Genomic DNA, 72,089 nt, shown 5'->3' on the forward strand with positions numbered 1-72,089 from the left:
ACTTGGTTAACCTCTCCAAAGAGTACCTAATATTAATGGGAATAAAATGGGCAGACTTAGTCAATCTATCCACAATGACCCATATAGCATCCAAGTTCTTCACAGTCTTAGGTAACCCAACTACAAAATCCATAGAGATGCTATCCCACTTCCACACAGGCACATCTAGAGGTTGCATCAAACCTGAAGGTTTTTGGTGTTCTACCTTAGCTTTCTGACATACTAAGCAAGCATACACAAATTCCTCCACTTCCCTCTTCATCTTAGGCCACCAAAACATCTTCTTAAGGTCTTGGTACATCTTAGTGGCTCCTGGATGGATACTAAGGATACTCTTATGACCTTCTTCCAGGATTGCTCTCTTAAGTTCTGGCACACTAGGAATGCACAACCTATCCTTAAATCTTAAAACTCCATCCACTCCAATTCTAAACTCACTTTTCACAGCTTGATTCAACTTCTCTACCCGACTCAATAAGAAAGGATCCATCTTCTGACCTTCTCTAATCTCATCTATCAAGCTATTAGTCACTCTTAAAGCTCCCAACTTAATACTCTTAGAGGTCAACTCACACCCTAAGCTCATATCCCTAAACTCCTCAATCATTTGCAATTCCCTAATCATCAAGGAAGACATTCTCAAGAATTTTCTACTCAAAGCATCAGCTACAACATTAGCCTTGCCAGGGTGATAATTCAATTGAAAGTCATAATCCTTAAGAAACTCTAACCATCTCCTCTGCCTCATATTCAATTCCTTTTGGTCAAACAAGTACTTAAGGCTTTTATGGTCACTAAAAACCTCAAATCTAGACCCAAACAAGTAATGTCTCCACAACTTGAGCACAAAAACTATTGCAGCTAACTCAAGGTCATGGGTAGGATAGTTTTGCTCATGAATTTTAAGTTGTCTTGAAGCATAGGCTACTACCTTACCCTCCTGCATAAGTACTCCTCCTAAACCCAACTTAGAAGCATCACAAAATACCTCAAAAGTCTTACTAGGATCAGGTAATACTAACACAGGAGCACTAGTTAATCTCCTCTTAAGTTCTTGAAAACTTTCCTCACACTTAGAATCCCACACAAAAGGTTGGTCTTTCTTCGTCAGCTTAGTCAAAGGAAGAGCTAGCCTAGAGAAATTCTCTATGAACCTTCTGTAATAACCAGCTAGTCCTAGGAAACTCCTAATCTCAAATACTGATTTAGGTGTTCTCCACTCTAACACAGCTTCTACCTTAGCAGGATCTACAGCTATTCCACCCTTGGATATCACATGTCCTAGAAAGTTCACACTATCCAACCAAAATTCACATTTTGACAATTTAGCATACAATTGTTTCTCCTTAAGGGTTTGAAGAACGATCCTAAGGTGCTCAACATGCTCTTCCCTAGTCTTGGAATACACTAGGATATCATCTATGAAGACCACTACAAATCTATCCAAGTAAGGGTGAAAGATCCTATTCATGTAGTCCATAAAAACACCAGGTGCATTAGTCACACCAAAAGGCATAACTAAATACTCATAGTGCCCATAGCGGGTTCTAAAGGCAGTCTTAGGAACATCCTCAGCTCTCACTCTAATCTGATGGTATCCTGACCTTAAATCTATCTTACTGAACACACAAGCTCCAACTAGTTGATCCATAAGGTCATCTATCCTAGGCAAAGGATACTTATTCTTAATGGTCACTTTATTCAGTTGCCTATAGTCTACGCACAACCTCATGCTCCCATCTTTCTTCTTAACCAACAAAACAGGCGCTCCCCAAGGCGAGACACTAGGCCTAATGAATTGTTTTCCTTGTAATTCCTCTATTTGTTTCTTAAGCTCAACTAACTCTGTTGGGGACATCCTATAGGGTGCTATAGATATAGGTGGGGTACCTGGTACTAAGTCTATGCTAAACTCAATCTCTCTCTCAGGTGGTAAACTAGACACATCCTTAGGAAATACTTCTGGAAATTCTCTCACTAAGGGAATCTCATCTAGCTTACTATCAGTCTCAAGTGTTAAAGAAGCTAAGATCATGTACACTTTTTCATTGTCTTTTAAACAAGTTTTAATGTCAGCAGCACTAAGAAATGCCGTACTCTTACATTCACCAAAGGAAATAGATTTCTCAAAGCAGTTTAAAAGGACATGGTGAGAAGATAACCAATCCATACCAAGAATTACATCTAATTGACTAAGAGGCAAACAAATTAAGTCAACTAGAAACTGCTTATCAGAAACTGTCAAAGGACATTTCAAACACACTAGGGATGTAGTCACAGGACCATTAGTAGGGGTTTCAACAACTAGATCAAAATCTAACAAAGACACAGGCAAATTCAATTTTTGGACACAAGAGACAGAAATAAAGGAATGAGTTGCACCAGAATCAAATAGTACAACAAAAGGAGTCTCAGCTATGAAACAAGTACCTTGTATCAAATTTTCTGACCGAGAAGCTTCAGCACCGCTAAGAGCAAATACTCTCCCTACAGTCTTTGGACGCTCAATTTGCGAACCCGATCCAATAACACGTGTTCTTCGTGGTTCAGGACATTGGGTGCTGATGTGACCCTTGCCACTGCAATTGAAGCAGGTAATCTCCTTGTCAAGACACTCAGACTGATTATGACCAACACGTCCACACTTCCCACATCTTCCTGAAGGAGTGGACACAGACCCTCCAACACTTCCAGTAGCACTAACAGTGGATCCTCTAGTAAACAACTTACTTTTATTAGCAGCAGCTTTACTCCCTTGAAATCTATTAGAAGCGAAGTAAGGCTTACTCCTTCCCGAAGTACTAGAACTCACAGCACGGATAGGACCTCCAACTCCTTTATAAAAAGCAGCACGAGCACGGTTGTCATGATCATAAATGCTGCACTTATTGACCAGAGTGGGAAAGTGATATATCTCCTGATAGTTAATTGCAGTTTTCACTTCAGGACGCAGACCATTTACAAATTTTATGCATTTAGCTCTTTCACCACCCTCACCATGGTAGTGTGTGCAATAACGAACCAAAGCATCAAATTTGGCAGCATACACAGCCACTGTGTCGTTCCCTTGATTCAGCTCAAGGAATTCCATTTCTTTCCGACTTCTCACATCATCCGGGAAATACTTCTCAAGAAAGACCTTCTTGAAGTTGTCCCAATTCAAGTGCACCCCTCCATCAATCATCCTCCGAAGTGCTCCTTCCCACCAAAAATGAGCATCAGCAGTCAACATGAAAGTGGCCAACTTCACCTTCTGAGCGATGGGACAATCCATAACATTGAAAATTTTCTCTATTTCTGTTAGCCAATTCATAGCAGCATCTGGGTCATATCCTCCTTTAAAGGTAGGTGGGTGATTTCGTTGAAATTGCTCCAACCAGTTAGGAGTAACTTCAGTCCTATTGTTATTATTCATAGCTTGTGCTAATGCTTGAAGAGCATCGGCAATCGCACGATCATTTCTACCAGCCATAGTCTAAGAAAATAATACAATCAATAAACATAATCAATCATCATACTAGCATACCAACAAGTTTAACAATCAGTTTAGTCCATCATTCATGTACCAAATAAACATAATAAATCAAGTAAGCATAGTAAACTCATAACACACGGTCGATTAGATCGACCTGCTCTGATACCACTAAATGTGACACCCTCTACCCCGTTATTAATATACAACAAATGTAACAATAAAATATTTCTTATCTTCTTTTTGGGTAAATAAAATCTTTCATAGTTGACAAATATTTCAAATATAACAAGGTAGAAGATTCACATTCGTAACTCATAAATCATAACTACAGTGTAAAAGAATTATAAAAGAAAAGAAGTTAAGATTTTCAATACAATTTAGTGAAAAACAAGAAATCATATATATATACAAATAATAATAAAGGAAATATAAATTAACTCCAGTAAAGGTGGCAGTGCCTCCTGGTTAGGAATCAATTTATATTTTCCAAATCATGTAATAAAATATAAATAAAGATATTCATTCTGGTCTTTTATCAAGAACGTTCAAATTACAATTCTTAACATACATTTTCCTTGAATTATAAACTTTATCTACGTTATCTCTTCGTTAGAAATTACAAAGAAGAGAAACTAAAGTTATTAAAACAATAACATATTAAACTAAAATAACTATGCCCCAATGTCACATCCTATCAGAGCATGCCCAATTGAAGCCTTTAAGCCTCATCACCAACATCCTCATGATGCTGATCATCTGCAACACAATTTAAAACATATACAAAAACAACAAGGGAGTGAGAAACATCTCACTCAGTTACAGGTGCAGAAATAAAGGCTAGATAGCACTCACACACACAACAAATATAAGTCACTTATAAATAATACACATACATCATCAATATCACATATATATTCATTTATCATGCAATGATGTCATGATCTTGACTTATAAATGCATGCATGTGGCGCCATAAGGAAGTTTCACATATCATCACTGGTGACCCTAAGGCACACCTGGTTACATCACTGGTGACCCAAAGGTACACCTGGTTACATCACTCGTGACCCTAAGGTACACCTTGTTAGCATGTTACATCGTGGGTGACCATAAAGTACACCTTGTTAGTCGTGGGTATGCGGCCTCAGCGGCACACCTGGAGTAATATATGCATATGATGCATGTCATACATTTATAATCTCATGGACTCAACATTTAACTTATTACATAATTTCATTTAGTACATCATATCATTATTTGTCATAGTATCATAATCATAGTTTGTCTCAATAGTCCATTCTTAGGTCTCATGTCATTTGTCCATATTTCACATGGTCATGTCATCAATACTCCTCATAAGGTCCGCATAGGTATTCATAGAGAGCATTCTTGTTCATATTAAAACTCATTTATTATTAACATTAATTTCATACTCATTTATTAGTTTCAACAAAGAACAAAGTATAATAAATAGAAAATCGGACAGAACAACGACACCTTTAACAAAAACAGAGTAGAGTAAATAGAAAATCAAACAGAACAACGGCACCTTCATCAAACAACAAAGTAAAGTAAATAGAAAATCAAACAGAACAACGGCATCCTCAACAAGGAACAAAATAGAGTAAATAGAAAATCAGACAGAACAACGGCAAGGGATTGGGGGCCAATCCGACAAACAACTATCCAACAATTATCCCCACACCCCTGAGCGAGGTTCTCACTCCCCCCTTACCTGGATAGGCGGAGTTGGAACTTGGGCAGGACCTCCTCCTCTGGATCCCCTCTTTCTTTTCCTTTTCTCTCTCTCTTTCTCTCTCTCTCTCTTCTCTTTCTCTCTCTAGGATTTCACTTCTTCTCTGTATAAAAATTTTCACCCCCCCTGCCCTATTTATAGGCAAACTGGTGTACCCGGAACGGCCCGTATTGAATTCGGAACGGCCCGTTCCGGATCCTTCAAATCTGGGCAAAATTTGTAACTGGAACGGCCCGTTCCAAAATCGAAACGGCCCGTTCCCAAAAAACCAGAACGGCCCGTTCTAAAACCAGAACGGCCCGTTCTCCTTCCGGAACGGCCCGTTCTCCATACCAGAACGGCCCGTTCCAGGCCCGTTCTGGGACTACAAAAACCTCACATTTTCAACATTTGGAACGGCCCGTTCCACTTTTGGAACGGCCCGTTCCAGAACCCAAAATACCCCTATAACTTTATTAAAATTACGAAAATGCCATTAAAATAATAATAAAAATTTGGGTGTTACAATTCTCCCCTCCTTTTAGAAATTTCGTCCCCGAAATTTACCTGAAAACAGAAATGGATGAGCTTCTCGCATCTTGCTTTCTAATTCCCATGTAGCACTTTCTTCAATATTTCCTCCCCAAACGACCTTAACCAAAGGGATTTCCTTTCCTCTTAGTTGTTTCACTCTCTTGTCATCAATCCTTAGAGGAACCGTTTCATAAGTAAGATTATCCTTCAACTGAATGTTGTCAGACTCAATGATATGGTAAATAAAATATTTCATATCTTCTTTTTGGGTAAATAAAATCTTTCATAGTTGACAAATATTTCAAATATAACAAGGTAGAAGATTCACATTCGTAACTCATAAATCATAACTACAGTGTAAAAGAATTATAAAAGAAAAGAAGTTAAGATTTTCAATACAATTTAGTGAAAAACAAGAAATCATATATATATACAAATAATAATAAAGGAAATATAAATTAACTCCAGTAAAGGTGGCAGTGCCTCCTGGTTAGGAATCAATTTATATTTTCCAAATCATGTAATAAAATATAAATAAAGATATTCATTCTGGTCTTTTATCAAGAACGTTCAAATTACAATTCTTAACATACATTTTCCTTGAATTATAAACTTTATCTACGTTATCTCTTCGTTAGAAATTACAAAGAAGAGAAACTAAAGTTATTAAAACAATAACATATTAAACTAAAATAACTATGCCCCAATGTCACATCCTATCAGAGCATGCCCAATTGAAGCCTTTAAGCCTCATCACCAACATCCTCATGATGCTGATCATCTGCAACACAATTTAAAACATATACAAAAACAACAAGGGAGTGAGAAACATCTCACTCAGTTACAGGTGCAGAAATAAAGGCTAGATAGCACTCACACACACAACAAATATAAGTCACTTATAAATAATACACATACATCATCAATATCACATATATATTCATTTATCATGCAATGATGTCATGATCTTGACTTATAAATGCATGCATGTGGCGCCATAAGGAAGTTTCACATATCATCACTGGTGACCCTAAGGCACACCTGGTTACATCACTGGTGACCCAAAGGTACACCTGGTTACATCACTGGTGACCCTAAGGTACACCTTGTTAGCATGTTACATCGTGGGTGACCATAAAGTACACCTTGTTAGTCGTGGGTATGCGGCCTCAGCGGCACACCTGGAGTAATATATGCATATGATGCATGTCATACATTTATAATCTCATGGACTCAACATTTAACTTATTACATAATTTCATTTAGTACATCATATCATTATTTGTCATAGTATCATAATCATAGTTTGTCTCAATAGTCCATTCTTAGGTCTCATGTCATTTGTCCATATTTCACATGGTCATGTCATCAATACTCCTCATAAGGTCCGCATAGGTATTCATAGAGAGCATTCTTGTTCATATTAAAACTCATTTATTATTAACATTAATTTCATACTCATTTATTAGTTTCAACAAAGAACAAAGTATAATAAATAGAAAATCGGACAGAACAACGACACCTTTAACAAAAACAGAGTAGAGTAAATAGAAAATCAAACAGAACAACGGCACCTTCATCAAACAACAAAGTAAAGTAAATAGAAAATCAAACAGAACAACGGCATCCTCAACAAGGAACAAAATAGAGTAAATAGAAAATCAGACAGAACAACGGCAAGGGATTGGGGGCCAATCCGACAAACAACTATCCAACAATTATCCCCACACCCCTGAGCGAGGTTCTCACTCCCCCCTTACCTGGATAGGCGGAGTTGGAACTTGGGCAGGACCTCCTCCTCTGGATCCCCTCTTTCTTTTCCTTTTCTCTCTCTCTTTCTCTCTCTCTCTCTTCTCTTTCTCTCTCTAGGATTTCACTTCTTCTCTGTATAAAAATTTTCACCCCCCCTGCCCTATTTATAGGCAAACTGGTGTACCCGGAACGGCCCGTATTGAATTCGGAACGGCCCGTTCCGGATCCTTCAAATCTGGGCAAAATTTGTAACTGGAACGGCCCGTTCCAAAATCGAAACGGCCCGTTCCCAAAAAACCAGAACGGCCCGTTCTAAAACCAGAACGGCCCGTTCTTAATCTCAGCAGAACGGCTCGTTCTCCTTCCGGAACGGCCCGTTCTCCATACCAGAACGGCCCGTTCCAGGCCCGTTCTGGGACTACAAAAACCTCACATTTTCAACATTTGGAACGGCCCGTTCCACTTTTGGAACGGCCCGTTCCAGAACCCAAAATACCCCTATAACTTTATTAAAATTACGAAAATGCCATTAAAATAATAATAAAAATTTGGGTGTTACAATTCTCCCCTCCTTTTAGAAATTTCGTCCCCGAAATTTACCTGAAAACAGAAATGGATGAGCTTCTCGCATCTTGCTTTCTAATTCCCATGTAGCACTTTCTTCAATATTTCCTCCCCAAACGACCTTAACCAAAGGGATTTCCTTTCCTCTTAGTTGTTTCACTCTCTTGTCATCAATCCTTAGAGGAACCGTTTCATAAGTAAGATTATCCTTCAACTGAATGTTGTCAGACTCAATGATATGGGAAGGATCATGGACATACTTTCTGAGTTGGGAAACATGAAAGACACTATGGAGATTTGAAAGAGATGGAGGCAAAGCAATTTGATAGGCCACTTCACCGATTCTTTTAAGAATTTGATAAGGACCAATGAAACGTGGAGTAAGCTTACGGGATTTCAGTGCTCTGCCTACTCCTGTCCAAGGAGTGACTTTAAGGAATACATGATCACCTTCTTTAAACTTAAGGTCTTTTCTCCTCTTGTCATTATAACTCTTTTGCCTACTCTGGGTTGCTCTCATCTTCTCTTGGATCATCTTAACCTGTTCAGTAGTTTGTTGAACTATCTCAGGTCCTAACATGACATTCTCTCCAGGTTCTACCCAACATAAAGGTGTTCTACATCTCCTACCATACAGAGCCTCATATGGTGCCATCCCAATACTAGAATGGTAGCTATTATTGTAGGTAAATTCTATCAAAGGTAGGAAACTATCCCAACTACCCCCACCTATATCTATAGCACCCTATAGGATGTCCCCAACAGAGTTAGTTGAGCTTAAGAAACAAATAGAGGAATTACAAGGAAAACAATTCATTAGGCCTAGTGTCTCGCCTTGGGGAGCGCCTGTTTTGTTGGTTAAGAAGAAAGATGGGAGCATGAGGTTGTGCGTAGACTATAGGCAACTGAATAAAGTGACCATTAAGAATAAGTATCCTTTGCCTAGGATAGATGACCTTATGGATCAACTAGTTGGAGCTTGTGTGTTCAGTAAGATAGATTTAAGGTCAGGATACCATCAGATTAGAGTGAGAGCTGAGGATGTTCCTAAGACTGCCTTTAGAACCCGCTATGGGCACTATGAGTATTTAGTTATGCCTTTTGGTGTGACTAATGCACCTGGTGTTTTTATGGACTACATGAATAGGATCTTTCACCCTTACTTGGATAGATTTGTAGTGGTCTTCATAGATGATATCCTAGTGTATTCCAAGACTAGGGAAGAGCATGTAGAACACCTTTATGTTGGGTAGAACCTGGAGAGAATGTCATGTTAGGACCTGAGATAGTTCAACAAACTACTGAACAGGTTAAGATGATCCAAGAGAAGATGAGAGCAACCCAGAGTAGGCAAAAGAGTTATAATGACAAGAGGAGAAAAGACCTTAAGTTTAAAGAAGGTGATCATGTATTCCTTAAAGTCACTCCTTGGACAGGAGTAGGCAGAGCACTGAAATCCCGTAAGCTTACTCCACGTTTCATTGGTCCTTATCAAATTCTTAAAAGAATCGGTGAAGTGGCCTATCAAATTGCTTTGCCTCCATCTCTTTCAAATCTCCATAGTGTCTTTCATGTTTCCCAACTCAGAAAGTATGTCCATGATCCTTCCCATATCATTGAGTCTGACAACATTCAGTTGAAGGATAATCTTACTTATGAAACGGTTCCTCTAAGGATTGATGACAAGAGAGTGAAACAACTAAGAGGAAAGGAAATCCCTTTGGTTAAGGTCGTTTGGGGAGGAAATATTGAAGAAAGTGCTACATGGGAATTAGAAAGCAAGATGCGAGAAGCTCATCCATTTCTGTTTTCAGGTAAATTTCGGGGACGAAATTTCTAAAAGGAGGGGAGAATTGTAACACCCAAATTTTTATTATTATTTTAATGGCATTTTCGTAATTTTAATAAAGTTATAGGGGTATTTTGGGTTCTGGAACGGGCCGTTCCAAAAGTGGAACGGGCCGTTCCAAATGTTGAAAATGTGAGGTTTTTGTAGTCCCAGAACGGGCCTGGAACGGGCCGTTCTGGTATGGAGAACGGGCCGTTCCGGAAGGAGAACGAGCCGTTCTGCTGAGATTAAGAACGGGCCGTTCTGGTTTTAGAACGGGCCGTTCTGGTTTTTTGGGAACGGGCCGTTTCGATTTTGGAACGGGCCGTTCCAGTTACAAATTTTGCCCAGATTTGAAGGATCCGGAACGGGCCGTTCCGAATTCAATACGGGCCGTTCCGGGTACACCAGTTTGCCTATAAATAGGGCAGGGGGGTGAAAATTTTTATACAGAGAAGAAGTGAAATCCTAGAGAGAGAAAGAGAAGAGAGAGAGAGAGAAAGAGAGAGAGAAAAGGAAAAGAAAGAGGGGATCCAGAGGAGGAGGTCCTGCCCAAGTTCCAACTCCGCCTATCCAGGTAAGGGGGGAGTGAGAACCTCGCTCAGGGGTGTGGGGATAATTGTTGGATAGTTGTTTGTCGGATTGGCCCCCAATCCCTTGCCGTTGTTCTGTCTGATTTTCTATTTACTCTATTTTGTTCCTTGTTGAGGATGCCGTTGTTCTGTTTGATTTTCTATTTACTTTACTTTGTTGTTTGATGAAGGTGCCGTTGTTCTGTTTGATTTTCTATTTACTCTACTCTGTTTTTGTTAAAGGTGTCGTTGTTCTGTCCGATTTTCTATTTATTATACTTTGTTCTTTGTTGAAACTAATAAATGAGTATGAAATTAATGTTAATAATAAATGAGTTTTAATATGAACAAGAATGCTCTCTATGAATACCTATTCGGACCTTATGAGGAGTATTGATGACATGACCATGTGAAATATGGACAAATGACATGAGACCTAAGAATGGACTATTGAGACAAACTATGATTATGATACTATGACAAATAATGATATGATGTACTAAATGAAATTATGTAATAAGTTAAATGTTGAGTCCATGAGATTATAAATGTATGACATGCATCATATGCATATATTACTCCAGGTGTGCCGCTGAGGCCGCATACCCACGACTAACAAGGTGTACTTTATGGTCACCCACGATGTAACATGCTAACAAGGTGTACCTTAGGGTCACCAGTGATGTAACCAGGTGTACCTTTGGGTCACCAGTGATGTAACCAGGTGTGCCTTAGGGTCACCAGTGATGATATGTGAAACTTCCTTATGGCGCCACATGCATGCATTTATAAGTCAAGATCATGACATCATTGCATGATAAATGAATATATATGTGATATTGATGATGTATGTGTATTATTTATAAGTGACTTATATTTGTTGTGTGTGTGAGTGCTATCTAGCCTTTATTTCTGCACCTGTAACTGAGTGAGATGTTTCTCACTCCCTTGTTGTTTTTGTATATGTTTTAAATTGTGTTGCAGATGATCAGCATCATGAGGATGTTGGTGATGAGGCTTAAAGGCTTCAATTGGGCATGCTCTGATAGGATGTGACATTGGGGCATAGTTATTTTAGTTTAATATGTTATTGTTTTAATAACTTTAGTTTCTCTTCTTTGTAATTTCTAACGAAGAGATAACGTAGATAAAGTTTATAATTCAAGGAAAATGTATGTTAAGAATTGTAATTTGAACGTTCTTGATAAAAGACCAGAATGAATATCTTTATTTATATTTTATTACATGATTTGGAAAATATAAATTGATTCCTAACCAGGAGGCACTGCCACCTTTACTGGAGTTAATTTATATTTCCTTTATTATTATTTGTATATATATATGATTTCTTGTTTTTCACTAAATTGTATTGAAAATCTTAACTTCTTTTCTTTTATAATTCTTTTACACTGTAGTTATGATTTATGAGTTACGAATGTGAATCTTCTACCTTGTTATATTTGAAATATTTGTCAACTATGAAAGATTTTATTTACCCAAAAAGAAGATAAGAAATATTTTATTGTTACATTTGTTGTATATTAATATTTGTTGTATATTTTATTGTTATAGTTGGAGCTTGTGTGTTCAGTAAGATAGATTTAAGGTCAGGATACCATCAGATTAGAGTGAGAGCTGAGGATGTTCCTAAGACTGCCTTTAGAACCCGCTATGGGCACTATGAGTATTTAGTTATGCCTTTTGGTGTGACTAATGCACCTGGTGTTTTTATGGACTACATGAATAGGATCTTTCACCCTTACTTGGATAGATTTGTAGTGGTCTTCATAGATGATATCCTAGTGTATTCCAAGACTAGGGAAGAGCATGTTGAGCACCTTAGGATCGTTCTTCAAACCCTTAAGGAGAAACAATTGTATGCTAAATTGTCAAAATGTGAATTTTGGTTGGATAGTGTGAACTTTCTAGGACATGTGATATCCAAGGGTGGAATAGCTGTAGATCCTGCTAAGGTAGAAGCTGTGTTAGAGTGGAGAACACCTAAATCAGTATTTGAGATTAGGAGTTTCCTAGGACTAGCTGGTTATTACAGAAGGTTCATAGAGAATTTCTCTAGGCTAGCTCTTCCTTTGACTAAGCTGACGAAGAAAGACCAACCTTTTGTGTGGGATTCTAAGTGTGAGGAAAGTTTTCAAGAACTTAAGAGGAGATTAACTAGTGCTCCTGTGTTAGTATTACCTGATCCTAGTAAGACTTTTGAGGTATTTTGTGATGCTTCTAAATTGGGTTTAGGAGGAGTACTTATGCAGGAGGGTAAGGTAGTAGCCTATGCTTCAAGACAACTTAAAATTCATGAGCAAAACTATCCTATCCATGACCTTGAGTTAGCTGCAATAGTTTTTGTGCTCAAGTTGTGGAGACATTACTTGTTTGGGTCTAGATTTGAGGTTTTTAGTGACCATAAAAGCCTTAAGTACTTGTTTGACCAAAAGGAATTGAATATGAGGCAGAGGAGATGGTTAGAGTTTCTTAAGGATTATGACTTTCAATTGAATTATCACCCTGGCAAGGCTAATGTTGTAGCTGATGCTTTGAGTAGAAAATTCTTGAGAATGTCTTCCTTGATGATTAGGGAATTGCAAATGATTGAGGAGTTTAGGGATATGAGCTTAGGGTGTGAGTTGACCTCTAAGAGTATTAAGTTGGGAGCTTTAAGAGTGACTAATAGCTTGATAGATGAGATTAGAGAAGGTCAGAAGATGGATCCTTTCTTATTGAGTCGGGTAGAGAAGTTGAATCAAGCTGTGAAAAGTGAGTTTAGAATTGGAGTGGATGGAGTTTTAAGATTTAAGGATAGGTTGTGCATTCCTAGTGTGCCAGAACTTAAGAGAGCAATCCTGGAAGAAGGTCATAAGAGTATCCTTAGTATCCATCCAGGAGCCACTAAGATGTACCAAGACCTTAAGAAGATGTTTTGGTGGCCTAAGATGAAGAGGGAAGTGGAGGAATTTGTGTATGCTTGCTTAGTATGTCAGAAAGCTAAGGTAGAACACCAAAAACCTTCAGGTTTGATGCAACCTCTAGATGTGCCTGTGTGGAAGTGGGATAGCATCTCTATGGATTTTGTAGTTGGGTTACCTAAGACTGTGAAGAACTTGGATGCTATATGGGTCATTGTGGATAGATTGACTAAGTCTGCCCATTTTATTCCCATTAATATTAGGTACTCTTTGGAGAGGTTAACCAAGTTGTACATCAGTGAGATCGTGAGGTTGCATGGAGTTCCTACTAGTATTGTGTCTGATAGAGATCCTAGGTTCACCTCTAGATTTTGGGAGAGTTTGCATAAGGCTTTAGGCACTAAGCTTAGATTGAGTTCAGCTTACCATCCCCAAACAGATGGCCAAACTGAGAGAACCATACAATCTTTGGAAGACTTGTTGAGGGCTTGCATCTTAGAACGTGGGGGTAGTTGGGATAGTTTCCTACCTTTGATAGAATTTACCTACAATAATAGCTACCATTCTAGTATTGGGATGGCACCATATGAGGCTCTGTATGGTAGGAGATGTAGAACACCTTTATGTTGGGTAGAACCTGGAGAGAATGTCATGTTAGGACCTGAGATAGTTCAACAAACTACTGAACAGGTTAAGATGATCCAAGAGAAGATGAGAGCAACCCAGAGTAGGCAAAAGAGTTATAATGACAAGAGGAGAAAAGACCTTAAGTTTAAAGAAGGTGATCATGTATTCCTTAAAGTCACTCCTTGGACAGGAGTAGGCAGAGCACTGAAATCCCGTAAGCTTACTCCACGTTTCATTGGTCCTTATCAAATTCTTAAAAGAATCGGTGAAGTGGCCTATCAAATTGCTTTGCCTCCATCTCTTTCAAATCTCCATAGTGTCTTTCATGTTTCCCAACTCAGAAAGTATGTCCATGATCCTTCCCATATCATTGAGTCTGACAACATTCAGTTGAAGGATAATCTTACTTATGAAACGGTTCCTCTAAGGATTGATGACAAGAGAGTGAAACAACTAAGAGGAAAGGAAATCCCTTTGGTTAAGGTCGTTTGGGGAGGAAATATTGAAGAAAGTGCTACATGGGAATTAGAAAGCAAGATGCGAGAAGCTCATCCATTTCTGTTTTCAGGTAAATTTCGGGGACGAAATTTCTAAAAGGAGGGGAGAATTGTAACACCCAAATTTTTATTATTATTTTAATGGCATTTTCGTAATTTTAATAAAGTTATAGGGGTATTTTGGGTTCTGGAACGGGCCGTTCCAAAAGTGGAACGGGCCGTTCCAAATGTTGAAAATGTGAGGTTTTTGTAGTCCCAGAACGGGCCTGGAACGGGCCGTTCTGGTATGGAGAACGGGCCGTTCCGGAAGGAGAACGAGCCGTTCTGCTGAGATTAAGAACGGGCCGTTCTGGTTTTAGAACGGGCCGTTCTGGTTTTTTGGGAACGGGCCGTTTCGATTTTGGAACGGGCCGTTCCAGTTACAAATTTTGCCCAGATTTGAAGGATCCGGAACGGGCCGTTCCGAATTCAATACGGGCCGTTCCGGGTACACCAGTTTGCCTATAAATAGGGCAGGGGGGGTGAAAATTTTTATACAGAGAAGAAGTGAAATCCTAGAGAGAGAAAGAGAAGAGAGAGAGAGAGAAAGAGAGAGAGAAAAGGAAAAGAAAGAGGGGATCCAGAGGAGGAGGTCCTGCCCAAGTTCCAACTCCGCCTATCCAGGTAAGGGGGGAGTGAGAACCTCGCTCAGGGGTGTGGGGATAATTGTTGGATAGTTGTTTGTCGGATTGGCCCCCAATCCCTTGCCGTTGTTCTGTCTGATTTTCTATTTACTCTATTTTGTTCCTTGTTGAGGATGCCGTTGTTCTGTTTGATTTTCTATTTACTTTACTTTGTTGTTTGATGAAGGTGCCGTTGTTCTGTTTGATTTTCTATTTACTCTACTCTGTTTTTGTTAAAGGTGTCGTTGTTCTGTCCGATTTTCTATTTATTATACTTTGTTCTTTGTTGAAACTAATAAATGAGTATGAAATTAATGTTAATAATAAATGAGTTTTAATATGAACAAGAATGCTCTCTATGAATACCTATGCGGACCTTATGAGGAGTATTGATGACATGACCATGTGAAATATGGACAAATGACATGAGACCTAAGAATGGACTATTGAGACAAACTATGATTATGATACTATGACAAATAATGATATGATGTACTAAATGAAATTATGTAATAAGTTAAATGTTGAGTCCATGAGATTATAAATGTATGACATGCATCATATGCATATATTACTCCAGGTGTGCCGCTGAGGCCGCATACCCACGACTAACAAGGTGTACTTTATGGTCACCCACGATGTAACATGCTAACAAGGTGTACCTTAGGGTCACCAGTGATGTAACCAGGTGTACCTTTGGGTCACCAGTGATGTAACCAGGTGTGCCTTAGGGTCACCAGTGATGATATGTGAAACTTCCTTATGGCGCCACATGCATGCATTTATAAGTCAAGATCATGACATCATTGCATGATAAATGAATATATATGTGATATTGATGATGTATGTGTATTATTTATAAGTGACTTATATTTGTTGTGTGTGTGAGTGCTATCTAGCCTTTATTTCTGCACCTGAAACTGAGTGAGATGTTTCTCACTCCCTTGTTGTTTTTGTATATGTTTTAAATTGTGTTGCAGATGATCAGCATCATGAGGATGTTGGTGATGAGGCTTAAAGGCTTCAATTGGGCATGCTCTGATAGGATGTGACATTGGGGCATAGTTATTTTAGTTTAATATGTTATTGTTTTAATAACTTTAGTTTCTCTTCTTTGTAATTTCTAACGAAGAGATAACGTAGATAAAGTTTATAATTCAAGGAAAATGTATGTTAAGAATTGTAATTTGAACGTTCTTGATAAAAGACCAGAATGAATATCTTTATTTATATTTTATTACATGATTTGGAAAATATAAATTGATTCCTAACCAGGAGGCACTGCCACCTTTACTGGAGTTAATTTATATTTCCTTTATTATTATTTGTATATATATATGATTTCTTGTTTTTCACTAAATTGTATTGAAAATCTTAACTTCTTTTCTTTTATAATTCTTTTACACTGTAGTTATGATTTATGAGTTACGAATGTGAATCTTCTACCTTGTTATATTTGAAATATTTGTCAACTATGAAAGATTTTATTTACCCAAAAAGAAGATAAGAAATATTTTATTGTTACATTTGTTGTATATTAATAACGGGGTAGAGGGTGTCACATTTAGTGGTATCAGAGCAGGTCGATCTAATCGACCGTGTGTTATGAGTTTACTATGCTTACTTGATTTATTATGTTTATTTGGTACATGAATGATGGACTAAACTGATTGTTAAACTTGTTGGTATGCTAGTATGATGATTGATTATGTTTATTGATTGTATTATTTTCTTAGACTATGGCTGGTAGAAATGATCGTGCGATTGCCGATGCTAATAATACTGTGAGTTCTAGTACTTCGGGAAGGAGTAAGCCTTACTTCGCTTCTAATAGATTTCAAGGGAGTAAAGCTGCTGCTAATAAAAGTAAGTTGTTTACTAGAGGATCCACTGTTAGTGCTACTGGAAGTGTTGGAGGGTCTGTGTCCACTCCTTCAGGAAGATGTGGGAAGTGTGGACGTGTTGGTCATAATCAGTCTGAGTGTCTTGACAAGGAGATTACCTGCTTCAATTGCAGTGGCAAGGGTCACATCAGCACCCAATGTCCTGAACCACGAAGAACACGTGTTATTGGATCGGGTTCGCAAATTGAGCGTCCAAAGACTGTAGGGAGAGTATTTGCTCTTAGCGGTGCTGAAGCTTCTCGGTCAGAAAATTTGATACAAGGTACTTGTTTCATAGCTGAGACTCCTTTTGTTGTACTATTTGATTCTGGTGCAACTCATTCCTTTATTTCTGTCTCTTGTGTCCAAAAATTGAATTTGCCTGTGTCTTTGTTAGATTTTGATCTAGTTGTTGAAACCCCTACTAATGGTCCTGTGACTACATCCCTAGTGTGTTTGAAATGTCCTTTGACAGTTTCTGATAAGCAGTTTCTCGTTGACTTAATTTGTTTGCCTCTTAGTCAATTAGATGTAATTCTTGGTATGGATTGGTTATCTTCTCACCATGTCCTTTTAAACTGCTTTGAGAAATCTATTTCCTTTGGTGAATGTAAGAGTACGGAATTTCTTAGTGCTGCTGACATTAAAACTTGTTTAAAAGACAATGAAAAAGTGTACATGATCTTAGCTTCTTTAACACTTGAGACTGATAGTAAGCTAGATGAGATTCCCTTAGTGAGAGAATTTCCAGAAGTATTTCCTAAGGATGTGTCTAGTTTACCACCTGAGAGAGAGATTGAGTTTAGCATAGACTTAGTACCAGGTACCCCACCTATATCTATAGCACCCTATAGGATGTCCCCAACAGAGTTAGTTGAGCTTAAGAAACAAATAGAGGAATTACAAGGAAAACAATTCATTAGGCCTAGTGTCTCGCCTTGGGGAGCGCCTGTTTTGTTGGTTAAGAAGAAAGATGGGAGCATGAGGTTGTGCGTAGACTATAGGCAACTGAATAAAGTGACCATTAAGAATAAGTATCCTTTGCCTAGGATAGATGACCTTATGGATCAACTAGTTGGAGCTTGTGTGTTCAGTAAGATAGATTTAAGGTCAGGATACCATCAGATTAGAGTGAGAGCTGAGGATGTTCCTAAGACTGCCTTTAGAACCCGCTATGGGCACTATGAGTATTTAGTTATGCCTTTTGGTGTGACTAATGCACCTGGTGTTTTTATGACCTCATACCTCGCTCCAACACTAGCTAAGAACTTAAAGGAGACTCATCCAACCCAATGACCTATCCAAGTACCACTCTCACCCAAAACCAGTGGCCTATCTAGGCAGAGTTATCTTAATCTACCTTATTTTGCATTCTAGAATGACTAAGAGAGAGAAGGAAGGAGCTATGAGCAGAAGTACTCAAATTATCTCAAACTGCGTCAAATTGTTTCATATCATCATAATAAGGTACAGGGAGGGAAGTGAGTCATTCATGTGTGGGGAGTACAAGAGAGGATGGTTAGTGGGGGCAATCCCTAAATTCTTAAGATTTTCTATTTCTGTTCTAATGTTGTACTAAACAATCCAATTAGGTTTTGTATTGAATCAGGAATGTGTTTATGGTATTGTTCGGTAAAATTGATGATTTGAAGAATAATCAAATTCATGGTAATGTCTCTGTGGGTTAGGGTTTCTAGAGAAATTTGGGTATTGTTAATTGGTATGAAAATTTACGAAATCAATGTTATATAATGTGTTTTTGGTGAAAATAATTAGTGTTCCTAACCAATTGGATTGATAAAAGGATGTTTGTATGTTTGATTACGAATTTTGGTGATGTTTTGTTTATGTTGCATTTCTGAAAAACACATTGCGCATCGAGCTTGAGTTCGTGGCACTGGACTTACATTCATACAGATGAATGTGAGACGTAGACGTGGTTAAGCTGGGCATGATTATAATTAATTCAGGCGTGAAAATGTTGTGTGCTCTCTATTTGCTCTTAGCACCGGGTGTAATTATAATTAATTCGGGAGTGAAAATGTTGCGTGCTCTCTGTTGTGGCTTAGAGTCGGGCGTGACCTGGTGAAGTCCAACGCGGACTATGAATATGTTATATATTGAGAAATTTTGATGATGGTTGTGAATGGTATAATGTCCAGTGGTGACTATTGTATGCTTAAGTATGAATGATGTGTATTTGGATGAGTTGATGTACAAATGTAAGTGGATGTGACTTTATATTTAATTATGCATTGGCATGGATAGAAATGATGAATGGATGAGGTGACATGATATAAAAATTTGTGCATGTTGCATCCATAAGTGGTGATTAACAAGGAGATTTTTATACAGTAGCCATAAGTGGTGATTTATAGTGTGACACTGGTCATAAGTGATGTAAACGGTGTAGTCATGCGTGACAGTGCCTGAGGAGATTGATGAAGTTCGCCCATGATGCAACGTTCTGAGTTGATGCTTCTTAGGAGGTTGCATTGTATATGCATTGACATGAGCAAGACCATGATGCATGAGTTTTATGATGATGTGATAGTGGTGATATTAATTGATGCACATGTATATCTGAGATAATAATATTATTTTGATTGATTATTATTGTGAATTATATGAGGATTGTTTTATGTTTGGGTGAGATTCTTTTCTTGTGTCGTACATGTGAATAACCATTTTTCTCACCTGTATACATTGTAGTTTTATTTTAGGTAATGAGATAAGTGATGAGGCCAGTATTATATTCAAGGTATATATCGAAAGTTAAAGCGACGAGTTTGCTATAATAATTTGACATCGGCGCAATGGGATTAAAATTGAGTTTTATCTTTCATATTGATTTACCATTTCTTTTCTTATTTTAACATGGTTGAAGTCTTATGCCCTATAACTATTTTTATTTGATTATGTTCAAGGCGGTTTACATGTGAACCTATTTCACCTACATTATTAAAAAAGTTTCTCCTTATTTAATTGTATTATATGTTGGGGTAGAATGAGTGTCATAGAGGTATGCAAACTTTGAGCCTTGCCATAATAGAGTGTGGAGGGAGAGAAAGGCGAAGCATCCATGAAGAAAAGAAAAACATCTATTGCAAAGGGGCACATTGTATTATTGTAGGACCTAATGAATCTTACGGTAATAAAAAATGGTACACGAAAGACCTCTTATAAAGCTACTATGCCCTAGCACTAATATACTTTTATAGCAAGAAACGTAAGAAGTGTTTAAAAGGTTAAAAAGGAATTTTGGGTGATAGTTCTTTTCTGATGCTTAAGAGAACGTGCAAGGGGGTACCAAAGGAATCTGGGGAGAGGAACTCAAAGTATTAGACTGCACTCTTGGCATCAAAGATCACATTATAATTAAGGTACCTAAGCCTTTTTAGGATTATGATTTGTATGCAATTAGAAAGGTTATGAACACTCCAAAAGAGTGTTGGTTTTTATTCTTATAGTTGTTTTAATTGTATGGATTGATCTATGTTGTAATTGAATTGTTAGAAATGACTTTTGCCTAATGTGAGTGGTTAGGGTTCCTAATTTGGTAATTTGCAAGCATTCAGTAATATAGCGTTATGATGAAGCAATTAAGTGATTTTTTTATTGTGAAATTAGTATAACTCATAACTATTTGAGAAATTTGAGACTATAGAATTATGACTCAGAGAGATTGAGTTCGCACGTTGGACTCTGTCTTTGAGAGTACGATTGTGCATAAGGGGAAGACAACCATATGCTCAATGGTCTTGCTAGATAACACGACATTCTTGATGTCATTCTCCTTTTTTGAATCGAATATCAAAGAAACTAAACATGATTGTGCTTAAGAAAAGGATAATCGTGCTCAAAAATTGAGCAAAGAGGTGAGAAATTGAATACAACTGTGCTCAAGTTAAGCACGATCGTTCTAAAAAATGAGTAGAAATGTGACAAAACAAGCACATTCGCCCTTACCTTAATATGATTGTGCTTAATCATAACCCTCACTCTAATACAATTGCTAATAATAAAAAATGACCAACCAAACTTTTCATGACAAAAAGAAAAAGAAAAATTTTAGGCTAAAGTTTTGGCTTATTATTATCTTACACTCAGTTTCTCTTTTGTCTTACTTTCATCTTTTATTTATTTTCTGTTTTTGATACCATCTCACTTTCACGTAATTTTTCTTATTATTTACTAGTTTATCTTTCTTTATTTTTTTTTTAATTTTATCTTTCTTTTCTTTCCACACATACACCACGAGAAAAGTATTGTGCAACATCACCTTGTCTATATTGGTTTCAATAAAAACAATGTTGAAACAATGTAAATATGTAGTATTCCACATCTGTTTACTGAGTGATCGGTGTAAGATTGAAAGCCCAAAACCACTAGGAAGCACATGATCAAGATCATCATTCTCACTTCAACTCTCGCACATCGTTGAAGCCCAAAACCCAAACCCTTTTCAATGGATGATAATCCAAAGAAGCACATCACTAGTTGAGTGCTTAAGCCCTCTTTAATGGGTGACGATCATTGTTCTCCTCATCTGACATTACCCAAACCCTTTTTCGAAGGCTGACGATCTAGGAAGCACATCATTCGCCTCATGCTCAAGCCCTCTTTGACAAACATCAAAACCCAAGGAAAGGTAAACTTATTGAAGCCTTTTCTTTTGTTTTTCACTTGATGTATTTCCTAGCGCGGCTACTGCAGGTTCCATATCTTTCTTATGCTCAATTGGTGTCTCTAATAGATGGGTTACATGTTTTTTTCTCCTACACTCTTTGTTGTTGCTTATCTAGTTGTCATTGTATTTATAGGTTTTTCTTATCTTGTCCTACAAGTAACTATAGGGTTTTCCATTTTTGAACTCTGATTAATTTATGTGGTTTTCATTCTGATTAACGTCTAACTTTTAAAGTTTCAAAATTTCGAACATATTATCACTACAAGAAATGTGATTTTTTGTGACTAAAAATAGTGATGAAAATAAAACTTGCCACTAATAATATATTATTAGTGATTAAATTTTATTTTGTCACTAGTGTTATTTACAATAGTGACAAAAAAAACAAGTTGTCACTATAATATTATTAATAGTGACTAAAATTTTTTTGTCACAAAAATTTGACACTAATATCTATAAATTTTGTTTTCTTAACTTAAAATCGTCACTAATACAAATTTTATTATATATACAAATGTTTTTGTCACAAAAAGTTAACTTTGTCACAAATATTTTAATTCATGAGTGATTATTATAAAAATTATGACTTATTTTTAATTACAAGTGACAAATTATTCATCATAAAAAATATGAAGTGTTTCTATGAATATTTATTGTTATTGTATTAGCAAGTTATAAAAATCAAATTAAAGTAGTTAGTTGTAAAATATACTCATTTAGTGGCCGATTAACCTTCTAGCCCTCAAAAATTAACTCAACTAATATAAAAATAGAGAAACACAAATTGAATTGACCAAATAGATAAATATTAAAAAAATATATCAATGTCTAAATCATGATTTGAACATGACCTTTTTCACTTACTATATCATCATTGATTTATGTTTTGAATATTTATTTGTCTATATACTTACTTTTATAATTAATAATCTATTGATTTCTATTTAAAATTAATATTACGACATAATTTAAATTATTTTTAATAAATTTAAAACTTTAAATAATAATTTATATATTTTAAAATATTTATTTTATAATTTTTAATAATAATATAATCTATAAAATTATAAATGCTTGTTTATTACATATTAAATCTTATTTATATATAAATACTTATAATCGATAATACACAAAAATAAAATATTAGTCATATTTATTTATAAATTAAATTTTAATATTTTAAATAAATTATTAATAATTAGCTTAATATATTTATTTATCTTAATTTAAAATATAATTGATATATTTAAAAATATTTACTTATATTAATTTTAAGAAAAATTTATATATTTAAATATATTATTTATTTATATAATTTATTATAAAGTTAAAAGAAGAAAATAACCACTAAACTAAAGTTACTTTTATATCTTTAAGTGAAAGTTTTAAATTAAAAAAAAATTAGTATAAAATTTAAAAAAATTATATTTTCCTTATTTTATTTTCTGATTATCAAATATTCATAAAATAATAATTTAAAATCTTAACTAATTATATCATAATACTTTCATATCAAATTTAAAAGCAGTTATTAACTATACAAAAATATTAAGATCATATTGTAAATTGTTGATAAGATTATAGTTAGATAATTTAAAATACTTAATTTATCAACTAAATTCTTATCAAATAATTTATTCTAGTTCTAATCAATTTTCCTCTATATTAATTATTAGTAAAAATTAAATTATATATTATTTCTTAGAATATTTATTTAAATTTTAAAACATTTTTTTGTATACTTAATATATTTTTTATTATTATATAATATCATTATATTATAAGTACTATTTTATGATTGCATACATAGTTAAAATTATAGTTATCTTGATATATTAGTATATTATTTATATATTATATTCAAGATATTTATCTCCTAATATTTATATATCAAATTAAATATTTGATTTATTATGTCTATCAATTCATTGTTATAAATATAAATTTAGTATATTAATTATATCCAAGCTATTTATCTCTTAATATTTATATATCAAATTAAATTTTTTATTTATCATCTCTATCAATTCATTGTTATAAATATAAACTAAATAGTTTAATTTTTTAATTTTATTAAAAGTTTTTTAAAATAATTACTTCTAGAAGATTTATAATATTATATATAAAAATTTAAATCTAATCTATACCCAAAACAAAATAATTGAATTATAATGCTAGACTCGTATATATGCAAAAATTTGCAATACAATAAACATAATTTGTAATTAAAAAAATACTAAACATAATAATCATCATTAGTATCATCTTCCTCAATATCAATACTTTCTTCATCTTCTATTAAATGAATATTCTCGTCGTCACTTTCTTCATCAATATTGTCAACAACTTCTCCAAGTACTATTGGTTTTCCATTAGCTGTGGATTGAGCTAAGTCATTCCTACTCAAAGACAATCCTTGTTCATTATCTAGAGCATTAGATGTAAAGGGAGTCAAGCCCGTATCTTCATTTTCTTGACAAGCCTCATCTATGGCTTCCTCGAGCATGTCATACAAATCTCGAGGCTTTGTTTTCACAACAACTAGCCAATTAGAATCTTTGGTATCTTTAACATAATACACTTGTTGAACTTGACTTGCTAAGACATATGGCTCATTAGTCCTCAATTTACGCTTATTATTAATAAGAATGAAGCCATATTTGTCTTCCTTGTATCCTTTTCCTTTGGAAGACACATCCCACCAATCACATTTAAATAAAACAACATTATTTCCACCAGAGTAACTCAATTCAATAATATCTATCAAGACACCAAATAAAATATTATAATATTTATATTATGAATTAAAATATTATAATAAATAAATATTTTAAAGTTTATTACCTAACTCTAAGAAAATATCAAATAAAAATAAACTAACTTATTTTCTTTATATAACTAAAATAATTATCTTGAATGGAAGTGATGAGAATATTTTTAGGATATTTTAGAATAAATATTTTTAAAATTATTTTACATTTTAAAATGATTTTCTTAAATTAAAAATTTATAAATTTGCATACCTTCCGTATATTTTTAGTTACCAAACAAACCTTTCATGTTTTAGTTTGTTACAAAACACACTTTTCATTCTCTTTCTTTTTTGTTACAAAACATACCTTTTTGTGTTTTATTTTCTTTTATAAATCATACCTTCCTTCTTTTAATATGCAACTATATATTTTTTTGCTAAGGTTGGAGCATCTGAATGTGTTGCCCTCATGGTGTTACTTTATTATTGTTGTGTATAAGGAAGGACCTACTTGAAAGTTAAGGAGAATCTTGGCCCTATCATTTTGCACCTTCTAATTTTTTTAATATATTATATTAATCCTCATGCTATGGACCATTTATTTTAGTAAATAACATAAAATGATATATAATTAATTTTGTAAATAAAAATCGACAACAAAAATATATGCAAAGTATAATTATATTAAGAATAAGTAAAAAATAATATTAAAAAATAAATATAAATTAACTTTTATAAATTATTGAACTTTTTTTTTTTAAATTATAGCCTATATTTGAATGAAATGTTAGCATATGAAGGAGATAATGATAACCTAAGTATATACATATCTTGACATCAATTTGACTACTTGATATGACTTTTTTTTCTAAAACATATTTTTCCTAATACTAATATATTAGTAATAGAAATTTTTATAATTATTCTTTTGATAGTTTAAAGAAAAAGAATTGTTGTAGAAGTTGTTTCTTGCATATATTCATTATTTTTTAGCATATAATAGTAATAATTATTATTATTCTTATGTAAATTTTATAATTACTTTTACTTTAAAATGACAATAATTTAAAATTAATGTAATTAATGTTTTATGATACTTTTTGTATTATTTTATTTTATTTTTATAATTAACATTTATATAAAAAAGTTTTTTTTAGAGTTTTTAAAATATTTGTATTTAATAATATAATATGTTTCAAAAATTATATTGACTAATATTTTTTATACTTATATAAAATAAATGAAAAAAAAGATATTACAGCTTTATTTTTTTAGTTTCCCTCCAACCCTAAGAGTGAAATTTCCTTCTTCAAATTTCAGAAACCAACCACGAAGAGGAGGTGAAAGGTGAGGTGAAGAGGAGTTGAAGAGGAGGTGAGCGTGGCTTCCCCTTGAAAAGCGTCGTTCTTCACGAAAAGATTTGTCTCTCTTTTTCGCTCTCTTTTTGCTCACGAAGAGGTTTGTTTCTCTATGTTTTTCGTTTTCGTTTTCTCTTTTTCGCTCTCTTTTTGCTCATGAAGAGGTATGTGGTTGCCGCTTCCGCTTCCGATGATTAATGGTTTCTGTAAAATGCAAATCCCTAACATTATCTGTTTCCTTTTTAAGATATAGAAAAGCAAAGAAATAGTGATCATCTTTGATAAAATGCAAATAATGGGCATGACTTAAACTATGATAAAGTCTTCTTTCTTTTGGTATTTCTTTTTCAGATTTGAGTTTATCTATATGTTTTATTTTCGCAATTTTTAAAAGTTTCTGTTTTTTGCATTTCAATGCTTTCACATGTGCGAAAGAAAATCGTAGAGTCTATCCGCCACTATTGTGTTCTGCGCCCATTAAGGTACATGCGGGGATGTGACCACTAACCTGTTCTATGTTTTGGTAATGAGTTTATCACAATCATTTCTTTCTGATTGAAATTTATTTAGAATTTTTTACATGTTTTGAAAGTCTGAAGTCAATTTAAATTTTATCTAGAAGACTGATGTTTGATTCATATATAAAAGAAAGTCAAATTGGTATCAACATTTTTTATAATATTCCTTTCGGGCATTATTTATGCTTTATCTTTTGAATATGCAAAAAATATGTATGGCTTCTAAAGAACATGTTTTGCTTGTTCGAACAACAAATTTTGTAAATTTATTCTTATTTTATCTCTTATTTGAGTATGAGGTAATCAAGGGACGTGGGAAATGGAGTGAATCCCTCCACTTGATTGTTCTGTAACTGGTGAAGGATTTAAGGAAAGAACGGATTAAAAACCCAGGAAATATTGTTGTTTATGCTCTAAATTCAATTGATCTGAGTCAGACTTTAAAATTAACAATAAAATTATATATTTGTTGATATGGTTTGGACTTGTCTTGTCAGGAACCCACTAAGGCCAGAAGTTATATATTAAGCTCAAGAAATTCAATTAAAATTTCGAAGTATCTTTTTCAATCTTTGATAATCTAACATTGCTGCAGTTGGATTAGAACTAGGGGCACTAACTGAAAATTCTGCAAAACTTATTTAGGAGCTAAGTTGTAACTTAAGACACAGGGTGAAAACTTTTCTCACAAAAGATCAAAGCAAAAGAAGACCGAGGTATAATTTTTGTTCATTTTAGTAATTACTTGTTTGCAAGTCCTCCAGAGGGGGGAAAGCTAAATTATTCTATAATTTCTTCCATTTCTTCTGCTCTTTATGATTATAAAATAAACTTTACTCAGAAACTGTTGATTGAAGCTGGATTTGCTTGTTAATCATAATTAAATAGTTCATTTCTAAAGCTGAATTGCAGAATAAAAAATTGCAAGTTTATCATTGTGCAGTATCAATATGCAAATTACTCAAGTCCCCTCTACAAAGTTTCTGGAAAAGGGTTTCTAAAGCTTCAGTTAATTAATCAGAGATCAGATTTCTCATTTGCACTATTTTCTGGTGGCTTGTCAAACGTAAGCTGTCATTAATTTGAACTTGCTTGATCAAGTGGATGTTAGTATTCTATGATTCTTTACAAACCAAATTGTATGCCCAAATTATTTTGAAGTAGGTTTGGTCCATGAGAATATTCTAACCTTTTCTTTTTAAATAGTATTGACAAATCCCTTTAAAGGTTACGTTGTGGGATGAGTGATCATTATCTTGTTTGTTTCTCTCCTTTTCAGTTTGTCTTTTTTTGTTCACTTTTGTTCTGCTTTTGTAGTATTTTCCTTTTAGATACCAAGTCTTAGCATTACCTCTTCAGATTTTGCTATTCCTATGAAATCTAGTGAGAGCACGAGTGGGAGGTGTTAATTTTGGCCTTATAACTATATATATATCGATGGTTGAGATTAGCTCCTCTTATGTTGTCATCTCTCACCCGATAAGCTTCCTATAGGCTATATATGTGCGTATATATCAATTGAATTATTATTATTGGACTATCCCTCCCCTACCAGATAGACAAGAACTCTAATTGAAGCAACTATCACAAAAAGAAATGTATTATACATTGCTTCTTACTTTGAACTTGATAAGAACAATATTACTATTGCAGTTTTATTTTATTCATTTGATGTTATATTCATTGTCTAAACTATTATATATTATAATTAGATTGATGATCCTTAGTTTTGGTCAAGGTCCTTGGACCCAATCTAGTTTTCCATCAGATTGCCCAATTTTATAAACTGTCACTTATAAATTGTACATCTATCATGAAATAGCTAAATGCATTCACTTAAACAATAGAATTTTAATTTTATTTTATAAAATTTGTATATAAAAATATGTTGGAGGGAAGTACTTACTGCACAACTTATTCTCTTCATATTATTAGTAGATAATATGTTATTTAATATGTGTAATACAATAATATTATTAGTGTTTGAATTATATTGCTTTGAGAATTAAAAAATTAATTATTAACTTTTACAATATGACAAACTTGCAAATATTTTATAAAAACTTTAAAATTTATACCTTTTGAGACACACTAATAAATATTTTTTATTTCAACTACTATTAATCTTTCTATCAACTTTTATAATAAATAAAAAAATATTAATGACATAAAATTAGTTATTGAAATTTGTAATCTTAGGTCTTTGAAAAAATGCGTAGCTTATTTTTTTTATGAAAATTTAATTTATATAACATAATCTTGAATTATTTAATAAAAAAAATAATAAATAATATCCTTATTTTAAGGAATTTAAATTTAATTTTTTTTATAATTTTTTTATAATTTTATTTATTTATTGTTTAACTTTTTTACTTAACCTAAAACAAATTCACGAGACACACTGCACACTGATGAGCAAGCGTGAATAGGTAACCTCTCACTTTCTTATTTTTCAGGAGACACACTTATAAACAAGCGGGAAAGAAAAAGATTTTAGGTAACCTCCCACTTTTCTTTTTATTTTCTCTCCCATCAAGAACGTTGCAGAAAATGAAGAGCGTAGAAAAATCTAAGGTAACCTCTCAACTTTATTCTCTTTTTCCTCTTGTCAAGAAAGTTTGGTTCGCCTTTTGCAATCAGAAACATTGTATGGTATTTTTATTTTCTTTATATCATCATTCTCTCTTTCACAATTCAATTCTCTTGATTATTGTAATTAGGTCATCATCAATTTCACTTCCATTGATTGTTGTAATAAGTTTCTCTGGACATTAAACTAAACTAAACTTTATCCCAAAATGATAAACTAAGATTGTGATATATGATTAAAAATAATGTACAATTGGAAAAAGAAGAATCAATAATTTCAAAGATTAATTTTTTTTTTACTATTCCAATTGGATTCTTAAATGCTAATATAAACTTAATATATCTAATATTGAAAGGTTTATTGTTTGTAGTGAAGAAGAGAAAAACAATGTCAAAGCTTGAAACTTCCAAGTATGAGGAGCAGAGGATGCAAAAAATTGCAGAAAATAGAGCAAGATTAGAGGCTCTTGGGTTGTCCCAAATCTCCTCCATTTTTAAGGGTCTGATTCAAAATTCTAAGAAGAGAGATAAAGAGAAAGTTGAAAAGGATGATGAAGACTACATACTTGAAGATGAAGAAGAACTTGGATCAAATTTTTCTAGTGAGGATAACAACGATAATGATTTTAGTGTTGAAAATGCTTTTGGGTCACGAAAAAGAAAGGCAAGTGTTGAATTTTTTTTTCATTGTAATTCTAATATGCATTATTTTGTTATCAAATTATAATAGATTGTATTAGAGTAATTTAGTTTGTTAATCATTTAAGTCAATAACATATGCATTTAGGAAAAACTTTTCTTATCAAATATTACTAATCCCTAAAATTTATAGTTTTACAAGTTATTGATGATAGTCTTTCAACAAAGTATGGTGTCTCATAATCTTATATGCTCATACAATTTTTTTTAAAAACCTTTGTATGGATAGTCACTTTGTAGTTCTTAGAGAACACCAATTTTAGACAAATCTTATCATTTTGGATTGATACTTGAAATGCACAGACAATTCATCAATTTGATTATGGCATTCTTTTTTACTTATTTAATAATGTAATTTGTATTTACCTTTAATTTTTATAATTAATTATTCTAATTGATAGGTGATAAGACCATTGAGATTGAATTCTAAAAGAGTCTCTAATGGTCCATTTACACACGTTAAAAAACAAGTGAATGAGTCTCAACCCAATAGGACAACTCATGCCTCAGAAACTATGAATGTAGAACAAGTTGAATCTAATTCAGGTACTTTTATGACACTTTTTTAGGAAAAAATAAAATATTATTATTATAAAATATTATTAATTTATCTTATTTATTTTAGGTGATCATGCCATAAGGAAAGGACGTGGACATACAATTAATGCAAAATTTAAAAAGAAAAAAGAAAGGCTTATGGCAAAAGGAAAAAATATTGACATTCAATTTCCTCCACCATTTTATAAGATATGTGGAAAACATGCAAAATATTTTAAGTCAGAGGCACAAGTTTGTATACGCCAGAAAGCTCCTTTGCAAGTTAATAGTTGGAGTGAAATAGCTAAAGATGATGTAGATGAAATGTGGAAACATATGAAGGTTAGTATGGTTATTGCTTTCATTCAACATAATTTATATTTTTAAACTTCATTTGATAATGTTTTGTTTATGTTTCTCTTATAATATTCATGTGACATAGGATGCATTAAGTTTATCTGATGAGGTTAAGGAATATGCAATGAAGCAAATTCAATCTCAATACAAAAATAAGCTTTATCATTTACATCAACTATATCTCAAAAAGAAGGGAAGGCCAAAAAATGTATCTCCTGATGATTGGAATTGGTTAATCAATAATAAGTGGAGTGATTTAAAATTTCAGGTAAAATTACTTAAATATTTTGAGTTTAAATTTATTTGTTATAATTTTATATTTATATGATTATAAATAATTTTTATTCATATGCAGTAAAGGAGCTTAAAAAATAAAGTTAATCGAAGCAAGCAAGAGATGAAATCAATTACCGGTACAAAATCAATTGTGCAAAAGGCATTTGAAATGGTAATATTTCATGTAAAATTCTTTGTACATTATATAAAACAATTTTCCTTTTTATTTTCATATAGAATAAGATATCAATAAATGTAAGGTTTGCAAATTTATAAAGTCATTTAACACTAAATTTTATTTTTGATAATTTAATCATTAATTTACTTGTATTATTTTATTATTTTATTTTAATAGAAACAAGAATCCAAAGCTGATGAATGGCCAAACGCTATGGAAGTTTGGAAAGCAACACGTATGAGATCTAATGGGACTTGGTGCATTCCAAATGGAGAACAAATTATGGTAAGTAAAAAGATATTTTATAGAATTTATGTTGTTATTAAATATAAAACATTAATTATATATATTGTATGTGACATATTATATATAGTTGCAATTTTCTTTATGTGTTGATAGTTAGTAATAATGCTTTTATGCAATTTTTTAATATCTATTTGTGAACTAGTATAGTGAAACTTTTAATGACATCATAATTTTTTTATATTTTTTATAGGAAGATTTGAAGAATGTAAGTGATATATATCAGGAAAATATTTCAGAGGCCCCTGTACCATTGGTGGAACACTTTGCCATTGTTTTAGGAAGAAAACCAAATCACTCTATAGGTGTTGGCAGTTCAGGAATAACTAAGAAATTTTCACAAAAACAATTTCTTCAAAATCAACTTGAGAATGCTCAAAATCGAGCAAATAATTTAGATTTAGAAGTGCAAAAATTGACTGATATTACTAAAAAGCAAGAGGAGACCAATATTCAACTACAAATTGAATTGCAATCTCAAAGAGAATTGATTGATGCTCAACAAGAGCAAATGAAGCAAAATGTTGAGAATGAAGTGAAGCGTCAAATAACTAACTTATTGGGAGAAATATGATGTTGTAGACTCTACTGACTCAAGTGCTTAAGTTAAAAATGTAAGTTTTTTTATTTGAAGTCTTTTATTAATTAATATTTTATAATAAATTTTATATGTGATTACATTTAAAAAAAACACCAATTATTTTCTTTTTCTACATATTTATTATTTTTTCTTATATTTATTTGCAGGACTGGAAATTCATGAAGATGTTGTCTTTTTACTTAGAGAATAGTCTATTTAATTTAAAATTTATGAAATGTTAGTAGTTGTAATAGTTTAATATACAATATTTGGGATTTAAAATGTTGTTGGTATTATGTTTCAATTTTTGTTATTAAACATGTAATGGTTCATTTATATTTAGTGATTTAGTGTTTTAACTTGTGTCCAATACTGACGCATTTACTCTAATAAATATTTTTGTGTTTTAGTTCATTATTGTACATGTACTGCATCTTATATATATATATTAATCTTATATTTGAATTATTTAATCATGTATTTACTTTAATTCATTTTCATTTTAACATTTAAAAAAGTGACGAGTGCATTATTTTTAAATTAAATAAATAGTGATAATCAAACAATATAAATTATTATAAAAAAATAGTCATAAAATTCTATCGATTAAAATTAATAATCAGTGACAAAAAATTGACATTTAATAGCAATAATAATAATAATACTTTGTTATTATTATTTTTATTATTATCATTATTAATTTTTAGTAGTGACGATTAAATTATCACTATATAGTCTTGTATATTTGTGACAACATGAGTTTGTCATTATTGTGTATGAGTACTAGTGACGATATTTTTTATCACAATAAATATTTTATTTGTGACATCTAAAAAATAGTCACTAATGAAATAGTGACTCGCATATTAGTGACGACTGGTGACAAATCAAAATATCGTCACAAGATATATGCAGTGACGATTTTTTAAGGTTATAGTGACAAATATTGTCATCATAAAAATCATATTTTCTTGTAGTGTATATTGTAATGGGATTAGACTATTGTGGCTATTTCTAGAGTTTTGAAATTCTGAAATAAAGTTTTGATTATGATCCTATTTAAAACAATATGATCACTAAGGAAATGACAACTATGAAGCTCTATTGGGAAAAATTCAAACACTACTAGAATTTCTCTTATTACATGCGACTTTTCCTGCGAATTTTTCATAAAAATTCATAGGAAACATTGTTCCTGCAAATTTTCCTGCAAAATTTTATCTGAAGGTAATACCTTCGTGGATAATATTTTTTTGCGAATTTTAAAATTCGCAGGAAATTTTCCTGCGAAATTTCTTGCGAAAAAAATTCGCAGGAAAGTTTTCTACAAAAAAAAATTCACAGGAAAATTTCCTGCAAATTTTTTCGCAAGAATTTTGCAGGAATATAATTTTTACGAAAAAAATTAAAGAAATTACTATAAATTCTATCAATAATTTTTCAACTTTCAAATGCTCACATTGAATTCATCCGAAACATTTGTTTCCATGCCTCCAACATGTGATACATAATCTTTTAAATTCTAAGATTGTAAATTATAAGTCTAACACTCAACCATATAAATCAACTTGAAAGACAAGTGTTGCCCCCAACTTATATACTCTTTAATTGATTTATTTTCAATCGATGTGGGACTTGAAGTTTTTTTAAAATATTAAACTTATAAATTTAAATATATATTTTTTATTTTTCTGCGGATTATAATTTGTAGCAAAATCCGCAAGAAAAGTCACCTGCAAAATTTTTCTACCATTTAGTAAACATTACTTGCGAATTTATTTTTGCAAGAAAATCTGCAAGAAACAAAATAAAGTTTTTACAATATTTTCTACAAATTTTTACCATGGAAAAAAATTTCTATGATTATTAAAATTGTGGCAAAATTTGTAAGAAATATCTGTAAATTATTTTTCGTAAAAAATTTCTGTGAATATTTTTTTGTAGAAAAATTCGCAAAAAATTTCTGCGAATATTTTTTTGCAAGAAAATTCGTAAAAAATTTCTGCGAATATTTTTTTGCAAGAAAATGACACTTTCCTAGTAGTAAAGTCTAAAGGATCAAAAGGAGAATTCTTGTTTTTTTCTTCTAACCTCTAGTAGTCTCAAGTTGGGAAGAATGATCCTCCACTTGAGCATTCCAAGCAAATTATTGGCAGTAAGTAAAGCCATGTCTTACTGGACAGAGGAATCAAAATTGGACAAGTCTTGAGTCATAGCAAAATCAAAAATCTGTGCAGTTGGCTAAGATGAAATATTCAAACCAAGGTGGTCATCAACAGAGTCAATGTCCTCTAATGGAAGCGTGCCTTCCAACAAACTACTAGCTGGCTAGAAGGAATAAAAACTCTTAATAGGTAAGTTAGTCGCATGATCCTCCAAAATACAAGTGGCTTTTGCTGGTAAAACCATTGTAGTAAGTATCGGACGATTCACGATTCATATCATACGATACGATATGATTCTGAGGCTTGACAATTCGAATCGCATGTCATCTTGTTTTTATTCAAGAATTCCATGTGAATTGTGCGTATCGTGGCTTGAATCGAAAAAATCGTGATTCTAGTCAGAATTGCACGATTTCAAAACAGTGGGTTGCGCCTTAAAATCGGGTCAGGTCATGCATAACCTGATTTTGGAAACCCTAAAAAATAGTTTTTTGGGGAAAGAAAAAGCAAAAAAGAGATGGAAAGTGTTGATTTTCCCTCTAAATACATCTTTCATGGCCAATTTGATGGGATTCACTTTTCGTGGTACATTTTCAACTTCGTGTTACACATATTCGTCACATTCGTGTTTACTGTCGCTTTTCACTCTTGCGTTTCACTCTTCACTTGTTCTCTACTTCAACTGCAGTTGTTGGTGCTTGTGGTCCCATCCCTTCTCTCATAAATATAAGTGTTGATTGTTGTTGGAGTGTTGTTGCGGCCCTTTGCACATGTTGTTGGGTTGTTGGTCTAATTATTTTATTTTGCTAAATTTATGAAGCAACACAACAACACTTATATTTTTTTGGCTAGCTATATTGCTAAATTAGAGCAACAAACAACCACTGTTATAGGCATTGATGCAGCAACAAAAATGGTTCTTTTGGAGGCTTTGTTGTTGAATAGTACAGCCATTTCTTTTGGCCTTGTGACTTATTATTCGTATCTTTGATCATATTGAAGCTTATAGTTTATTATATATTTATGTTTGATTTCATTTTTCATGTTTGTTTATGTTAAAATGTCCCTAGGCCAAGAGTGCTAGCTTTTATATGTCTTGTATATATATATATATATATGTTATGTTTTTATTGATCATATATGAATCTTATGATTTACGATACAATTTGATTCTTGACACACACCATCAAATGCGATCAAATAATAATAGTTTCTCCTAAATTTTGCAATATTGAGAAACCCTAGGTCAAATCCTCGAAAGACACAATCCACGTAAACTCAAATTTTATCGAGAGTTAACAAGAGGATTTTTCACAAATAGTTTATGTGCAAAAATTAAAACGTATTGTAAAACTGGAATTTAATTCTACAAAATCATGAGTTTGACAATCTAAATTGGATAAAACATCAATTTAAGTTTCTAATTATCAGAGTATTAAGAATTAATCTGGATTTTACCATTTAATATTCAATTCAAATTAAGAAACAAAGAATGCAATCGTGCTTTATGAAAATCTTACGAAGACAAATATGCTTCGCATTGTTTCAATACGAATTGAATCCATTTCAGTATTCTAAAACTAATTTGAATTGATCATGTTCATCAATTAATCAAAAATAAAGTCCACAATCATGAATTGAATTTGAAATTAATTAAAAAAGAAAAGAGAAAAATTTAGATTTAAGAAGAATTTACCATCTAATAGGAAACTTTAATCGATTAATCAAACTTTGCCATGCATCTCCATTGTTATCAACTCAAAAATCTATGTGGAGAGGAGAGCCAGAGAAGAGAGAAGAAATTAGTTAAGAGAAAATGAGAGAAACTTGTAGTGCAAGAATTATGAAAAATAAAGGTCCAAAAATAATTCATCACTCCAATGTAATTACAGTTACGTATAGACAACTAAATGGACCTATGTATGACTAAACAAAGCCTGACCCACTAATTAATTCATTAATACACCAATTACAAGTCATTAAAGTTAAAACTAGAAACAGCAAAATAAAACTATCCTAGGCCACAATTTTTCACTACATTGTCTTCAACAGAGAAGTTGTAACACTCTCTCTAAGCTTTCCAACGGTACCAAAAATGATCTGATCAGAGTTAGGGAGCTAAAGATATGACATGCACAAGACAGAGTGTTCAAGTGGGTAAAAAGTCAAAAATTGAGTAAAAATTACAACAATCATCAAATAATACCACTATCATAAATCTAAACCAAAACATAAATATTAGACACATACAAAGATCAAAAGGGCCAAATAAATACATACAAAGTTGCTTTCGAAAATGCACTATCATTTTATGATTCAAAAAATAGCCTTTCCGCTACACTATTTGTATCCTAAAGATTCAACTACCATGGCTAAAACTACTACACCAAAATGTGTCACAGATTCAACAATAGGAACCTCTGCAACAGATGAAGGATCAGCAGTAGAATGATCACCAATTGCTTGAGTTGCTGAATTATTGGTACCAATAGCACTAAGAACAATTGCAGCACCACGTTGTAAATCATTAGAACCTTGGCCAACATCTGTAACAATTGGTTGTTCAAAAGTCAAATTATTATTCTTATTATTATTTCCATTGTCTTCCAAATTACATTTGACCATTGTTGTTGAATGAAACTGATCTGGCATGAATGATGGTTTGTAAATCAGCTAGACTGTATTATAAACCAAAGTTGGGTTGGAATTAGAATTTGGTTTCTATTCATAGTTGCAATACCGACAGCACTAGAACCAACATTAGAGCTAGGAACAACATCAACCACAACTACAACACCTGAACTTGGTGTAGTAGTAGAGACAGAGCTAGCAACACTAGAAATAGCTCTAGGATATGATTCAGCACCAGGAATAGAAAATTCAAACCATGGTTCTTTTAATATATCCCTACACCTAGTATCTGTCTTCAATAATCGTTTCTTGGTTAGTTGAGACTTGAGAGTAATCCAATATTCGAATTACGATACGTTATGATACCATATCTTGAATCTAGGATTGGATAAGAGCCTGAGCTACTAAAACTTCTATTCAAAATTACTGAATAAATATGTGTTTTCTTATACATGATAATGATACACATATTGGTCCTCACGCCTCAAACATAATTTGCATTCTCTTTTGCTAGGAATCATGTGTTCTATTCACGTTGTGAAATTTATCATCACACTGTCTTTTTATTTTTATTTTTTTGACAGAAATTGACCTAGCTCATGTGGTGATAAGTGAACATTGTATAAAGAATTATCATAACAATGTCCTTTTATCTTTGGGTCTAATCACGCTCCAGTATCATGTGGTAAAGGCAAAAGTATTTTGATTCCACCAAGGTAGGATGCATTGATATTGATTTTCTATCATTTATATGTATAGTTGTAGGTATTGATTGTTCCCTTTGCCATTTTTTTTAGTTTTTTTTTATAGAATTTGACATTGCAACTTTCTTTTGAGAGACTTACTCTTAAATTTATACGATCAATGGAGTTAGGGTATATTTGTCTTTGAAATGGGCAATAAAAATTTTTAATCTATTAACTAATTAGAATCACTTGGATAAGAAAATTGTTATGTAGTCAGAATTATTCATTGACCTGAGTAATGGTAAAATTAACTTAGAATCTTTATTCTCCTGAGTTCTAGTAATGTTTTACACTTATTGGAAACTCATAACATATTAGCTATTTTGGTCTAATTTGTCACTATATTGGATCTTTTGTTGGGAATAATAATAGCCTTTCCTCTTCATGCGTCTTTCTCCCTTCACTACCATTATGTGGGCGATAATCTGGAAAGTACATTTTTAGTTTAGGAATGAAAACTATTTTATATCTTTTTCAAGTGTGTAATGAACTCAGGTTGTTGTTGATGCTCTTGTGCTCACTACCATGAATATTTACTAATGAGATAATTGTAGATTTTTTTACAAGACTATATTCTATTTTGTGGCTAATTTTACTTGTTTTATTTATTGTTGCATTTTGTAAATGATGCGCATTTGGAAAGTATACTAGTTGACATAGTAGTAAAGAAGATAAAAGTCCAAGTATCAAATATATAGAGACTTGGGCTTCTAGTTATTTAATATAATATTTGTACCAAACAAACAAGTTACTAAGAAATTAAAATTATTCTGAAAGAAAATGTTTAATGTAATAGAATAATAATGAAGTAATAAATTGTAATGAAATTTAATTAATAATAAAGTTAGTCAATGATTGATCCACTAACTAACTATCCCTATTTAAAATCTTATTGTTTTCCATTCAACATTGCAAGTATACAGTTATTTCGATAGCCCACGCATGTATTTAAACCCTAAATTTTTAGGTGAGAAATTCACAGCTGTTTAAAGAAAATCTCAATTTCTAAGTAATTTTTGTTAAGCAATCCCATATTAAGGTCAAGAACCAAAAGTCAACTGATGAGGTTTATCCCAATTCCTTGATAATAAATCGCATCAATGTTTTCTCCATATCGTAGTTTCAAAAAGGTTTCTCAACTTCAGTTAAATATTCTATAAAATCATGCATTGGGTGATCAAGCCAAAACAAGCATTAAGAATAAAAGAAAATAATTAATTGAATAATATTTTTATTAAATGAAAAATGGGAAGAAATTATTTATTTCCAGCAACTACCTTAATCCTCAACAATAGAGAACTTTGTTGAGTATGTGGAGTCTGAAGGGTTTATTGGATTTGGCCTATTTGCTTCCTTTCATTTTTATAAATACTCATGTAATTATAAACCTAATTATGAAATAGAGAATATCATCTAGTGTGACCGTGGAAGTAGGTTATTCTGACTGAACCACGTAAATCTCTGTGTCTTGTTAATTTACTTTCTCTCTTGTAATTGTGCGTGTGAGTGCATTTATGATCCCCAACAACTGGTATCAAGAGCCTAGGATTTCACGCGAGTGGGAGCAATGGCAAAAGATGGGAAAGTGAAGATTGACAAGTTCGATGGGAGCGGTTTCAGATTTTGGAAGATGCAGATTGAAAATTATTTGTATTAGAAGAAACTGTATCAGCCTCTGTCTGAGAATAAACCAGAAATGATGTCTTAGTAAGATTGGGAGTTGCTAGATCGGCAAGCTCTAGGCGTCGTCAAACTGACGATGGCAAAGAATGTCGCCTACAACATTGTCAATGAGAAGATGACATATGCTTTGTTAAAGGCGTTATCAAACATGTAAAAGAAGCCATCAGCATCAAACAAGGTATATCTTATTCTTCAACTAGTTAATACGAAGATGGGAGAAGGTGCTAGTGTTACAGATCATGTGAATGAATTTAATTCCTTACTGTCGAGATTAGTATCAATGGATATTAAATTTGATGATGAAGTACAAGCCCTATTGTTGCTATCCTCATTGCCTGATAGTTGGTCAAGAATTGTCACATAGCAATCGCTAGTACATCTGGGACTATGAAATTGACCTTCGAAGGATTGGGGATTTAATCCTTGATGAGGATGTTCGCAAGAGAAACGTTGGAGAATCAGCAGGTTCCTTATTGAGCACAGAAGGTAAAGGCAGAAAGCCTGAAAAGAGGCAAGGTTCTAAGCGTGACAGATCAAAGTCTAAGAAGCGAGGACAGTCCAAACCTCGCAAGGATATTATCTGTTGGAATTGTCAGCAAAATGGCCTCTTTAGAAACCAGTGTATTTCTCCTTTTACCCTTAAAGAAAAGAGGCATGACAACACAGTGAATGCAGCACAATAAGACATTGATGATGCATTGATCTGTTGTGTTGAGAGTAAGTTTGAATCCTGGATCATGAATTATGGTGCATCTTTCCATGCTTCTCCTTATAAGGACTTGATGAAAAAATTCAGAACTGGAAATTTTGGCAAAGTTTTTCTAGTAGATGATGAAGCTTTAAACATTGTAGGCATGCAAGATATAATCTTAGAACTTTTGCGAGTACAATATGGACATTGAAAGACGTTAGATATATTCCAGGCCTCAAGAGAATGTTAATCTTTGTGGGTATGCTGGATGTTCAGGGATATCGAGTTACGTACATTCAGAGATGGTCAATGGAAGGTGGTGAAGGGTAATCTAGTTGTTGATCGCGACTAGAAGAAAGGAACCCTTTACATGGTAGAATTACCTGTAGAAGAAGTAAATTCAGTCAGTGATGATGTTGGTCACTCTTCGACTTTGTGGCACCAATAAAGACTTGGTCATATGAGTGAACCATGTGTGCTTGGAAAATTCCATAGTTGAAAGAGGTAAAAGTTGTGTGAACCATGTGTGTTTGGAAAATAGAAGAGAGTTATTTATGCCAAGTCAAGGAGGATGCCCAAGGTTGAGAAGTTGGAGCTTGTTCATACAGATGTGTACAGACCAAGATCAGTCTCATCATTGGGAGGATCACGATATTATGTCACCTTCATTGATGATTCCACCAGAAAGGTATGGGTTTATTTTTTGAAGCAAAAATCACAAGTATTTAATACCTTTAAGAAGTGGAAAGTTGCTGTTGAGAATGAGACAGGATTAAAAAATTAAATGTTTAAAGTTTGATAATGGTGGTGAATACAATAGTCCTAAATTTGTTAATTATTGTGTTGAGAATGGAATTAGAATGCTTAAAATTATTCCTGAGATACCTCAACAGAATGGTGTTGCTGAAAGAATGAAAAGGACCTTGAATGAGAGGGCAAAGAGTATGAGAATTCATGCAGGGTTATCGAAGACATTCTGGGTAGATGCAGTGAGCAAAACAGCATACCTCATTAATCGAGGACCCTCAGTTCCGATAGGGTTCAAGATTCCTAAGGAGGAATGGCAAAGCAAGGATCACTACTACAAGATGCATATTCTATATTGGTTCTCTAAAGTCATCTACATCGGTTCTAAAACCGATGTAAAATAGAGTGACGTAGAAAATATATACATTTTTACATCGGTTCTCTGGACAACTGATGTAGATTTATGCTTAAATCTACATCGGTTTTCTTGAGAACCAATGTAGATTTCATTTAAAAAAAAAATCATGCTTATTTATAGATTATTTCTGATTACCTGTAATGAACATATATGTAGCTTTAGAAATTTGTTTACAAATTACACAAAAACAATTTGACACGTTCCAATTAGACACGTGATTTTCTAGCACCAAACAGTAACATACAAAAACCTTAATTCTTTAATACTATAGCAAGTATTTATATTTCAATAAAAAAAATAACTATTTATATTTCAATTGTCTCGACCATAACAAAATTGTCAGAAATAATATTATTAACATCAGCCACAAGGGTTAACAATCAAATCAAGGATACATCATACAATAATTCATCAAAACAACTGCCAAAATTCTACCTGTTATGTCCACTTTGGCATCACAATCAGAAGAGTACTGATTATCACATGCAAATAAAGCATTCTTTGACTGGAATCTGCTATCATCCTAATCAACTCAGTCAACAAAATGTCTAGATTTCTCATTTGAATTTTTCAAACGCTGTAATTCACCTTCCATCTCTTGGATCTTTGACACATAAGATTTAACCAGGTCATAATCCTAGAAACAAGTTTGGACCGTGAGTCAGTGATGGATTGCTTCTAAATGATAATGGAGCATCATCCCAATGTGTGAGAAAAGTGATTCAAGTAAAAAAAATGAAAATTACCTCTTTACAGCCAGGTAAAATCACTACTTTAAAAAGATCATATAATGATTTTCGGACCACTTTATCATCATCACCATTGCGCTCACGAAGTTTTTCTATAGCAGTATACTTGTGCAACCTCTATTCTTCTGGATATCTGATGAATAAATCCTTAATACCAATCAATGCATCTGTAATTTAGCAGGTAGAAAAGAAAGAGTATTAATACAAGGATTACCAAATTTAAATGAAGATTGGAATGTTTAACAGGATTAAATAAAGCAATGGAATTAATTTATGATATTACAATTCAAAAAGAATAATAGAATATTAGGAATAGGAACCAGGTCAACACATTAAAGCAATAAAGACATGCCATTAGAGAAACTTCCATAAGATCCAAACAATATAATTAATGACCACTCAATTTTATTTTTGACAGATTTGGAAATAGTGACTAATATTAACACAATGTTCATGGTCCTAATTTTTTGCCTTAGACTTAAACTCAAACCAACTTGACCTTTATCATTCCTGAAAATTTAAAAGCTAAACCAAAACCTAGGTTAGGTGTTTCAGCTCCGGACCAAGGTTCATCAATATTTCAATACATAAAAATGTTCTGTTAATTATAATAACAAAAAATACATTATAATTGTAATAAATAGAGAGAACTATTTAAATAGTTCATACATTAGTCATATTCCCCCCTCATGTTAGTAGCAAGTGCACAAGTATAACCTGGCTTCTAAATTTTAAGGTTAATAAATAACCTAACAAGTTAATATCTACTGTGCTGAAAACTTTTGTTCAACTCAGCTTATCAAGATTAATCTTTTTGAGGATTTTATTCGTTTCAAACATACAAAATTGTTCTATAAAGAATTATTGACACTGATATGCACATTTAAAAGCAATTATATATACTGAAAATATATTAATATATATACCTCTATGAACTTTTGCATTATGATGAGACGTTTGCTGGAGAAGTTCTTTTAAAGTCAAACCTTTCTTGTTTACGGCCAAACCTGCTTTCTCTGTTGCTACACTCTGTTCTGGCAGAACAATTGTTGTTGCAGATATGTTGGTTAACTTAAAAGTTATAAAACAATTAAAAAAGAAATTTCATTTGTTAAGTTGTGTGTGTGTAGGAGAGAGATTGAGAGGGAGGGAAGGAGAGAGGGATTCTTTACATGAGTTTTAACCGCAGAAGCAAATGAACATTCTTAAACTTCAGGAAAAATATAATGTTCTAGTTTGACAAGATAATCTAGCATTTTATTGGGTTCTTTTTGTGTGAAAACAGTGACATATGGCAAAGGAAAACAATTCAGATTGTTGCACAAACGTACATGACAACAAATGCAACAAAAAAAAACCAGATCCCAATGTGCAAACCTATAGTAGCCTTGTTAATTTGCTATCACGATATGGGACATGGCCACCTTCTTTTCGCTTTCTTTCATCTCCTAAAGCACTTATTACATTCCAAGAGCTAATAAACCCTTGTTGATATGAATGCCTTGACAATGGAAAAACTAACTTATCACTAAAATTTTAAAAATTGCATTTATAAAACTCATCTAGCAGAAAGGCAGTGGTGTACAATTTTCAAAATTCTATTGTGGTTTGTGAAAATATGATATATTAGAGAACATATTTTTGTGTATCAATTATATTCCTATTCTTATCAAAACAATATGCCCCATCACAAGCAAAAGGAATACCTTCTTTTAAACGCATGCCATCTGCGCTAGTTCTTTTTGCACGTTCAGAACCAGCAAGGTATACTAAAATCAACTTACACATAAGTTAAAATAAGAGTTTTTGGAGAAACCAATATGAGAGAGTTCCTACAAGTTAGCTTAAGTATAAGCTAATTTTAGCTTTCGAAAAACTAATTTTTGCAGAGATTTACCTATACCGGACCATAATGTTGTCATGCAAGTTCTGTATCACATTAGAGTTTCTAAAATCACAACTTACCTCAAAAACTTTTGAGAACTAGAGCAACTTGAGGCTCAGCCTTTGCCTTGAAGTCTAAGGGTCAATTTCTGCAAGGATAGAAGAACTTGCTTTAACTTATTCTTGGCCTCTTCATCAATTAAATCACCATCCCTGTTAAACTTTTTGGGGGGCTGGAATGAATTAAGGAAGAATTCTGGTTTATTGATGAAATGAAGATCAAGATAGACTCCAATTTGGCAAGATGATATTGTTCCCTTCCCCCACCAGGTTCATCATATCCAGCACTTACAATTGCAGCAGCTTTGCCAGCCCAAACATTTGGGGGTCTAGATGCCCAGTCAATTGCATTCTTTAGTGGAGCTAGCACCAAAATTAATAAAAGTTAGCAGAACAAAGTTATTGGACTTAAGATCTCAATTATGGATGCATCAATCCGTTTATTTAACTGCAAAAACAGATTTAATTTTGTTATAACATCTTTTATGCAGAAACTATTGTTTCTATCTCGTGTGAAAAGGTACTAAAGGTTCTATTTTTTAAGTTTTTTTTTCCAACCCCAAAATACATAAATAAGGGATAATATAAGCAATCAGAAGATTAATTAGGTCTATATTTGGTATGCATGCTCACTTTCCAAATAAATTCAAGAAATTCTAAAATAATAACTGATCACCAAGGCAAATGGAGGAAGGAACAAAGCAACCAAATGAATATTGAAATTTTGTGCAAAAGCCCTATACAGCTACAGGTAGAAGAATTCAATACTTCACAGCCAGATCACATTTACAGATCCCATTCAAGGTTTGGAATAAGTTTATGCATAATAAAATTTAGCCAGAGAACTAGAATGAATGTACAGTGTCATACCTGTCCAAGAATAACCCTACTTGTGGCGACATCAACTATAAAAACACCATAGATATGCTATGAAATTTCATCTGGATTATTTTCATGATGCTCGGTCAGGGCCATTAAATAAGCAGCTTCAGGGTTTGAAGACAGCAGCTCCCCATCCGTTAATGTACCTTTTGTAACCACTGCACATATTTCACACCTTACAACCTAGAAGGAAAAAGAAATATCAAGTTAGAGACCAATGTTGCTCTATCAAGTTTGAATTTAGGGTTTGGGAAATGAGGAGGGGAGTGCGGGAGGGGGCATTGGAGAGGAGAAGGTTGTTGAGGAGGACAAGGAGGAAGGCGCGAGATTCGTGTAAGGTTAGGAAATTAGGGATGGTGATGCGGTGGTTGAAGGAAGACGGAGACGTAGCGACGGCGAAGATGGAGGAGGAAGAGAGCGAAGAGGCCTTGGCCTCGAGTATGCTTTAACCTAGCGTGTTCGCAGGAGGGGCTCACTTCTACATCGGTCATAAGCAAAACGGATGTAGAATAACTTCCTGATTCCATTTCTACATCGTTCAATCATAAAATCGATGTAGAATTGCTCATATTTACATCGTTTTTCCTCCCAACCAATGTAAATATGTTTGCATTTTCTATTTATTTACAAGTTTGCCACCGCGTTTATGATTTACATCAATTCTACTAAAATCGATATAAATATAGCGATGTTAAATAGTATTTTTGTAGTAGTGGATGTAATTCTTTCTCATTTGAAAGTATTTGGTTGTGTTTCTTATGTTCGTATTAGAGATGCTGACAGGGATAAACTTGATCCAAAAGCAAGAAAGTGCATTTTTATTGGTTATAGAGAAAACGATATGGGATATTATTTTTCGGATGATCAAAATCGAAAGATCATTAGAAAAAAAGATGTTACTTTTAATGAAAATGCAATGTACAAGGACAGACTTGAGACAAATGCTGAAGTTAAGAAGAAACCAACAAAGAAGCAAGAGGCAGTGTTAGATGAAATTACAGAAGACAACATTGTAGGAAAAGATGAGAGCACATAAAATAGGACAGTTGAGGAGACCATTCCAGTCACGCCAGTAATTGAAGTGAGGAGATCTAGTAGAGTTATCAGGCCTCCTCATAGATTCTCTCCTTCAGCAAATTACTTGTTGTTGACTAACAATGGAGAACCTCTATATTATCATGAGGCATTGCAGATGGATGATATAGCCTAGTGGGAATTAGCCATGCAGGAGGAGATGAAGACACTTGAGAAGAATAAAACTTGGTGTTTGACTGACCTACCAACAGGAAAGAGGGCATTGCAGAACAAATGGGTTTTCAGGGTCAAGGAAGAACATGATGGCAACAAGAGATACAAGGCAAGGTTAGTGGTAAAAGGTTTTTAGTAGAAAAGAGGTATTGACTATAATGAGATTTTCTCTCCTGTAGTTAAAATGACTACCATTAGACTTATGTTGAGCATTGTGTTTGCCAAGGACTTACATCTAGAGCAGCTAGATGTTAAGACAACATTCTTACATGGTGACCTTGATGAGAACATCTACATGGTGCAACTAGAAGGTTTCCAAATGGTAGGGAAGGAGAACTTGGTCTATAAGTTGACCAAGATTTTGTATAGGCTGAAGCAAGTACCAAGGCAGTGGTACCTGAAGTTTGATAGTTTTATGAGTAGGAAGGGGTACAAGAAGTGTGTCATGGATCAGTGTTGTTATATGAAAAAATTTGGTCCATCCTATATCATATTATTATTATATGTTGATGACATGTTAGTTGTAGGATCTAATATGGATGAAATCAATAGATTGAAGGCACAATTACCTTAAGAGTTTAAAATGAAGGATTTGGGCGCTATAAAGCAGATTTTGGGCATGAACATCAATAAGAACATATCTGAAGGTTCCTTAATATTATCTTAAGAGAAGTATATTGGGAAATTGTTAGTGAAATTTAGCATGCAAGATACCAAGATCGTAAGTATACCTTTGGGGGCTCACTTCAATCTCTCAAAGGAGCATTCACCTAAGACGGATGAAGACAAGGCAGTAATGGCTAAGGTTCCTTATGCATCTGCAGTTGGTAGCTTAATGTATGTAATGGTATGCACTAGACTAGACATTGCTCATGCAGTGGGAGATGTTAGCAGATTCATGTCTAATCCAGGAAGGAAGCATTGGGAAGTTTCCAAGTGGTTGCTACGCTACTTGAAAGGTACTTCTAAGATTGCATTATGTTTTAGTAAGAATGATGTTATTTTGGAAGGATATTCTACTGTAGGTTTGGGAGGTTGTTCAGACACAAGGAAGAGTACTACAGGATTTGTTTTCATAGTAGGTGGCATAGCAGTTAGTTGGATGTCTTGTCTTGTCTTCAGAAAAGCGTTGCACTTTCAACCACAAAAGCAAAGTACATGGCTATTTCAAAAGCCGGTAAGGAAATGATTTGGTTGAAGAATTTTCTTGAAGAGTTGGGCAAGAAGCAGTGTGATAGTGCTCTTTATAGTGATAATCAGAGTGTCATTCATCTTGCAAAGAATCTTGTGTTACGATTTTGAGATTTACTAGATTTACTTAGGAGTGCAGTTGATGTGATCAACATCTAAGTGGGAGATTGTTGAGTATGTGGAGTCTGAAGGGATTATTGTGCTTGGTCCATTTGCTTCCTTTCTTTTTTATAAATACTCATGTAATTGTAAACCTAATTATGAAATAGAAAATACCATCTAGTGCGGCCGTGGACGTAGGTTATTCTAACTGAACCAGGTAAATATATCTATATGTCTTGTTAATTTACTTTCTCTATTGTAATTGTGTGTGTGAGTGCGTTTGTGATCCCCAACAAACTTAACCACTCGTAACTAAGGATTACAATAATAGATAAATCTTCGAGCATGCCATGATTACAATATTGATCTCACAAAACACTATCTAATCTCTCTAGAATTGTACTAAGAATAATGTATTACAGTATGAATTGATACAAAAATCTCTAGAAATACTAGTTTTATAATAATTTTTTATAGGCTTTCGAGCAAAATTGTGGTAGTTTTGAGCAAATCCTTCTCACTCACAGTGCCTAGGAGGCTCACTTTGAGCGACCAAATGTTTGCTTCAAGTGTTGTTCTCTATCTTGGCTCACTCAAAGAAAATTTTCAGTGGCTATGAGCAAATTTCTATAGCTTGGAGTAATAACTTTGGTTCAGACTTTGTAGCTTACCAAATTATCTTCTCCTTGTGATATTTCAACAAAGAAAAACAAAAAAAAAAAACCTAATATTTAAATAATTAAAATAAAATTGAAATTATCTCTTAACTAAATATTTTGTGGCAAAAGACAAGACTTAAAAGTATAATATATCAATAATTTTCTAAATTGAATAAAGTATGAATGCATATTTGACAATTATCAAGATACACCAAACTTAAAATCTTATTTGTCCCTGAGCAAATCAACTTTAAGCACAGTCTTGGATGTATTGGGATCAATGAATATGAACAAAACCTTTTCTACAATTATTTTCAAAAACAAGCACATCATTTTTGCAGTAACAACATTGGATCCACACAAGTAATGCTTGGAGAAATTTCTAAGAGAGTAGATCTTATGAAACTTGCAATTTATGTAATCCAATACACTTGTAGTAACAACATTGGATCTACACAAGTAATGCTTAAAGAAATTTATAAGAGACTAGATCTTATGACACTTGTAATTTATGTAATCCAATACACTTGCTCTCACTATTATTGTAATCCCAACTGTAATTCTTTGGTTAGTGTTTTACTATCTTCACACATTTCAATACCATCCAATTTAGTTTTGCTTTTCATATTTCCTTTTCAAAACAAATGTGTAAAAATCATAAGTATGTAGAGATTACTAAGGATTTTCTTTAGGCTTGTAATATGGCTAGGCTAATGAAAATTTCATTATTTGTCTAGAAATCAAAAACACCTAAGATTAAGGAGAACACTTAGTTGTATTCCTTTTTCTTATCACTTTAGTTCCTTATAGATTTCCCCAAAGCATTATTTTCAATTTTGACATATGTGCCTTTCTTTTACTTTTTTATTTGAAACATTTCTATTTTTATTTTATTTTGTCTTGTTTTTAAGCAGAAAGGTGCTTACAACTTTATGTTAGTGCTTGGATTATCATTAACCTTCCAGATAATTTTTATGGGTGTAACATACTCGCACCAAACTTATAATCCTTACTTATGTTGTGGGTATAGTGTATGCCCACACCAAACATAGAACCTATGCACCTATTCTTACTAAATTGTGCTCCTTATTCCTAAAGGTATAGGGTGACAATTAGTTTTTCTGATAGGCTTGAATTTCAAAAATAAAATTAAATGTTTGGCTCAAAGGGATAGTAAGTGTTAAAAACAAAAAATTTCAGGTTGGCTTTTTGGCTTAGTGGCTCAAACAAAAATTTAAAACTACCTTGACCATTTCACAACACACAGATAATTTCACACAATTACAAGATTTAAATAAAACCAATTGAACAAAAGAGAATGCAGATACTCAATCCTCACTATTTGTGGATCCCTCACTCACCGATTTGGTTTTTTTTTTAAAAAAAACATAAACACTCATGCCAGACTTTTTAGTCTCAAAGCAGTAAACTCAAACATTCAAGTAATTTCACCTTTGCCATTACCACAAAAAAATTGTTTTTACCAATTAACACAGTTAATTACTGATTAGCAAATAAGTTTGTGTTCAATTACTTATCATATACATCTTAGTACAACTCAATTTCGAAAAAGAAAAAAACAACTCAGTTCAAGAAACATAAATATGAAAGTAAAATGCTAGAAAAGATTAAGAAAAAAACTTAGCTTCTTAGGCAAGCCTATGCTTCTCCTCCTTTTTAAATGACTATGCAACTTTACCTCCTCCTTGGTCAACAACTTCTTGATCCTTTAGAGTAAGCTGACTCTGTGGCATAAGTTGCATAACTCTAAAAAAATATAAGTACAAAAAGAAAATAATTTTTTTGGTCACTCAAATCTACCCCATGGACACTCTAAGCGAGCTAAAATTTGCTGAAAGCAAATTTCAATCGCTTTGAGTGAAGCAACTTAGAGAGTTACATAGTTTGAGCACTCAGAGTGAGAACATGGATCATTCTAAGCGAGTGACCATAGAGAGGCCACTAGAGAGCTCATGATATACTCGCTTAAGCAACCATGTAGGATAATAGTAATTTGAAAATACCAAGAATAAAAAGGGAAGAATAATGCTACCCATTGGGTTGCCTCGTATTTAGCGCTTCTTTAACGTCATTAGCTTGATAGATGATGGGACCTTTAGGAGTCCTTGAACTTTATAGGTGGGTTTATATTTTATTTTAGCTTATTTTCAAGATAAGGATTGACCTTCCTTTTTCACTTTGTAGCATATCCTTGAGATTGAATCCTCTATCTCAACTCTGCCTTCAGTTGTGTATCCCTTGATGACATAGGGTCCTGACCACTTGGCTTTCCTTCCTCCCAAAAATTGAAACTTATTCTTGAGATAATATACTTGCTGGTGAGGATAAAAGTTTCCTTCTTTTAGAGTTGTTGTTTTCTTCTTAGGCAGATCTATCAATCTTTTCCTTTTTCCCTTCTCAAGGTTTGTCTCCTTTATTTCTTTTATATTGAACAAATCATTTTCTTGAGTAATTGACTTTTTTCCTTCAAACACATCAAAATTTTCCACTACATTTTGCATTCTCAATTTGAATTTACCATCAATCACATTAATAAGTGCTCTTGCAGTCATTATAAAAGGTCTTCCCAAAATGATGGGTACTTGTGAGTCCTCCTCTATGTCCATAATGACAAAATCAGTTGGAAAGATAAATTTTTCCACCTTCACCAACATGTTCTCCACTACTCAATAGGGGAATTTAATAACATGGTTAGCTAGTTGGAGTGTCATACGTGTAAACTTGACTTCCACTTCTCCAGTTCTAAATAGTATAGATAGGGGCATCAAATTGTTGTTAGCCCCTAAGTCAAGCAGAGTTTTCCCATTGAACAATTCCCAATGGTGATGGGAATAGTGAAACTACTAGGATCCTTCAACTTAAGAGGTAAAGTCCTCTAAATGATTACGTTGCATCCTGCCTCCAGTTCAATAGTGTCTTCCTCTATGAACTTTCTCTTTTTGTCAATATCTTTTCCATAAATTTTGCATACGTAGGCATTCATTCGAATGCCTAAAAAAAGTATGTTGATCTAAAACCACTTGAAGATGTCTATGAAACGAGCATATTGTCTTTCTTTGTTTTTTTGTAGGTACTAAAGGGTAAGGTAAATCTTTTTTTACTATAGGAAATTCACTATTTTTTCTCTCTCTCACCAGTTGGTGCTTTAGCTACTTCTCACATTCTTCTTAACCTACATGTTTTTCTATTTCATTTTCTTTATTTTTTTCTATCTCATTTTTTTCTTCTCCCTCAATATTTTTTTTCTTTTACTACCACCTTATACTCCTTGCCACTTCTTGTTACTATAGCATTGGAATTCTCTTTAGGGTTAGGTTGTGTATAAGCAACAAACTTACCATAAAATCCCTCATTCAGTCGAGTAGAAAGTTACCTCATCTTGATCTCCAAATTTTTTATGGCACTTGTGTTTTTTTTTTCTTGTTTATGGTGGAAGTCAGTATGAATTGGTTGAGAGCATTCTCCAACATTGTCTGGCAGGTATAAAAATTAAGCTTCAAGGCTAGAGGAGGTGCACTAGACGTGCCTGCATTATTTTGATTCTAGCCATGATTTTAATTTTGTTATCCTCCTCCTTTATTGAAATTCCCACTTTGATACCTCCATATCCCTCTTAGTTGCTCATATAGTTCACCTCCTACTGGGTTTGCTCTTCCACCAATGCTCCACATTGTCCTTATAGATGCATGCCTCCATAGAATTTGCAACCACTAATGTAGTATGCAAAAGTTGTTATAGGTGTTTGAGATTGTAAATGTTGGAGATGTTGCGACAGCTTCTCCATTGTCTTGTTCAACATTTTAATCTACTATGTTACGAGTTTTTTTTTGGGCCAATATAGCATCATTTGGTCCCAACTCATATATCCCTTTCCTTGGTGCAAATCTTATCCTATGAGATCCAATGATGATCGTTGCTTGTTTTGGTGTCTTTTAATTCATCTTTCCTTCAAACGTGGCATCCAAAATGAATTTGGTATCATATAATAGTCCATCTAGAAAAGTTCACATGTGATCTATCTCATTTAACCCATGGTTAGGAATTTTCTCAACATATTCTAATATGTATCCCATGCTTTTAACAATGATTCATCAGCCTCCTGCTGAAAATTTATTAATGGCCATCTTGCACTATTTGATCTTCTCTAGAGGAAAATACTTTTCCAGAAATTTATTAGCCAAGTCATCCAATGTAGTGAAACTATTTGGGGGGAATAACTATATATAGTCAATAGTTTGTTCTTCCAAATAGTGAAAAGGGGAATATTGTCATCTTGATTGTATCATCTAGAACACCTTATTATTGCATAGTGTTGCAAATCATGATGAACTTAAAGAGATGTGTGTGGGGGTTGTCAATGTTGGCTTCAAAAAATTGATTCCCTTTGATCAAGTTGAGCAACATCGACTTAATTTGAAATTGAGTTGTTGTAGTTGTAGGTCTGGTAATACTGTTGGACTCCTTAAGGTCACGATGTGCCATGCAATTAGCCATTATCCTCCTTGGAGGTTGTGGATTAGGAGCAAGGTTAGCAGTAACAACTTCATGTTGTGGAATAGGGTTTGTTCCAACTTCTGTCATTAGTTTGGTTGTTAAGGAACTTTGATTTTCTAGTTGTCTCCTTCGTAGGTTGTTGTTCCTCCTACAAGGTTTTTCAATTTCCAAGTTGTATCTACAATTGAAATTCTAACTCACATAAATAGAATTAACTAGAGGAAGAACAAGTGAGATAAATTTTAAATTAAAACTGAATGAATATATTTAATAAATTTAAATTTTGAAAATTAAAACCTAATTTAGCACTATATTATAATTAAACAATTATAGACGCAAGTCCCCGCCAACAGTGTCATTTACTTGATACACATTTGACAAGTATACTAATTGGCGTAGTAATAAAGAGACTAAAAGTTCAAGTATTGAATTCATAGAGACTTAGGTTTATAATTGTTTGATATAATATTTGTACCAAATAGGCAAATTACTAATAAATTAAAATTATTCAAAAAGAAAATATCTAACGCAATAGAATAATAATGAAGTATTAAATTGTAATAAAATTTAATTAATAATAGAAGTATTCATGGATTGATTCACAAACTATCATAATTTAAAATCTTATTGTTTTTCATTCAACATTGCAAGTATACAATTAATTTGACAACCTACACATGTGTTTAAACCATAATTCCTTAGGTGAGAAATTGTAGGTTGTTTAAGGAAAATCTCAATTTCTTGATAACTTTTATTAAATAATACCGCATATTAAGGTCAAGAATCAATAGTCAATTGATGAGGTTTATCTCAATTTCTTGGTAATAAATGTCATTGGTATTTTCTCCATACTGTATTTTCAAAAGGGTTTCCCAACCTCAATTAATTCTATATATGAAATCATGCATTTAGGTGATCAAGTCAAAACAAACATTAAGAATAGAAGAAAACAACTAATTCAATAATACTTTTATTGAATAAAAAACAGGAAAAAATTATATAGTTCCAACAACTACCTCAATCCCCTATAATGGAGAACTTAGTCATTCATGATTAAGGATTATGACACTGGATGAATCTTCAAGCAATCCGTGATTACAGTATGGATCTCACAAGAATCCTCTTTAATCCATCACTAAGAAGAATGTATTATAATATGAATCGATACAAAGACCTCCAAAAACCCTAATTTTATAATAATTTTATGGAGTTTCGGGTTGGATCCAGTCGCTTATAGTACCCATGTTCCTCACTCTAAGCGACCAAGTGAATAATTCCAAGGATTTCCTCTATCTTCACTCGCTCAGGGTGAATTTGTAGTAGCTCTAAGCAAATTCTTCTCACTCAAAGCACCTAGGAGGATTGCTCTAAGTGACTAAATGTCTACTTCTGATGTTGTTCTCTATCATTGCACGCTCAAAGCAAATTTTTGGTAACTTTGAGCGAATTTCCATAACTTGGAGTAATAATTCTAGTTTAGACTTTGTAACATGATAAGAATTAACAAATTAAATATTGAATCCCCTTTATTAATATTTATTTACATATTAAAAATTTAAATTATACGACTAACCCTAAAATATCTACATGATTGCGTTTGTTATAAATAAAAGATAGAGATAAATGTAACGTCTAGTCGTGTTAATATTGATTTTAATATAATAATAATTTACTTTATATAATTAATATCATTATACATAACCCAAAATTTAATTTTTTTCATACCCTCGCTTACATATAGCTTTTCATATATGCATCATATCTTATACAAAAATTTACAATAATGTACATCCTCATAATCTAATTATTTCCTACACTAATTATATGATGTTTACATATCAGGTTGATATAAGTTCACTATTGGGTTAACATGGTTGGTTGGAGGAAGATAAAAAGTGACTACTATTTGACCATCTATGACAACGGGATGTTGTTGGGTTGGTGAAAAGTAAAAAGATGACAATCCTATTCCTTGAAATGTAACGGCGTTGGCAGATGCGTCCATGGCCCAACTGGTACCCGGAAAGACTGCAGTGATAACGGAAGAGAAAGGGCCAGGTAAGATTGGTAGATCCATCTATTTTATGATATGTTAATTTTTTTTTCAACAAGAAATAAGGAGTGAGAACACTTATTAAATAAATATAATTAATTAAATAAGGAACAAGATTATCTATATAAAAAATTAAATAATAAAATTTGAATCATTTTAATAGTGACTAGTCAGGATAAATGAGCATTATTATAATATCAATCAAATATCAACAGAATACTTTTCCATGAATTCTTACTCATTTAAATCCCCAAGGTCAAACCTCAGCTATAAATAATTCAAACTTTATCTTCTATGGTCATAGAACAATATTTATCTTCATAAATACGTGAAGAAATAATAAGACGAGTCCAAGATATCACAACTATATCATAGTTGATTATAAATATATTTATGATAAATATATTTACGTAAAAAGAATATATTAAGAGTACCACTGATATAAATAAAAATGACAATCATTATAAAATAATTAAACAACATAAAATATGAACACCTTAATAATTAATATGGATAAAAATAATCATAAGTTAAGCAAATAAATGAGGTTAGGGACACCTCACTAGATAAATACACATAAAAAATAACATAAATAAATAAATATAATAGTATATAAAATTTTAAAGAGATAAGGTTCTCCTCCTCCTTACCTTGAAATGCACACTTATCAGAATTTTATTCTGTTGCGATTTCCTCTATTTTCTCTCATTCTCTCTTCTCTCTTTTGTTACTATTTCCGTTGCTGCGTGCGTCTCAATTTACTGTATTGGAGGCCTATTTATAGGGAAAGGAAGGCTCACTTACCTCACGGATTTAAGATACATTCTTATCCCCGTAATGATTTTTATGTACTTGCTTATATACGTAATCTGAGGTACATTCTTATCCCCGTAATTGTGATTCTTATCTCGGATGATCAGTAAATTATGGCTCCGCTGCACATTCCCTGCTAACTAATATCAATATTGCTATAGTGTATTGTAAAAACCATGCACAGACATGTACAACATAAGTATATATACTAATTGATAATAATAACTAACTAACTAACTAGTATGGAAGCTATTCTAACTCAGCTAACAGATTGTATCTGTTATGACTGAGGGATAACTTAACATCCTTTTTATCCCCCTTCAAACTCAGGGTAGATTGTTTATCAACATTGAGTTTGTCCCTTAATTCTAGGAATATTGCAGAGCTTGGAGACTTAGTGAACAGATCTGCTACTTGAAATCTTGCTGGAATATGACGAACTTAAATTTGCCCCCGAGCCACTCTTTCTCTCACAAACCATAAGTCTAATTCAAAGTGTTTTGTTTTAGTATGCATGACTGGATTGGCAAAGAGTAGGACGACTCCTTGATTATCACACCAAATCAGCAGTGACTGTTTATTCCTGATATGAAGTTCTAAGAGGAGATTCTCAATGTATTGAATTTCTGCAACCAGACTTGCTAGACTTCTAAATTCTGCCTCTGTGCTAGATCTGGAGACAACTCTTTGCTTCTTTGCCATCCAAGATACAATATTGGATCCAAGATGCTGCACCTGCACATTTCTCTTTTTTTTATTTATTTATTTATATAAAAATATATAAGGCCATGGTAGAATTTAAACCCAGAACCCGAAACATGTAGTCCTTAAGCACAAGGAGTGAAACCACTGAACCATTTTATTTTATATGTCTAAAACATCATGCAAATTTATAATAAGTTATTTTTAGTAGGTAATATTTATAATATAATTAGTTAACACACACACACACACACACACACACATATATATATATATATATATATATATATATATATATATATATATATTTATTTTACTGAACATAAAATTTAATAAAACATTATTTTATTTTTTTTTATTTATACTAACTAAAATTTAAGAATTTGATTTAAGATGATAAAATTATAAATATTAGGTGATTTTATTTTATTAATTAAATCATAATAATTATAAATATTTTATAATTTTATTTCACTAAAAATGTTATAATAAAATTTATATATATATATATATTTATAGTGAAAATATTATACTTATTTTCTTTTATATATATATATATCTATATATATATATATATATATATTATCATGACTAAAAATTTCAATACACTTAATAATAATGTTGAGAATATTGTTATCTAAAAACATTAGGATATTACAATAAAGATGAGAAATAAAAGATATAGAAGAAGATTGATTAAAATACCTCTTGAACGAGCTCTATTGAATCTTCAAATATGGAGAAGGTGCTTTATGGCAACCTTTCACACTACAATAAGCCTCACAAAACTCAAGAAATACAATAGGAGAGAAAGAGAGAGAAATTTCGAACTCTAAGGAGTCTTGGACAAAATTTTGGGAGTCTTGAGAACTGTGCCCAAGCTGTCTATTTATAGGCACCAGAAGGGTTTCCAGAACGGCTCGTTCCAAAATCAGAATGACCCGTTCTGGATCTGAACGTTGTGTGTTAATTTTGTAACTAGAACGGCCCGTTCTGAAATTGGAACGGTCCGTTCTAGAAGTGAGATTAACACACAATTGCCTAAACTGGAACGGCCATTCCAAACAAGAGATTTTAGGCTATTTTAATAACTTGGAACGGCCCGTTCCTGTTAAAGTTTTTTATCCCTTTTGATTGGTTTGGAACGACCTGTTCTGGTCTAGAATGACCCGTTCTGGTCTGGAACGGCGCGTTCCAACCTTTAATTTTTAGCCCTTTTAGGAGTCTCGGAACGGCCCGTTCCAATTCAAGAATGGCCCGTTCCAGACTTGAAAACGGCCCATTCTGATTTTAGAACGGCCCGTTCCAGGCCACTAAAAATAGTTGATTTAGGCTTTTGGGCCCTCTGATGTCCTATCTTGTTGTTTGTATGCCCCCCGAAAAAAATTGGGTATCTACAGCTGCCCCTCTTTACTTGTCCTTTGGAATAGCTGTGTTGTTTTTTCAAAGGCAAGTAAAGACGTAGACATGTCATCCAGGTCTTCTTCTCGTCTCTGTATTGATGCTTCTATGTTGCTTCCCTTGGGCATGTGTATTTGCTCGTATCCTCACCCTTTTAGAGCAGTTGAGCATTGATTGCATACTCTATTGGGTAACAAGGTTGTCAAACTGTACACCTGATCTTCAGTCTTCGAGTAGAAGCTCCATTGTTTCTCTTGTGATAATGTTTCCCTTTATTTGTAGCTTGTTTAAGAGGGAGTATTATTATGGCTGGCCTTTCCAGGCTGCCTGCTGAACGGTGAGTATTATTATGTCTGGCCTCTCTAGGCTGCTTGTTGAATGGTGAGTATTGTTATGCCTAGCTTCTCCAGGCTGCCTGCTGAATGGTGAGTATTATTATGCCTGGCCTCTCCAGGCCGCCTGCTGAACGATGAGTATTATTATGCCTGGCCTCTCCAGGCTTTCTGCTAAATGGTAAGTATTATTATGCTTGGCCTCTCCAGGCCGCCTGCTGAACGGTGAGTATTATTATGTCTGACCTCTTCGGTTGCCTGCTAAATGGTGAGTATTATTATGTCTGACCTCTCCAGGCGTCTGCTTGTAAAGTCTCTTCGGTTCGTTGATGACTGATCGTTTATGCTCTCCTGATTGATGATTGTTGATGCCCCTAGCTCGTTTGGGCTGCTTTTGCCTCTTGTTGGGATGATATCAATCAGAACTTATGTTTCTCTTTTTCGCCTTTCTTGTTGAGATGCAAAAAGATGTTGAATGCTTATTTATGCATGATGGTAGTTATTGCATATTTTGAATAATTCCCCTTTGATAAAGAAAGTTTTCTAAGTGTGTGAGATGATTTTTTTTTTTAGATTCATGCGATGCATATTTTAGTTTCCCCCTTTTTTTAGATGGTGTCTTTTCTTTTCTCTTTCCCTTGAATGGACTGCTTTGATTGATGTGCAACATTAGTCATATTGGTCGTTTGGCATATTGAGTCATCTTGGGGCTCCTTTTTTCTTTTTGTTTAGAAACCCTAATTTTTGCCTAGGATGTATCCTAGCGGGTATTTTTTGCTCTTTTCATTTGCCCTAATTTTTGCCTAGGACGCCCTTTACGGGTTTTCATCCCAGCGGGCCATTTTCATTTTTTGTTTCTCCTTTTTTATACTTGTTTAAATTTTGACAACCATCAATAATACACGTCATTAAGATTGAACAAGACAGAAAGGAAAGAAAAAGATGATTTAGAATCACTACAAGAAAAATCAGCATTATCTACGGAAGAAATCCGTAGGTAATGCTAAAAATCCGTAGGTAACTATTAATTACCTACGGAAAAAAATCCGTAGGTAATAAGGTCGTAGATAACGTTACCTACGGAAAATTTTCCGTAGGTAACCTTACCTACGGAAAATATTCCGTAGGTAACGTTACCTACGGATTTTATCTACGGATGGCTTACCTACAGAAATTTTCGTAGGTAATTTACCTACGGAAATTTCCGTAGGTAAGTTACCTACGGAAATTTCCGTAGGTAACTTACCTACGGAAATTTTCGTAGGTAAGTTACCTACAGAAATTTCCGTAGGTAACTTCCCTAGGCAAATTTCCGTGAGTAAGTTACCTACGGAAATTTCCGTAGGTAACTATTTTCAACAGATTTATAGGATTGTTTGTTCCATACCAATCATTGTTCCTGCTCAAAAATATAAATAAAATCACTTTCAGATTTCTTAAAATATCCTATAACCTTATATATATCCTTCAGTTAAGCAAATTCAGTTAACCACAATATGAAATCAAACATCTTTAAAATCAAAATACCCATAGCAATTATGCATAATTAGTTTCCATGTCATTGTGTAAAATAAGATAATTTTAAAATTGTACAGAATAAAATATGAATAAAAATATCCATAATCTATAAAAAAAACTAATAGTCATCCCCATAGTGTCCAGTAGGCGGTGGTTGTTGGTCATTGTGGTTGTCATGAGATTGTTGATCCACTTGTTGTTGCAAAATATGTTGTGTATCAGAAGGTAGGAGAGGTAGAACAGCATTGAACAGGGATTGAAACTGGCGTTGCAAGCGTTCATTTTGTTCCCTAGATTGACGAGCCTCCTCCCTAGACTTACGGACTTGCTCTTCCAATTGAATAATTTTCTCTGACTCTTCTGTAGCACGCCCAGAAGATATATTTATCAAGGTATCCACATCTGTCAATGGAGAAGTGACTTTTCCAACCCCGTAAATTTGTCTTTTGTCTGTAATCCCACCTGCAGCAACAATCCAACTCTTATTGCGGAGTATTTCTTCCTCAACTGGGTCCATAGGAGACGTTTCAGAACCTCCCGTACAAGATGCGGCCTCAGACCTAGCTTGATTAAATATAGTTTCAAATTGATCCTGTTTCATAAATAAAGATGTTTAGAAGTGACATTTATCAAAGATGATTAAAATTAAAAAGAATAAAGCAATAATACAAAAAACATAACTCACATATGTTCGCTTAGATCTTTGGTCGACAAAATCGCCTGTAACCTTTCGTACATGAGTTTGGTGGAACAACTCATCAACATGTGGAAGGCGACCCAACTCTTGTGACTATAATTGTATAAATAGTTAATCATCATATTTCTAAAATTATGTTGAATAAAATATAGTAGTTGTTTAATGTAATTACCATCCGGATAGCATGCTCGTGAGGGGTGATGGAGCCACCTGTGTGCAGACTTCCACCTTTCTCAGATGCTCTATTTTTTTGAGCTTGGATACTCTTTGTTTTAAATTCTGGGGCCATCCACTGGGCAATCAAACTTTGCCAAACTGTATCAAACATCCAATCAGGCTTCTTATTTATTTTACGAGCGTCCTTGAACATTTCAGAAAGCCTATGAGATGCTTTTGTGTGAAATATCTTTTTTATCTTCTCTTCATGTTCAGGTCTCCATGAAACTTTTTTCTACATTAACAGAATAAGGAAGTAGTTAAAGCAAACCAAGTGCAACAATTGAACACAATAATTTCAATATACAATATGCAATCAGACCAAGTGTAACAACAAAATAAATTGAAACTGATGAAGTAAACAGTGTACCAATGTCAATAGGGATCATTTTGTGGAATATATTGGTGTTTAATAATAAAAATTTAGTGTCTTGTTGGGGAAGTATAAACTAAATTAATTATATTATATAATGGTCCCTTCATCCATGTAAAAGTGTACCTTAAAACGCTGAAAGAAGATATCTTTTTGTTCTTCCGTCATTGCACCCCAAGTCATCCATGGCTCAACAAATTGTTGCTTGATAGTCAATGTGATTGCTTTAGATGCTACTCTGCTTGGATAAAACCTAATTAAATTGGAAAAACAAAATTGTTAAATCAGTTCAATGATGGGGAAGAAAAAATAGGATTTAGAAAGAAAAAATTATAAGTTTTACCCATCATTACAAGGCTTAATCATTGGAAGAACAGACCCAACTGGTGGATCTTCATTGTTGAATGGTGATGTATCATTGTTGGACACTTGCTCTTCATCTCCAGTAGGAATTTCAACATGCCTGGAGGGTACTGATGTTGGTGATGCATTGCTGCTAGGTTCACAGTGTGAAGCTCTAGAAGAAGGTAACTGATTTTGTTGTTGGGAACATGTGGGTTCAACATTTTGCCTTTGGGGTAATGGGGATGTATCAATTTGGGTGTTAGGAGGTATGGTTGCAACATTTTGGGTTTGGGGAGGTGTGCTTGTAGCAACTTCTGTTTGGTAAGGCATGGGTGCAGGGATTTCAGTTTGGGGAGTTATGGGCTGTAAACCTACAAGTGGTTGGGTTGTTTGTTTAGGTAATCTAAGAACATACCTTGGTTTTTTCCCCTTTGTTGTCCCCTTTTTTCCTTTGTTTCCACCGGGTGAAGGACATTGGGGAAACTTATCAGCACCTCCTGATGCCATTATCTGCAAAAATTAATTTAACAAATTGTGATGATTCAATATTTAAACATTTCACAATACAGAAGTAAACATGATTATGTTACCTAATGGTTTTTAAAAAATTATAATTAAATACTATGTAGCAATTATCAAGTGATTATATTGATTTTTATATAAATATTAATTAAACATTGATGTTACAATTGAACATGATATTTGCCTACTCACAATTTCTATAATAGTTATAATCTTAGTCAGACGAATCAGAAATCTCATTATCCATCTCCATTTCTTCATTGTCTTCTTCCGTATCATAGTCTTCAAATTCTCCTTCTTCATCATCATAATGTTGCTCCAAATCATTGTCTTCAAATTCCCCTTGTCGATTAAGTTCTTCCAAATGAACTGGCTGTATCTCGAATGGTTCATCTTCTTCTTCAACAAGAATTTGTGAATCTTGGAAGCCTAAAATAGGTTCTACTTCTATGACTTCATTGACGTGTGACACTTGGTCTACTTGGTATGGTACATCATCCTCCACATGACATTCTATACGACCTCTAGGCTTTGTTTTGATTGGCACACACCAACCACGTTTATCTATTCGTGATGTTGGATATGGGACATAATAAACTTGCCTTACATTATGAGCAATAATAAATGGATCATATGCCACATATCTTCTGTCCATGCGAATATTGATAACATTATATTTGGGATCTACTCTTGTACCTCTTCGTGATGGATCATACCAGTCACAATAAAATAGCATGACTTTCTTGGGAGAACTTGAACTATTGTACTCTAGTTCATATATGTGTTGGATGACCCCATAGAAGTCATCATCACCTCCTTCAGTAAGCCCTTTGACATAAACTCCACTGTTTATTGTCTTTTTACCTTGACTCCATTCATGGTTATGAAATTTATACCCATTCACATATAGTGTGTGCCATTCTTTAACCTCAATCAATGGACCAAGCGATAATTCTCTCAAGTGTTGGTTTCTAACGCTTATAGGTTCATTGTAAACCTACAATATTCAACAAAGTATTTGTTATGTTTTATTCAATATGTAATGTTAAAGTAAAACAACATTTGTGCTACGTACATGATCCTTAAACCACTTGGGGAAATCATCATGTATGCGAGAAGAAGCTGTTGATTCACTTATTTGTTCTAATTGTAGGAATGAACTATCAAAAAATATGAATGAGGTGTCAGTTCAAAAAGAAAGTTTGATTTACTATACTACAAAATCAATTGTTGGAAAATACTAACTCAAGGTACGGTTTAACTTCTGTACAATTGATCAAAACATGAACATGGGCTGACTCCCATTGTTGTCGGCTTAACCAATGAGATTTTTGCTTCCCAGAATGACGAGTTGGTTGATTAAATATGGACAACGATGATGGACACCTATCACTTTCAGTTTCCAATTCATTTCTATAACTTTGCGATGACAACATGGAGTTGTGGAAATAATGAGAACAAAAATGAGTTGTTTCGCGGTGTATGTAAGATGCACATATTGATCCTTCAACCCTTGCCTTATTTTTCACTGATCGCTTAGAATCTCCCATAAATCTATAAAATTATATGAATAGGTTAGGGTTCATAAACATTGAACAATACTATTTGTTATATACAACAGTATGATAATTGTAGTACCTTTCAAATGGATACATCCACCTATATTGAACTGGACCACCAAGTCGTGCTTCATATGCAAGGTGAATAGGTAGATGTTCCATTGAATCAAAGAATGCGGGGGGGAATACTCTCTCCAATTTGCAAATAATAATTGGAATGTTTAGTTCCATCCTATCCAGATCATCAACCCTCAATGTGGTAGAGCACAAGTCTTTGAAGAAATGACTTATTTCAGTTAGTGGATTTAAAGCATGCACTGGCAATGAACTGAATGCAATAGGAAGTAAACACTCCATGAAAACATGGCAGTCATGGCTTTTCATGCCATGCATCCTTCCCTTTTCGACATCAGCACATCTTGCCAAGTTGGATGAATAACCATCCGGAACTCGGAGTTCTTTTATCCAACGACAAATTATCTTTGATTCCTCTATAGGTAAAGTGTAATTTGCTTTTGGCTTTAACATTTTCCCATTCGGCTGCAATTTCATTTCCAAGTCAGGTCGACTACAATACAAAGCTAGGTCCATCCGTGCCTTCTCATTGTCTTTCGTTTTACCACTAACATTCATAACAGTGTTCAATATGTTGTCAAAGAAATTCTTCTCAATGTGCATCACATCGAGATTGTGTCTCAAAATATTATCTTTCCAATAAGGAAGTTCCCAAAATATACTTCTTTTCCTCCAATTATGTGACTCCCCGTATCCTTGTAACCTAGGCAAGCTAGGATTTTCTGTTACTAAAGGTAAATCCCTAACTCTTTGCCAAACTTGATCGGGTGTCAATGTAGGTGGTGGCGCATCAGTTTCAACTTTGCCTTTTATAAACGTTTTTCTATTCTTCCTGAATGCATGATTGGCAGGTAAAAACCTTCGGTGTGAGTCAAACCAACAATTTTTACCACCATTTTGTAATGTAAAGGCTTTAGAATGCTCCATGCAATGCGGACATGCCAATTTACCTTGAGTTCCCCAACCGGACAACATGCCATATGCAGGAAAGTCATTAATAGTCCACATTAATGTTGCCTTCATCATAAAATTTTGCTTCTTTGAAATGTCATAGGTTTGGACACCAATCCACAACTTTTTAAGATCGTCAATCAATGGTTCTAGATACACATCAATAGCGGCCTTTGGATTCCGTGGACCAGGTATAAGACAAGTTAAAAACATAAATGGTTTTGTCATGCACATTTCAGGGGGAAGATTGTATGGGGTCACAATTACCGGCCAACAAGAATAAGGTGGAGTTGTTGATTGAATGTATGGATTAAACCCATCTGAGCATAAACCAAGTCGCACATTGCGAGGATCGGCTGCAAAATCTGGATGCACACGATCAAAGTGCTTCCAAGCTTCACCATCTGAGGGATGACGTAAAACACCAGAGGTACTTCTATTTTGATAATGCCAACACATATGCCCAGCTGTTTGCACTGATGCAAATAGTCGTTGTAACCTAGGAATTATTGGCAAATAAAACATCGTCTTCACTGGAACTAGTTTTTTTGTGCTTGATCCAGTGTTGCGATCATGATATCTTGGCATATGACAAAACTTGCACTGTAATAATGCACCATCATTTTTTCCATAATCATTGTCATAAAACAACATGCAACCTTGTACACAACAATCTATCCTTCTAGCACTCAATCCCAATTTTGACACTAATCTTTTAGCGTCATAGTAATTTTTGGGCAAACATCTATTCATAGGAGTCACATCCAACAACATTTTTGTTATAAAATCGACGCATTCATCAGGAACATTCCAATTAGACTTGCATGCTAAAAGTCTTACACACATTGATAACTTAGACTCTGATGATCCCTCATACAATGGACAATTTGCCTCAGATAAAAGATTGTAAAATCTTTGTGCTTCTTCATTTGGAGGCTCTTCCACGTTACTATTTTCCAGTATGTCAAATGCCCCATGTTGCCTAAGAGCATCACACACCATATCATGCATTGAGTTAGAGGTTTCACATTCAGTCGCATTTATACCAATACTCGAAGCACCTATGAGATTGTTGTCAACATTCGCCATCTCTTCACCATGATCAGTCCAAATGTAGTAGTTCGACATGAACCCATACTTGAAAAGGTGAAGCCTCACAGTATGAACACCATCAATCTTTGTGGACTGACATTTAGCACATGGACATCTAAGTTTCCCTTCATTAACATAGCTTTGTTGTTGACAAGCTATTGTTATAAACTCTTCAACCCCGTGTACAAAAGATTCCTTTAAACCTCTTCTCCCCGTATACATTCTATCATACATCCATCGACGACTTGCTAGAATAGAATTCATGTTCTGTGTATTTATAACAAATATATTAGAACATGGAAAGACAAAGGTGTTGGAATGGAATTCATCTTCTGTATATTTATAACATTCAAATATATTGTCATATGTGATGTTGTGTATTTTACTCGTATTTTAGCACTTTAATTCACAAGAATTCATAGCATAATCATGCATATCTTTCATGTTTTTAATAAATTTTTATATCATTTTCCTATTTTATGCTTTTCTTGGTATGTGTTGTGTTTTCTCTGAGCAGGATCAAGATTTAAGAATTAAAGAGGAAATGCTGAGCTACAGGGAAAATCACGGCCGTGATTCTAAATCACGCCCGTGATTCACCAGAGAAAATCACGGCCGTGACTCCCAATCACACCCGTGAACGCCACTGACCCTTCATAGATGTGCTCCAGAGAAGATCACGGTCGTGATTCTCAGTCACGGCCGTGATTCACTTCGCGTCCCAGCTTTTTAAGTTTTATGTTTTATTTTTATTTTATCTTTGTAATTTTTATCTTGGTACTGCTCCACCGCTTAAGGAACCTGAAGATGCAGCTGCTGATTCAGCTAGTCATATGGAGGCAGCAACCCAATCATATGCTGCTACTATTGAAGCTGGTTTGGGGGAATTATATGCTGCTGATTCAGCTAGTCAATATGGAGGCTGCTGGATATGACTGGGAAAAGGGCTGCATGGATCCGGTTAAGGCTAAACCTTCTAAGCCTAAAAAGTCAGCTTCGGATAGGACTAGAACTCGTGCAAGAGCAAGAGCTTCTAAGTCAAATAAGTACTCATGATATGTGTAGTATTTTTTGACTGGGCACTAGATATGATATTTTTGATTTGTAGAGTCATGTCACATTCAAGCAAATTTTTGTCATTTGTCTCAAATGACAGAACCATAATGAACCATTATATGCTTAAAAAAATGACAAACACAATAACCACACAATGTTTTACTCAACAACAGAGAACCATGACTAAAGAAATGTTGCACACATATGCTTCTTAACAGTTGAGTCCTCATATGTTTCAACTGAAATTGAAGGTCTTTGTCCCCATTCATTATATTGCACCTTTGCTTTGCCATATGATTGGTCACTTCCTTTTGAATCCAGCATGATATCTTTATTACATCTGGTGGATCAACACTAATGTTCAAACATAATGTTTATTACAAAATTAGGAGTTAAAACAAAGCATACTTCTTTATGCCCATGTGTTTTTCTGCCACCGCAACCCAAAACTTCACTGATTACTCTCTGCTTATATCAGACCTACCCATCTCACAACTCCAAAAGAAGACAAAGCCCACCGACTGCCTTGTGCAAGAAGTACAATTCATTTTCCTTTCTTATTTTCTTTGGAGAAGTTTATCTAAACAACCCTATAAACTAATTTATTAAATTTTACTTCGGATTAAAATTGAATAACTAGTAAATAGATTACGCATATTAAAGAAAGAGGCTATGAACTAATTTGAGTAAAGCACATGATACTCACATTTAGGAAAGAACTCTCCAATCCTTTTAAGCTTGTGAAGTGTCAGAATCAAAGGATAAAGGATAACAATTCTGACCGCCAAAGTAGAGGAAACTATAGTAATCCACCTGAAATTCAATTACTGGATTAACACGAACGTTCGTTTCAGAATCAAAAACTGAACAGAGAAACAAATGTTACAGTAGCAATGGCAACAAGAAATACGAGACCTAGAAGCTTACCATGGAAATCCAGAAATATCGTGGAGTGATTCGAGCAACCAAATCACCGCGCGAATGGGGAAAACAGCGTCGTCTTCACCGCCGCCACTGCTATCGGTGATTGTTTTCAGAAGATTTAAAGGACCTTCGCTCCTGGAGCAGTGCGTCTCGTCGGAGCAGGCAAATCGCAACCCCGGTATAGTGTCGTCCACTACAGCGATTGAATGGACCAGTGCGTTTCGTTGCTCCTCCAAGGACCGTCGTTGCTCCTCCAAGGACCGTCACTCCTGGTGTACGTTCGCAACCCTAAAATTCCGTAGGCAACCCCTAAGAAAGTTTGGCAAAGCGTTTCAGCAACCCCTAATACAATGCAGTTAAAACGCTGCGTTTTTTTTTGTTTTACTTACCTACGGAATTTTTTCCGTAGATAACTAAGATTTACCTACGGAAAAAATTCCGTAGGTAATATTCCGTAGATAACTAAAAATTACCTACGGAAAAAATTCCGTAGGTAATATTTCGTAGATAACTAAAAATTACCTACGGAAAAAATTCCGTAGGTAATATTCTGTAGGTAATAACATTTTTTCTTGTAGTGAATGAATGGGTAGTGGAGGTAGGATGATTTAAAATGATGGGTAGTTGAGGTAGGTGAGTGTTTAAGTTTTTTAAACAAACATTTCCTTGGATAATTATTATAATCATTCTCCTAATTATCTTCAACTACATATCTGAGTCTCAGGCAGAGTGTTCGCAGAATTTAGCCCCTTGTAGAAGTGTTCAAGCCACCTTTTAGCTTTCAACTATGAGAATCATCACTTGCTATTTTTATCCTTTTTAGATTCCTAATTTTTGCCTAGGACGTGTCCTAGCGGGAACTTTTGATTTTTGTTTTTTTATTTATTTTTGCCTAAGATGCCCTTTGTAGGTTTTCATCCTAGCAGTATTTTGTAAGTGCTATTATTTTTTGGCGTAACACTTCTTTGCTTTGAAAAAATCTCCTGCCATCCGCATTTGGGAGGATCAACGTCTTTGATGATTAACACTGCCCCCCTATTCCCATACACCAAGGAAAAAGATATTACCCCAACCTACGGGTGTTGAGAGAGAGTTTTTTCATGAGCCAAGATTTGTGATTCCTTTGTCGGCCAAATTGAGCAAAAGTTGTTTTTTTGCAAGAGTCTTCTTATGCAATGAGAATATTATGGTTTTGTATTTGATCACTTTCTTATCTATGTGTGTTTCGAGGAAGTGATCTCCTTATCTACCTCAGACTCAGACAATGCGTCGTAGATGTTCGAAGCTTTGATTAATTTTATTATCTTCGGTCATGTTTGTTTTTTATTGTGATTTATTTTAGAATTTAATATGTGGAAAGAGGGGGAAAAGAATAAACACAAGAGATTTATGGAAATGACATATATTATTGATGAATGCAAAAAAACTTGTACAAGCCCTTATTTTGAACTCGTGACCGTGGGCGAAGGTTATGGGTTTGAATTTTTTTTTATTTTTGGAAAAAAGAGAGCCCTAACAACTGTCGTTCCAAGATGGTTACTCATCTAGTCATTCCTTGATGTGTGTTGTGTTGGCCTCAGACTTGAGCTATCTGGCATCAATAAGCTCTTGTACACGAGATTTCAAAGCCTTGCAATTTTCTATGGAGTGGCCTACTACCCCATCGTGATAGTCGCATGTTTCCTCTGGCCTATACCATAGTAGGTAAGCGGTTGTTGCTTTCTTTGTGGTTGGGTTCTTACCAGCATGGATGCCTTCATCAATTGGGGAAATAACTCTGTGTAGCTTATAGGAATTTTGTCTAGTTCCCTTTTCGCTTTTCATGATGCTTTGGTCGTTCGAGGAGTAGTGGAAGAGGTTACAACATTGATTTCATTTTCCCCAAAAATCTTCGTATACCCTTGGCTTTCAGGGGATTTTCCTATCTTCCCACTTTTTAGACCTTGCTCGACTCTTTCCCCGATAGTGACTATGTCGGTAAAGAGAGTTGAAGTGTTCCCTATCATCTTGATAATAGGGTCCACTTAAGGAATTGATGAACATTCTCACCATCTCCTTATCAGATAATGAAGGCTCTACTTGCGCAACCATTTCTCTCCATCTCTGTGCATAGGTTTTGAAGGACTCGTCACCCTTCTTGCTTAAGCTTTGCAAATCAGACCTATCCAGAATTAGGTCGATGTTGTACTTGTACCGACGAAGAAAGGCGTCGGCTAACTTTTTCCATGTCTGGATCTTCCCTTCATCCAATTGCATGTACCAGTTGAGAGCAGTATCTGAAAGGCTTTCCTGAAAATAGTGTATCAGGAGCTTTTCATTGCTCACATAGGCTGCCATCTTCCTATAGTACATTGTTAGATTTCCTTTTGGACAACTGGCTCCGGTGTACTTTTGGAAGTCAGGGATTTTGAACTTGGCAGGAAATTGGATATCCTGTACCAAGCACATATTCGCAGCCTCTTGAACGTCAAAACTGTGGCCTTCCACAACTCTCAGTCTTTCTTTCCAAGCGTTCAAATGATCTTTGGAAACGTCACCGACGTTGCTAGTACTATTGTCATGCTGCAATTTGTTCATGGCCTCAAGCATTCTAGCCATTTGTTCCTTGAGCTATTCAAGCTCCTCATTGAGGACACGATTTCTTTCCTCTAGGCCTTCCATAGCTTTTATCTTTTGAGCTCATGTGAGTATGGAATGTTGAAAAGCCACATTTAAGGGATAACTATCAAGCTTATTTAAATGGTAATGCATGAAGGGAGTTTCTATCAAGGACTTGATGGCTCATCCTTGTCGAGAGGTGAGTTATTGGTGTTCCTCTTCATAATATTTTATGATGTGACAGAGGTCACACTGATTTCTCGTCTTTGATACAAATCCCCTTGTGATCCTAAATATATGATATGCATGTTCCCTTTTTTTTATTATCCTTTTATTTATTATATTTTTTTATTTTGTAGAAAATGTATGATGCCCTTCCTTTTTTTTTTAAAGAAAGAATATATGCTTCTCACAGATCTTATTTTCACACTAGGTTTTCTCTCACATGATAATGCATTTTTAATTTTTTGTGTTTTTCTTTACCTTAGAGGAATTATAAAAAATAAATGAATGATTTGAATAGACAAAATGCAACAAACATAAGCTCATATAATCCATAAACAGTCGCGTATAAATCCATGGTCTGTGGTCCCTGTTAAGAAAAGTGCATTGTATAGGGCGGTTCTAATTATCCTCACTTTGGTCTTAAGGCCCCCAAGGTGCCCCCATTATAAGGACCCAGTATCTCTGTCGCCGTCACCTAGCAAACTTTAAGGTCTGTCGCAGTATTTCGGGTTAGAGTAACTGGTTATCACCTTGAGTGTGATTTTCGACAAGGCTCGCAGGCTCCAAGGCCAAACTTGGGCCGGTCGTACGTCAACCACTCCCTATGTTTAATACCATCATGCCCCCGGGTGTAGGGGGAATTGTTGTGTGCTATGGTTTGTGTGTAGTTGTTAATTCAAACATGTGCAGAATTTAAACAAGCATACAGATAATAAAGTCAAACAAATAAAGCAAGCAAAGTAAAGGGGAAAAATATTTAAATTATTATTTTTATTTTATTAACTTCGTCAATTAAATGGGCTTGACCCTCTTTAAACTTCCCCAATGGAGTCGCCATCTGTCGCAACCCGAAAATTTCTGATCTCGCGACCTATGGTTTAGACATCCTTTTAAAAGTCTTATTAATTAAGGAATGCCTGGACACCAGACTAATCCTTAATTAATGGTTTTGAAAATAGGTTCATGGAGTTGCCACCAATATTTTACTCAAAACATTGGAAAAAGAAAAGGTTTTTAAAGATCTAATAATGGCCTTGATAACCAGAATTGGGTTTGGGGGTCGATTACGTGTAGGGAAGGTATTAAGCAACCCTACAGCGCCCTCAATCGGTACCCTATGATGAAGTTAACATGATAAGAATTAACAAATTAAATATTGAATCCCCTTTATTAATATTTATTTACATATTGAAAATTTAAATTATACGACTAACCCTAAAATATCTACATGATTGTGTTTGTTATAAATAAAAGATAGAGATAAAGAAGAGAAATAAAAGATATAGAAAAAGATTGATTAAAATACCTCTTAAACGAGCTTTATTGAATCTTCAAATATGGAGAATGTGCTTTATGGCAACCTTTCACACTATAATAAGCCTCACAAAACTCAAGAAATACAATAGGAGAGAAAGAGAGAGAAATTTCGAGCTCTAAGGAGTCTTAGACGAAATTTTCGGAGTCTTGAGAACTGTGCCCAAGCTGTCTATTTATAGGCACCAGAGGGGTTTCCAGAACGGCCCGTTCCAGATCTGAACGTTGTGTGTTAATTTTGTAACTGGAACGGCCCGTTCCAGAAGTGAGATTAACACACAATTGCCTAAACTAGAACGGCGGTTCCAAACAAGAGTTTTTAGGCCATTTTAATAACTTGGAATGGCTCGTTCTAGTTTAGGAACGACCCGTTCCAATTAAAGTTTTTTAGCCCTTTTCATTGGTTTGGAACGGCCCGTTCCTGTGACACCCTCTACCCCATTATTAATATACAACAAATGTAACAATAAAATATTTCTTTTCTTCTTTTTGGGTAAATAAAATCTTTCATAGTTGACAAATATTTCAAATATCACAAGGTAGAAGATTCACATTCGTAACTCATAAATCATAACTACAGTGTAAAAGAATTATAAAAGAAAAGAAGTTAAGATTTTCAATACAATTTAGTGAAAAACAAGAAATCATATAGATACAAATAATAATAAAGGAAATATAAATTAACTTCAGTAAAGGTGGCAGTGCCTCCTAGTTAGGAATCAATTTATATTTTCTAAATCATGTAATAAAATATAACAAGGATATTCATTCTGGTCTTTTATCAAGAACGTTCAAATTACAATTTCTTAACATACATTTTCCTTGAATTACCTACGTTATCTCTTCGTTAGAAATTACAAAGAAGAGAAACTAAAGTTATTAAAACAATAACATATTAAACTAAAAATAACTATGCCCCGATGTCACATCCTATCAGAGCATGCCCAATTGAAGCCTTTAAGCCTCATCACCAACATCCTCATGATGCTGATCATCTGCAACATAATTTAAAACATATACAAAAACAACAAGGGAGTGAGAAACATCTCACTCAGTTTCAGATGA

The 72,089-nt window shown here is 33.8% G+C and overlaps 4 protein-coding genes and 1 long non-coding RNA gene across 8 annotated transcripts; 2 read left to right on the forward strand and 3 right to left on the reverse strand.

The window, feature by feature from the left end:
* Window positions 1-25,786: 25,786 nt before the first annotated feature.
* LOC145950674 (uncharacterized) lies at window positions 25,787-30,998 on the forward strand. Of its 2 annotated transcripts, none has more exons than XM_083062250.1 (8): window positions 25,787-26,332; window positions 27,312-27,434; window positions 28,825-28,942; window positions 29,329-29,621; window positions 30,058-30,202; window positions 30,282-30,535; window positions 30,636-30,818; window positions 30,906-30,998. In XM_083062250.1, exons 4-8 carry the CDS (start codon window positions 29,346-29,348, stop codon window positions 30,906-30,908), a joined length of 861 nt encoding a protein of 286 aa, XP_082918376.1. In that variant the 5' UTR covers window positions 25,787-26,332; window positions 27,312-27,434; window positions 28,825-28,942; window positions 29,329-29,345; the 3' UTR covers window positions 30,909-30,998. The 2 variants fall into 2 exon arrangements, with proteins under 2 accessions (XP_082918376.1, XP_082918380.1); XM_083062254.1 differs by lacking the exon at window positions 25,787-26,332 and adding an exon at window positions 26,659-27,084.
* Window positions 30,912-32,301, forward strand: LOC114915506 (uncharacterized). The gene is made up of 4 exons (XM_083062257.1): window positions 30,912-30,998; window positions 31,182-31,289; window positions 31,501-31,921; window positions 32,055-32,301. Exons 1-3 carry the CDS (start codon window positions 30,948-30,950, stop codon window positions 31,879-31,881), a joined length of 540 nt encoding a protein of 179 aa, XP_082918383.1. The 5' UTR covers window positions 30,912-30,947; the 3' UTR covers window positions 31,882-31,921; window positions 32,055-32,301.
* Window positions 32,302-35,504: 3,203 nt separating this feature from the next.
* Window positions 35,505-45,071, reverse strand: LOC114915505 (uncharacterized). Of its 3 annotated transcripts, none has more exons than XR_014428530.1 (6): window positions 44,532-45,071; window positions 43,683-44,024; window positions 42,644-42,746; window positions 41,715-41,884; window positions 41,404-41,605; window positions 35,505-35,818 (listed from the first exon to the last, which is right to left on the reverse strand). It is a non-coding gene; the product is annotated as an uncharacterized LOC114915505 (long non-coding RNA). The 3 variants fall into 3 exon arrangements; XR_014428529.1 differs by lacking the exon at window positions 35,505-35,818 and adding an exon at window positions 36,247-36,598 and having other exon boundaries at window positions 44,532-45,070; XR_003803556.2 differs by lacking the exon at window positions 35,505-35,818 and having other exon boundaries at window positions 41,297-41,605.
* A 14,024-nt stretch (window positions 45,072-59,095) lies between these two features.
* On the reverse strand, window positions 59,096-61,747 carry LOC145950677 (uncharacterized). The gene is made up of 5 exons (XM_083062268.1): window positions 61,423-61,747; window positions 60,707-61,218; window positions 60,490-60,616; window positions 59,947-60,225; window positions 59,096-59,867 (listed from the first exon to the last, which is right to left on the reverse strand). Exons 1-5 carry the CDS (start codon window positions 61,621-61,623, stop codon window positions 59,691-59,693), a joined length of 1,296 nt encoding a protein of 431 aa, XP_082918394.1. The 5' UTR covers window positions 61,624-61,747; the 3' UTR covers window positions 59,096-59,690.
* On the reverse strand, window positions 61,744-65,129 carry LOC145955470 (uncharacterized). The gene is made up of 5 exons (XM_083070257.1): window positions 62,869-65,129; window positions 62,551-62,784; window positions 62,306-62,390; window positions 61,838-62,227; window positions 61,744-61,794 (listed from the first exon to the last, which is right to left on the reverse strand). Exons 1-5 carry the CDS (start codon window positions 65,127-65,129, stop codon window positions 61,744-61,746), a joined length of 3,021 nt encoding a protein of 1,006 aa, XP_082926383.1.
* Between the last annotated feature and the right edge of the window lie 6,960 nt (window positions 65,130-72,089).

This window comes from Cajanus cajan, chromosome 1 (assembly GCF_000230855.2).
Source record: "Cajanus cajan strain Asha chromosome 1, NIPB_CcT2T_4, whole genome shotgun sequence".
Classification (NCBI taxonomy): Eukaryota; Viridiplantae; Streptophyta; class Magnoliopsida; order Fabales; family Fabaceae; genus Cajanus; species Cajanus cajan.

Excerpts from the sequence above, each read along its gene's own strand:
- LOC145950674 (XM_083062250.1), top strand. The coding sequence starts at position 29,346 with ATGTCAAAGCTTGAAACTTCCAAGTATGAGGAGCAGAGGATGCAAAAA. Across the intron at positions 29,622-30,057 it reads TTGGGTCACGAAAAAGAAAG|GTGATAAGACCATTGAGATT; the intron begins GCAAGTGTTGAA and ends TCTAATTGATAG. Across the intron at positions 30,203-30,281 it reads ACAAGTTGAATCTAATTCAG|GTGATCATGCCATAAGGAAA; the intron begins GTACTTTTATGA and ends TATTTATTTTAG.
- LOC114915506 (XM_083062257.1), top strand. The coding sequence starts at position 30,948 with ATGAAATCAATTACCGGTACAAAATCAATTGTGCAAAAGGCATTTGAA. Across the intron at positions 30,999-31,181 it reads TGCAAAAGGCATTTGAAATG|AAACAAGAATCCAAAGCTGA; the intron begins GTAATATTTCAT and ends TTATTTTAATAG. Across the intron at positions 31,290-31,500 it reads CAAATGGAGAACAAATTATG|GAAGATTTGAAGAATGTAAG; the intron begins GTAAGTAAAAAG and ends TATTTTTTATAG.
- LOC145950677 (XM_083062268.1), bottom strand. The coding sequence starts at position 61,623 with ATGAACCATTCGAGATACAGCCAGTTCATTTGGAAGAACTTAATCGAC. Across the intron at positions 61,219-61,422 it reads TTATAACTATTATAGAAATT|ATAATGGCATCAGGAGGTGC; the intron begins GTGAGTAGGCAA and ends TAATTTTTGCAG. Across the intron at positions 60,617-60,706 it reads ATTAAGCCTTGTAATGATGG|GTTTTATCCAAGCAGAGTAG; the intron begins GTAAAACTTATA and ends CAATTTAATTAG.
- LOC145955470 (XM_083070257.1), bottom strand. The coding sequence starts at position 65,129 with ATGTATACGGGGAGAAGAGGTTTAAAGGAATCTTTTGTACACGGGGTT. Across the intron at positions 62,785-62,868 it reads TGGATGTATCCATTTGAAAG|ATTTATGGGAGATTCTAAGC; the intron begins GTACTACAATTA and ends ATAATTTTATAG. Across the intron at positions 62,228-62,305 it reads CCAAGTGGTTTAAGGATCAT|GTTTACAATGAACCTATAAG; the intron begins GTACGTAGCACA and ends TGAATATTGTAG.